At 31.1% G+C, this 72,089-nt stretch overlaps 1 pseudogene; it reads right to left on the bottom strand.

Moving 5' to 3' along the window:
• Positions 1 to 35,502: 35,502 nt before the first annotated feature.
• LOC139901796 (CENP-B homolog protein 2-like) lies at positions 35,503 to 46,908 on the bottom strand (annotated as a pseudogene).
• Positions 46,909 to 72,089: the final 25,181 nt, after the last annotated feature.

Here is a 72,089-nt window from a genome sequence, read left to right as displayed (position 1 = left end):
TGATTTCAGGAATGCCAAGGTATGCTAAATTCTTGAAAGATCTAATCACGAATAGAAAGAAAATGGAAGAACTCTCGGCTGTTACTATGAATGCTAATTGTTCAGCAGTGCTGTTGAATAAGATACCAGAAAAACTATCTGATCCAGGAAGTTTCACAATTCCATGTTTTCTGGGTAGTCTTAGTTCAATAGAAGCATTGGCAGACTTAGGTGCTAGTATAAATCTAATGCCGTATTCACTATACGCTAAACTAGACCTTGGAGAATTGAAACCAACCAGAATAAGCATACAACTAGCCGATAGATCAATAAAATATCCTAGAGGGATAATGGAGAACATGCTAGTTAAAGTTGGTACTTTAGTATTTCCAGTAGATTTTGTTGTTCTGGACATGGAAGAAGATTCTCAAGTTCCTCTCATATTAGGAAGACCATTCTTAAACACGGCTAAAGCAATGATAGACGTGTTCGGTAAGAAACTGACCCTAAGTATAGAGGATGAGAGTGTTACCTTTTCAGTTGATAGAGCAATGCAACAACCACAATCTGCAGATGATACATGTTATTATATTCAAACTATAGATGCACATGCAGAATTATTAGAAGAATTTCCAGAATTACAAGGAACAGGAGAATGTTCTTTAGGAGAAGGTAATGAACCAATTGATGAAGCTGAAATGTTAGCTACACTTATAGCTAATGGATATGAACCAACAACAGAAGAAATTCAAATGCTAAAAGAAGAAGACAGATATCGATATAAATCATCGATAGAAGAACCTCCGAAATTAGAGTTAAAGCCACTTCCAAACCATTTGGAATACGCTTATTTACATGGTGAATCTGAATTACCTGTAATAATATCGTCTTCTCTTACTGAAAATGAGAAATCACAACTCATTTCTGTATTGAAAGCTCATAAACCAGCCATTGCATGGAAGATTCATGATATTAAAGGAATAAGTCCTTCGTATTGCACACATAAAATCCTTATGGAAGAAGGTCATAAAACGTATGTGCAACGCCAACGAAGACTAAATCCTAATATGCAAGATGTAGTTAAAAAGGAAATTATTAAACTGCTAGATGCAGGTTTGATATATCCAATTTCTGATAGTCCATGGGTAAGCCCAGTTCAATGCGTACCTAAGAAGGGTGGCATGACTGTTATCACAAATGAGAAAAATGAGCTTATTCCTACTAGGACTGTAACAGGATGGCGTGTATGTATTGATTATAGAAAATTAAATGACGCCACCAGAAAAGATCACTTTCCCTTACCTTTCATAGATCAAATGTTGGAAAGATTAGCCGGAAATAGTTACTATTGTTTTCTAGATGGATTTTCCGGATATTTTCAAATTCCAATAGCACCCGAGGATCAAGAGAAAACCACATTCACGTGCCCTTATGGTACTTTTGCTTACAAACGCATGCCATTTGGACTTTGTAACGCCCCTGCAACCTTTCAAAGGTGTATGATGGCGATTTTTCATGACATGATAGAAGAATGCATGGAAGTATTCATGGATGACTTTTCAGTCTTCGGTGATACATTTAAATCATGTCTAGTTAATCTGGAACGAATGCTAATTAGATGCGAAAAATCAAATCTAGTACTTAATTGGGAGAAATGCCATTTCATGGTTAAAGAAGGCATCGTTCTTGGACATAAAATTTCAAAAGAAGGAATTGAAGTGGATAGAGCTAAAGTAGATGTAATTGCTAAACTTCCACATCCCACCAATGTTAGAGGAGTTAGGAGTTTTCTAGGGCATGCCGGTTTTTACCGACGTTTCATAAAAGATTTTTCTAAAATTGCCACTCCTATGAATAAACTCCTAGAAAAGGATGCACCATTCATCTTTACAGATGAGTGTATCAAATCTTTTAATATTCTTAAAGAGAAACTCACTAATGCACCGATCATGATAACACCAAATTGGAATCTACCATTTGAACTAATGTGCGATGCAAGTGATTTTGCAATGGGAGCCGTTTTAGGACAAAGGATTGAAAAACGATTTCAACCTATATATTATGCTAGTAAGACGTTACAAGGAGCACAAACGAACTATACAACTACTGAAAAAGAACTCCTTGCTATTGTCTTTGCTTTTGACAAATTTCGATCATATCTCGTTCTAGCAAAAACGGTGGTCTATACCGACCATTCTGCTCTTAGATACCTATTTTCAAAACAAGATGCTAAACCAAGATTAATCCGTTGGATCTTACTCTTACAAGAGTTTGATATTGAAATCCGAGATAAAAAAGGAGCAGAAAATCTCGCCGCTGATCATCTTTCTCGTCTTGAAAATCCCGAATTAGAAGTTCTGAATGAATCAGCCATACAAGACAACTTTCCTGATGAATATCTATTGAAGATAGATTATAAAGAAATCCCATGGTTTGCAGACTATGCAAACTACTTAGTTTGTGGATTCCTTGAAAAAGGATTATCGTACCAAAGACGAAAGAAATTCTTCAGTGAAATAAAACACTATTTCTGGGAAGATCCACATCTGTTTAAAAGTTGTCCCGATGGAATAATACGCCGATGTGTATTTGGAGATGAAGCTAGTAAAATTTTAAACCATTGTCACACAGGACCAACAGGAGGGCATTATGGGCCTCAACTAACAGCAAGAAAAGTTTATGAAGCTGGATTCTATTGGCCTACAATTTACAAAGACGCACACCTTCTTTGCAAATCCTGTGATGCATGTCAAAGGGCCGGAAGAATAAGTCAACGCGATGAAATGCCACAAAATGTCATCCAAGTATGTGAAGTATTTGACATTTGGGGTATTGACTTTATGGGTCCATTTCCAAAATCTCATAATAATCTATATATACTCGTAGCCATTGATTATGTATCTAAATGGGCGGAAGCACAAGCTCTCCCAACTAACGATGCACGAGTTGTAGTCAACTTTTTAAAACGTCTTTTTGCAAGGTTTGGAACACCGAAAGCTTTAATAAGTGATCGGGGTACTCATTTCTGTAATAATCAACTTGAGAAAGTTCTTAAAAGATATGGAGTAACTCATAAAATCTCCACCGCATATCATCCACAAACAAGTGGACAAGTTGAAAATACAAACCGAGCTTTAAAACGTATTCTAGAGAAAACCGTAGGATCAAATCCAAAGGAATGGTCAATTAAATTGGAGGATGCACTCTGGGCTTTTAGAACAGCCTACAAAACTCCAATTGGAACCACACCTTTTAGACTTGTGTATGGAAAAGCATGTCATCTTCCAGTAGAAATTGAACACAAAGCATTTTGGGCTTTGAAGACATGTAATCTTGATTTACATGAAGCCGGACGTCTACGATTAAGTCAACTAAACGAATTAGAAGAATTAAGACATGAAGCATACGAAAATTCGTTAATCTATAAAGAAAGAACGAAGAAATGGCATGATAAAAGAATCAGAAGTTCAAAAGAATTTAAAGAAGGAGACAGAGTTCTTCTTTTCAATTCACGATTCAAGCTATTTCCTGGAAAATTGAAATCAAGATGGTCTGGACCATTCATAGTCAAAAGAGTTTTCCCATACGGAACGATAGAATTGATAAATTCAAATGGGATTGAATTTAAAGTTAATGGTCACAGAGTTAAACATTACATACAGGGTCCGATGGAAGTCGACAACGAAGTTAATCACAATTTCGACACCACAGCTAACTAAGTGTGGGGAGAATCAAGTCTTTAAAGGATAATATGTATTTCTGTTAGAGTTAGATTGTCTGTTTTCGTGTAGTTCTCGAAAATGGAACACGTATGGTCTTTCCCTAGCAGACCCTAAAGAACTAGTCTTCTCCCCCCATTCTGAATTTTTATTTTTTTTTAGGTTTTTACGAAATGAAGACTGCCTGTGAACTAAACCATGGTCTAATGCTACACGCTTTGATCACTAAACGAAATAATGACATACTCCCGAGTGAAATAGTATCAGTAATCAGAGAAAGAATGGACGGAGTTAGAAAAGGATCCAGATGCGAAGATAATAAGTTACAATTTGGTAAAGGAAAATCAAAATCCGCAGCGAAAAGAAGAGCACGACACCTAGAACGATGTCACAAATGCGGAAAATGGTCACATGGAGGTAAATGTTCAAATAATCAAACCTATTCAAATACCGAATTTGTTACTTTATGCAGAGACGGACCGTTCATATGTTTAGAAGAAAAGACAATGAATGCTCGAGGTTACGCCTATGCAGCCATGGAAGACCAATTAAACCGACTATCTTATGAATATAATAGATCATATAACTAAGAAATCTATTTCACAGGTATGTCTGTACAGTTTTTATTTTTATTTTTATTTTTAACCTTTTGATAATAAACGCTAATTTGTTCGCTAAAAAGTATTAAATTGGTATTAAATAAAATTAGGTTTGGCGACCGAAATTATTGATATCCTTCAAAAATTTATTACATCACTGCGAAATTTAACGTTTATTCTTAAGGTATAAATATCTTTAATCAATCAACCCAAAATATTTCAAAAATTCGTCATGAGTTAAATTAGGTCTTGGAACCGAAATTACTTTACCGAAAAGAGGGGCGCATATTTTTGATAATATTTGATTGATTAAAGTGGGATAAAAAGACAAAAAGATTTTTAATTTTATTTTTACCATATTTTTAAAAATTAATATTTAAATCTTAAATTAATATTGTAAACTTTGTAAAAACAATATATTTAAATTATAAATATTTGAAAAATTAATATAAGTTTGATATGAATTTATAATATGAATTTTTAAATTAAGTTTGGTGTGAATTTTTAATTTTTAAAATATGAATTTTTAATTTTATGCATTTTAAATTTTAAGTTTGGTGTGATTATTTTTTATTAATTTTGAATTTTATATTTAAGTTGTGTGAATTTAAAAACAAAAATTTACTTTATCTCATTAAGTTAAAAATATGATTTTTAAAATTCGTCGTAAGTTGAAGACTAGGTCTTTGAACCGAAATTGCTTTACCCGAGGGAGGGACGAGAACTTTTATTATCATTATTTTTAATCTTATTGATTTAAAGTATGCCAAAAACATTAAAAAAACCCAAAAATCTTAGCTTTTAAAACAATCGCTACAAAAAGACAAATTTTAAAATTTTGTCGAGGGACGGACTAGGACATCGATCCGAAACGACCTCGTCCTAAATAACAAGGGAAACAAAATTTTAAAATTAATTTCTTAATTGTTTTATAAGTTAAAGATTATTAAAAAAAAAAAAAAAAAAAAAAAAAAAAAAAAAAAAAAAAAAAATAACTCCGCGACTAGCGGAGTTTTGAGTGAAAACCTCCGCTACTCGCGGAGGGACAAAATTACAGAAAAAAAAAATATAACCAGCTGCACGATCTGTACACACAACACACACAAACATACTGCATAAACACTCGAAAAAACCCGAAAAAAAACCCACAAAAATCATCCCAAAAACTCAATTTTTCACCGTTAATCTTCAAATTTTTCACTACAATCATGTTGAGAAGGATGATATCTAGGAACTACTCAAGAAAACAGGTACAATTACACCCCAAATCACCTTTAAATCCGAATTTTAGTGTGTTCTTGAGCATATTTTCATAATTTGAATTTTGTTAATTTTTAGTGTAATTAGTGTTAAATTGTTAGTATATTATGCATGTATAACCTAGATTGATGCTTGTTAACATGATTTGAAGCCAAAAACTTCAAAATCTTTAGAATCTAGGGTTTGTGTTCTTGAGCAATTTGGGGCTTTTTGATATAAACAGGTTATGGCCGATTTTTGTCATGAATTGTTGCTAAAATGAGTAGTGTAACATGTCTAGGTAGTTAAATGATCCAAACTTTGAGCCTAAACATGATTTTGAGAATTAAAGTGGACTTTTTCAAGTCCAAAATTCATGAACTTGATTTTTGAAAGATAATGCCATTTGAGACTTGTTTATTTTCTAGTAATGATTATTTTGACATGTTATTTGAGTTGAATGCTTATGAACTTGGCGAAAATTTTCGTATATGCTTATTTGAAAAAGTGTAGATTTGATAAAAATGTGAAAATAAGCTTAAGTTTGATATAAATTGATAATGTCATTATAATTATTTTGATTGATGATTTTGCTGACACTAATGCATATTTGGATGCACAAAATTTGTGTTTGATGTGTTTTGCAGACTGAAAGGGGTGAATCTTCATCCCAAGCCCGTCATGCTCCTGCTGAGAACTTGGAACAACAGGAGGTAGATAACTACTACAAGCAGGATGTACCTCATCCAGTCATGACCTTTTCAGATATGCACTTGGAACAGTTGCACCCGAACCTGCGATTTGACAGACTTTGGATAGATTATCCAAAATATCAACGGGGTTTGCATACTCTTCATTCCAAGGTTGTTGAGGTACCAAGGGTCATAGAATGGGGACCCTTGGAAGCTGTAGAATTGGCCGGGCCAATTAGGGAATTACTGGTACAGAGGTATGGTAATTCTTCTTTTAATGACTGGATATGTTTATTCACCATACGCAGACCTGTATATAAAGTATGGTGTGAAGAGTTGTTATGTAGTATAGAGTTGAATGATCGGGTAACCAGTTTAACCGATCGTTCTTTTATTAGATTTTTGTTAGGCGGTTCGATGCGCCACATGTCTTTACTGGACATGGCTCAGGCTTTACGTATATATACGCCTGAGGAATTAGCGTCTGCCGATTGTAGAGGATTGATACTAAACGGTAGGAAAATAGATGAAAATTTTGATACACACGGTGTGTGGAGTCAAATGACAAGCCACCACCGTTTTAAAGGGGGAAACTACTCTTATTTGGATATAGATAAAGCCGAATTAAGAGTAATACATAGGTTTTTAGCTAACTCGATTACACAAAGGGGTAAAAACAAAGAAAAGGTAAATGAACAAGATTTGTTTTACCATATGTGTATTCGAGACCCACACAGCGCTGTAAGTATACCATATTGTGTGGGTTATTATTTATCAGCTATGGTTCGAGGGATGCGTCCACATAGCATAATAGGAGGTGGTATTTTTATTACTTTGATTGGTGAATATCTCGGTGTGGATATAAGTCGGGGGGGATTATTAGTAGAAGAGCCGGAACCCCGCGACACTATAGGTTTAAATGTATACCATGGTGCGAAAGTGTTGAAGCGGCGAAATAACGCCGCAGTACGATACAATGGTAGACATCCACAGGTAGAGAGAAACCAGGAACAAGGTAATGTAGGAGGGGGGCAAGAAATTCATAGGTTTATAGCTTCTCAGGAATACGAAAATGCTAGACAGAGAGCATTTGAAGATTGGCAAGTTCATCAGAACCAGATCATAGCGCATTGCCAACATATAGGTAGAAACTATATTCCTACACCGAAACCCGTCTTCCCTCCTTGGTCGATAGAGATGCAGCCACCATATCCTACGTATGACCCTGCCGAGGCATTCTATAGCACTTATGGTTATGCGTGGAACCCCTATTGGTACCAATATCATCCTTAGTATATTTTTTTTTTTTTTTTTATTATTTTGTAATATGTAATTATTGATATGTTTAATACTTTTGTTAATATTGTAATCATTTTTATAATTATCTAACTTTTATTCTTAGATTTTAATAATTTTTGAATGTGGGGTAATAAACCAAACTTCAAAAATATGTATATATGTTTGCAGTTTATCTTATGTACACAACAGGGTAAAACAACGCATTTTCAAAGACTGGCATTAAGTTCAGCAAAAGCAACTAATTTTGACGACAAGATGCAAAATACATGTGAAATAACAACAAGACGGAATGAACAAATGACGTGCACCATTTATCATTCAGCAAACAAACGCCAATATATTTGGAAACTTTGGTAAAAATTTAATCATTTTCACACAAATCACCCTCAATAATTTAAATTGTTACTGATTTCTTGCAAATGAGGGCATTGCAAGATCTTAAGTGTGGGAAGGGATTAAATTCTTTCGGATTTTAAAATTTTTATATTAAACACTTGGTTACCATTAAAAATACTAGTAAAGCAGTAGTTGTATTAGAATCTAGTGCTCTCTGATAAAAAGAACAGCCCTAGTCTTATATACTGACTACCCAATTCTAGTAAAATTTTTCGAAATTTTCAATTAAATGAATTAAAATCATGTTTATACATATTTATGAACGATAAAACTAGGTTTTAAACACCGAAATTATTGTTACCTCGGAAAGGACATAAATTGAGAAACAAACTAAAATGTTAAAATTCATTTAAAATGGAATAGAGGACGATAAAAAGAAAAATAAAAAGCCAAGTGTGGGAAAATTTACCAAGTTATTTTAAACATATGTCACATATATTTGTAACAAATAACTGAAAATACTTTTGCTTTGAACTAAACTAAACTGTTTTACCCGATGAAAGAAAAGAAGAGATGGATCTACACGATGAATCAATTCCATCACTAAAAGGAAGTAAAGTCTTCCGAAAAAGACACGCGCTTCTTGATTTAGGTCATGAAGTTGTCGTCCAGACCAGCTGTAGGTTGACGAAAAATCTAGAAAAGTCATCACTGAAATCAGCAGGAAATCCACGGACCTCAGCATTAAACAGGGTCGCCAAGTGGTCAGATTTATCCTAACCATGAGAAGGATTTATCTCGTACAATGGGGAGGCACCGTGCAAATTAGCTGGATAAGACTAATGAATCAGATCCCCAGAAAGGATAATCTCCTTAAAGATTAAAAATCAGCTTTTAAGACTGATATTACTCAATCCTAGAGATTGACCTTAAAGATTGAGAATTCAAACTCATGGAATTCAATGATATCTAAACTCGAGCTTGAACGAGAAAATATTTTGATCAAAATTATAAACCGATTTGTTTTCTGAAAACCCATTTTCAATGCGTTCATTACCATTGAACGTAAAATCCTAGGAATTCACCTAGAATTCATTAGGTCACCTGAACTAAATCGGGTGTCAACCGTAAGAACGGTGGTTGCATAGCATGGTCAAAGACAGGACCTTGTGCCAGATCGACAAATTATAAGGGTGAGCTTTACTATTGCTCCTACCAAGGATAGTAATTGCGTCCGACACGTTATAGACCATAATCAAAAGCATGTCACGGGACATTGCCTTAAACAGTTGCTTGTTCAACGCTTTCCTTTACAACCGGACGGTAGTTTGCCGAAAGGTAATATACGGGACAAGTAAACTGGACGTGTTGCTTTCCAAATACAAGGTTAGCAAGTGGGTGACACAAAACCGCAAGTTTTGAGCTAAAATTTTCAAATCTGAAACCCACCAAACCCACAAAAATATTTTGCAAACACCGGTAAAGGGTTATTCCGGAAAACTTATCTAGGGAAAAACTAGATTTAATTTTCAAAAGATCAAATGTTTTCATAAAGATCCAATTTCCTTAATGGATCTAAATTTTTATAGTCATGTGGGACTGTAAACCATATCGTTACTACCATTGTTTATACCGCCGTATAGAAATCACTGATGTACAAAGTGTGAAGAATAAAGAAGTGATTCTAGTATTTCAAGACAATATTGCTTGAGGACAAGCAACGCTCAAGTGTGGGAATATTTGATAATGCTAAAAACGAACATATATTTCATAGCATTATTCCTCAAGAAAGACAAGCTTTTAGTTGCAATTGTTCTATTTACAAGTGATATTCGTTTAAATAATAAAAGGTGAAGACAAAAGGCAGATTCGACAAATTGAAGACAAAAAGGTCCAAAGAGCTAAAAAGTACAAGATACAATCAAAAAGGTTCAAAATATTGATGAGGAACGTCTCAAAATGACAAGAGTACAAGTTACAAGACGCAAAGTACACGATATAAAATAATACGCAAGGACGTCCGAAAATCCGGAACCGGGACCTGAGCCAAGAAGAAACGCCCGACGCAACGGACCAAAAATATCTAGTCTACTATGCACAAGAATATAATATAATATATATATAATTATATATAATTATATATTATATATATTATTATTATTATATTACGTCGGCAAGAAGAAAACAAAAGTAGTTGGCTGAATCCAGGGTGGCCATGCGACTCGCATGGCCAGAAGCACAAAACCATGCGAGTCGCATGGTTTGAGATTGCTGGTCAGGTCCTATAAATAGCCAGTTTTCTGACGAGTTTTATATCCTTTTTCTCTTCCTCTTCATAAGTAATATATATTTATATTTATAATTTATATTTTAATTTTAATTATAATTCTAATAATAAGGGTATGTTAGCGAATGTTGTAAGGGTGTAAGTCGAAATTCTGTCCGTGTAACGCTACGCTATTTTTAATCATTGTAAGTTATGTTCAACCTTTTTATATTAATGTCTCGTAGCTAAGTTATTATTATGCTTATTTAAAACGAAGTAATCATGATGTTGGACTAATTACTAAAATTGGGTAATTGGGCTTTGTACCATAATTGGGGTTTGGACAAAAGAACGACACTTGTGGAAACTAGGCTATGGGCTATAAATGGGCTTTATATTTGTTTAACTAAATGAAAGTTTGTTAATGTTAATATAAAGATTTACAATTGGGCGTCCCTATAAATTACCATATACACTCGATCGGACACGATGGGCGGGGTATTTATATGTACGAATAATCGTTCATTTAACCGGACACGGGAATGGATTAATAGCCACTAGAATAATTAAAACAGGGGTGAAATTACATTCAAGGGTAATTGGTGTAATTGTTAACAAAGTAGTAAAACCTTGGTTTACACGCAGTCGATAACCTGGTGTATTCATTAAACAAAGTATTAAAACCTTGTTACAATTCGAATCCCCAATTAGTTGGAATATTTATCTTCGGGTATAATAATAATTTGACAAGGACACTTGCAATTTATATTTATGACTGATGGACTGTTATGGACAAAAACCAGACGGACATATTGAATAATCCAGGACAAAGGACAATTAACCCAAGGGCATAAAACTAAAATCAACACGTCAAACATCATGATTACGGAAGTTTAAATAAGCATAATTCTTTTATATCATATTTTATTTCCTTTATTGTATATTTAATTGCACTTCTAATTATCGCACTTTTATTTATTGTTATTTCATTTTATCGCACTTTTAATTATCGTACTTTTAATTATCGCAATTTAATTTTATCGCACTTTTATTATTCGCAATTTCATTATCGTTATTTACTTTACGCTTTAATTTTAGTCTTGTATTTATATTTTACATTAGGTTTTAACTGCGACTAAAGTTTTAAAATCGACAAACCGGTCATTAAACGGTAAAAACCCCCCTTTATAATAATAATATTACTTATATATATATTTGTATTTTTATAAAAGTAAACTAATATAGCGTTGAGCTTTGCTTAAAGATTTCCCTGTGGAACGAACCGGACTTACTAAAAACTACACTACTGTACGATTAGGTACACTGCCTATAAGTGTTGTAGCAAGGTTTAAGTATATCCATTCTATAAATAAATAAATATCTTGTGTAAAATTGTATCGTATTTAATAGTGTTTTCCTTGTAAAATATAAACTATTTTATATACACCTCGTTCGACATCAAAAACATTTTTGTGTAATTGACTCCCGGGGACAGCAGCCTGTCCAGGCTATTTTGCGCGCCGCGCAGAAAGGTGGCGCGCCGCGCCATGTGCTCTACCAGCAAATGTTTTTTTGTGTGATATTTTTACACGGGTTTGGTCGAGGTTTGGTTTGGGTTGTTACATGATTCTTGACATTTTCCTGGCTATCGTATCTGCCATTCTTCTTTTACTTCTTCCACCGGAGGAATCTATTTACTTCTACTATTACCTTGGGGTTATAGTATTTTTAATTCTCCCGTGTCATTACGTTGCAATACGTATTGATATACACGGTTTGTAATTTATGTGTTGTTGTCAGGCTTTATATTTTCCTTTATATATAGGAGCTCCATGCTTTTGTTTTTCCTTCCCGACTTCAAGTCAAGCGAATAATAGCCTAGAATTCATAGGTATGGAGTTTCGAATGATCATAATATACAAAGCAGAAAGAAAAGGTAATAGCATGATTTGATTTGTCAAAATACCAGAATATCCGGAAAAGACCGAACCATCAAGAAAAATATTTTCTTGATATGTTTAGAGGTTAAATAGAATGAAAGAGTTATGTAACATGGTTCATGATGAGGGTATGATCTGTGAACCTTTATCACGTTCCATTAGAAATTCAGCATGACTTACTGTAATATAACCACGTTGGCCCAACGTCATTATATTATACTAACTCATGTTTCAATTCCCAACACTTCTCCAGAAATCATTCATAATTTAAACTCAAATTTTACAGAAGGATAGAAACTAAAACAGTTTCTTTTATGATGTAACATAGATAGCACGAGAAATGGATAATTTCGGACAAAAATATTTATGAAGATATCTTCAGAAATATCGAAGATATTTATAATGAAAGATACTATGATATCTTGAAATTTCCAAGAATGAAGAAAATTTTTCCATAAGGATTTAAGATAAGTAAGGAGCAAGGTATTTGCTAAGCATTTCAACATATACTAAATCATCTGGATTCTTTGAATACAGGTTTAGTCCTTGTGATTTGTCCACAGCCTCCTTCATAGTTTGCTCAATCCGTTTTTCAGTTCCAAATCTAAGCTTTTTCAACACACCATTCTTTATTATCAAGCTTTAGGCCATTAAGACCATCTATAGCTTTTGCTGTTTCATCAGCATTCACACCTTTAATATATCTGAATCATTGGTTAGCAATCTGAGGTGTTTTCAAGAATTTAGAAGAGTTTGAACGCAGATGGTAATCGTCAATATACATATGATGTTCTAGAATTTTGAACGACATGAATATTTTTCTGGGTTTTATGAATAGAGGTGATGTTCTAGCACAGTTTTGAAGTCAAAGTATAGTTTAGAAAGAAGTAGGAATCTAAGAGTGATGTCCTCTGTTAAATCTTGACTTGGATTCTGATTTGTCAAACTCATAATATGTAATCGAATTTGAATGAGAATGATTGTTCTGATTTCTATGAACAAATATATATCGTTGTGAAACTAGTGAGTATGGTTAACAATTGTTGAATTAAAATTGAAGATTGTACAGTGTGGCATATTGGTTGTGAACTTATATATTTCTTGGGTATTACCTACCCGTTAAAAATTTCACAAGTAATATTTTGTAGAAGAGAATGTTTATTACAGTCTTTATGAAAATGTATATTTTCTGCAGATGTAATATATATTTAATGAGTTAATATACTATTAAACTCATTTGATTTTAGCTAGAATTAGAAATGAATAATCCCTAAAACTTTAGAGATTACATAATCGCCGCAGAATATTTCTCCAATGAAGTTATGAATCAATACCTCATCGGTTATTGTTGTTGGTATTCTTTGGTATCTATGGTGTTGATGTGGAACGATATGCAGAACGAAGATGACGGATGTAGGACGTAGATTATGCTCGTGGTATGGATTGTGATGTTGAGGTGTATGATACGAATGTTGTTGTTGGTGGTGGTAATGGTACTGTTGGTGGTGATGTTGCTGATACTGGTGGTGCTGTCGGTGTTGGTGATGATGCTGGTGCTCGTAAGTTTTACACCATATTCTCCAAAGCCACTACTCAAGTGCGAAGCTCGTTGACTTCTTCCATTATTCCGGGATGATTGGCGATTCGAACGAGTGGATGTATAAGATCTAGAATTCTAGATATTATATAATCGTGGCAGGATATCCTGGAAATGATGGTGAAAATGGTGTTCCGGATTGGTTCGCCGGTAAGTGCTTCAGGTTCTTCGCCAATAGGACAATTTGATGGGTGGAAGAGATCACCTTCTTCTTGTATCCATTGATTAAGTCGACTACGAACCCACCCCCAATTCATCCAGAAAAGATGATGACTAATTGGTTGGTTCATTCCGGTTACGCTGTCATTGGAGCTCGAGGAGTTTGAGGAATCAAGTGAGAAATCCATATTATATGATCGAATAAAGGGTTTTCATTATGAGATGAGTGTTGAATACTGAATGATATATCAGTCTCCTCGAATACGTATATATATCAAAAAGATTCCGTAATTTATGGAGGAAATTTAGGAAAAGTGTTAGATAAAGTCTATTGGGATAGATATGATAAGATATGATTTATCTATACTCCATTTATGCAATAATTGCAGTATGACGTGTCGAGATAAAAAAAAATATAAGTATGTAATCAGATAAACTTTCGATTAAAGACTTTCAATTCGTAATGGCCAATTCAGGTCTAGGGGCTCGAGCTATAGGATCCTTTAAATCGGTAATCCAAACCCTTCCATTCTAGAGTTACGTAGACGCCACCCGTCAAGAAAGTTCAATGATCAAAAATAACGAGAAAACAAAAATTTTAAAAGTAATGAATATGAATAGTGATGACAGTATAATGTATTTGAGTTAGCGAGAATCTTTATGAATCAATAATGGCATCTTCCTGTTCGCAAACCAATGCACAAAGGTATAGGTGCATAATATAACTGGAGGTTATATACGTATAAGTATGAATAATAACAAATATAGGAGTTTCAAAAATCATGGATAATATTTCATGTAACACATACGTAATACATAAAATTATGATAGATGACATAGGAATGTCGAGAATTTCAATAATCATGAGTGACAGCCCTCAGTTTAACCAACCGAGGTGGTTTTATAAAGATAATGCGCGTGAGTTATTGAATATTGTGAATCACAATGGGATTTCCTCCCGGAGTGACAGAATAAAAGATATGCATATATATGATGCAAGTAATAATGTTCTAAAGCTATAGGTCAGGCTGTAGACTAGACTTTAATGCACCCCATTAATCTGGGTTATCCACATTAAAACTGCCTAATTTCCTACAACCACCGCTCTGATACCAACTGTGACGCCCCGCCAAAATCGACATTGATGCGGTACATCAACATCTGGTCCCATTGCGAGGTATTGACATCTAGATGATGCACAGTGAAGATTTTGAATGCAGAGTCTTTCAAATTATCCATAAATGACTCGTTGTAATGTTGCTTTCAATTAGCAAATGCACAGCGGAAGCAATTTGTAATACCTGAGAATAAACATGCTAAAAGTGTCAACCAAAAGGTTGATGAGTTCATAGGTTTGTCATAAATAATGTTTTCAGTAATAGATCACAAGATTTAATAAAAGACGATATATCATGTATATCAAAAGTATGCCATGAGCGTATAATATCAAAACTAAATGATTTTACCCCGAGACAATACATATGTAATTGTCGAGATCATTATTATACCACCAATTGACCTGAGGTCAACAGTGCGGGATGTTACACCCAATAGCACTATTTATAATAATTCCATTTGCCACTTTTTCATCTAGCAATTAATGATATTACAACGCAGGGTTTTGTATGTTTCAAATGAACACAATAAAAATACTTATGTTGGTCGCATATAAAGTTTGTACTTGTGTCTATCAGTTATAAAAATAGCGCATGTATTCTCAGCCCAAAAATATATAAAAAAGGAGCTATGAAAACTCACGATACGATATTTCGTAGTAAATATGTGTATGATGGCACTGAACAAGTGCGGAGTTGACCTCGGATTCACGAACCTATATCATTCATATTCATATATATATTAAAACATATAATCTTAATTGATTAAATTCATATATTATATCTTAAATTATTTTTTATATATATTTAATTTGTATATATATTTAAATTGATTAATATTTCTGTAGTTATATATATATATATATATATATATATATATATATATATATATATATATATATATATATATATATATATATGTTTGATTGGTATTATATTAAAAATACCTAATTTGTTATATATGAATATTTATATAAAAATTATTAATATGATTAATACATACTTATATGTAGTATTACTTATAAGTATAGTTTTATATCCATAATATCTATTTGGTAAAATAATATTAATAATAGTAATAAAAATTGTTTTTTGTTTATAATGATAATATTAATAATAAAAATACTGATAATAATGATAATTATAACAATAATAATAGTAATATTAATAATAATAATAATACTAGTAGTAAAAATGATAATAATATTAACAATAATACAGTTTTAATAATAATAAAATGTTATATGTTAATAATAATAATAATAATAATAATAATAATAATACTAAATGATAATACTTAGTAATAATAATACTAACAATAATACTAATACTTAATAATAATAATAATAATAATAATAATAATAATAATAATAATAATAATAATAATAATAATAATAATAATAATAATAATAAATGGGAACTACCTTATAAGCCTTTTTTAAAAAAAAAATGCCCCGAGCCAGGCTCGAACCCGTGACCTATCGTTAACCTGCTAACAACCAATACCACTTGTCTGTCTGCTGTTTTTCTGATTAAAACCCATACTCAATTTTATTTAACCCGTATTATGTATGTTTCCCATTTCATCTTCTTCGCAAAACGTAATCGACCCAAAATATATTCATTAATCAAAACACGAATACAGAACGGTTTTTGGGATATTTAAACAAAAAAATTGATTCGTGGTGATTGGAATTAACAGGAAAAAAAAATCAGTAGCAGCAGTAGCTGTAAGCTTCGGAAAAAAATTATGAAGTCAAACATCAATATCGATTGTAAAGCTGTTTTAGAGAAAGATCATAACATGAATTTTTTTTCAAATCACCCTTATAAACTTCCTAAATCATCAATTGAACTTGAAACATCAAAACAACTTCGAATTTTACAATGAACACTCGGTTTGACTTTTTGAAAAATTAACTTTGACTCGAAAATTAAAGTTCGATATAATGAATTGGTATGTGAGATTTTACAGAAAGATTGACTAACTGAATCCTAACCTAACTACATTAATGGATTTTGAAAAGCAATACAAAATTGAGCTTTTGCAATTCGAGTTCAAGAACAGAGCAGAACGTATTTTCTTTTTATATTTTCTGTTTTAAATTCTGAATTGCAGTAGTGGATATATATAATGTGCAAGTGAATGATTGATCAACTAACAATAATTTGTTTTGTATCATAATAGAAGTCGACAGGAACAATATCATAACCAGTAAAGAGAAAAAATATTCAGGAGATAAATAAAAAAAATAAAGCTGGATCGTGATTAAATAATAAAAGGTCACGATTAAATTAAAAATCCAAAATCAATATTGACCTAATTTAGGTATGTCTGATTCTTTTTATTTTTATTTTTATAAATATATTAATAAATATAATACTAATAATAATAATTATTATATTAATAATAATAATAATAATAATAATACTTTTAATATTATTAATAATGAGAATAATATGATAATTAATAATAATATTAATAATATTAATAATAATAATAATAATAATAATAATAATAATAATAATAATAATAATAATAATAATAATAACAATAATAATAATAATAATAATAATAAGTATAACAAAAATAATAATAATATTAGTAATGATCATACTAATAATAATAATAATAATAATAATAATAATAATAATAATAATAATAATAATAATAATAATAATAATAATAATATAAATTATGTTAATGATATTAATAATCATATTAATCATAATAATAAATGATAAATGATAATAATAATAATTTTTATAATAATAATATTAATAATAATGACAATACTGATAATGATAATTGCAAATAATAATAATTAATGATAATATTGTTAATTATTATATTAATTAACAATAATAATATTAATATAATAAATTAATACTAATGCATTATTATTTATGAATAATTGTTCGTGAATCGTCGGAATTAGTCGGTTAAATGAAAATTATGAACACAGTTAAAAAATTTTGAGATTCAGTTTAACTGACTTTAATTATCGTGTCAGAATCACATAAGGATTAAGTTGAAATTTAGTCGGAAATTTTCGGGTTGTCATTGTATCCCCCTTTTAATGGAAATTTCGTCCCGAAATTTAGTTGTTGCCATCAGTCGGCATTGTTTGTAAACAGGTGAGGATATTTTTATTTTATTTGGTCTTCACGTTCCCAAGTATGCTCGGGGCCTTGCGTGAATTCCAACGGATAGAGTATTGTTTTGTTTCAAGCGTTTAAATCATACGAACCATAAATTCTATAGGTTCTTCTATGAAGTGCATCTTATTATTAATGCGGAGGTTATCTAAAGGATTAACAAGAGTGTCATTTGACTAGGTTATCCTCAAAAGGGATGATGGTGCTATACAAGCATTTTAGTAAACTGAACACGTAAAATGTGTTATGAATAGTATTGAGCTCATTTAAAACCTTGAGCGTTTTATTCCACAACACTAGAGTAGACAAATAGAGAGGAGTTCGCGAAAATCACAGTCATGAAATTTGATAGAGATCATTATTGTTGACAATAATAATATTTTAATGATGAATATGAGTTGAAAAATAGAGTTTTATCACCTTTGAATAATATGGATAAAACGATTTGATTATAGAAATAGTATAAACGAAGCTATCGTAAAAGGTTAAAATGAGGAAATAACTGCTCGCCTTAACTTTTGTCATGGTTATAGTTGATTTCCGGAATTCAAGGGATTTAAAGAAAATCTTCATAATCTGTATAAGATTTGATTCTCCGGTAATTAAGGAAATTAGGATTTTCTTTAATTAAATGCGATCATCTGCCTCGATTGTTATGTCGGATATTTCGCTATAAATTAACATCTTCCGTTTCATTATTTTTACCACTCATATAATCTTCTTCCTTATTTCATACATCCCAATAGATTGTAAAAATGCTAAATCCAGTCCTGATTCTTGACATTTTCCTGGCTATCGTATCTGTCATTCTTCTTTTTCTTCTTCCACCGGAGGAATCTATTTACTTCTAATATTACCTTGGGGTTATAGTGTTTTTAATTCTCCCATGTCTTTACATTGCAATACGTATTGATATACACGGTTTGTAATTTATGTGTTGTTGTCAGGCTTTATATTTTCCTTTATATTTAGGAGCTCCATGCTTTTGTTTTTCCTTGCCGACTTCAAGTCAAGCGAATAATGGTCCAGAATTCGTAGGTATGGAGTTTCGAATGATCATAATATACAAAGTAGAAAGGAAAGGTAATAGCATGATTTGATTTATCAAATTACCAGAATATCCGAAAAAGACCGAATCATCAAGAAATATATTTTCTTGATATGTTTAAAGGTTAAATAGAATGAAAGAGTTATGTAACATGGTTCATGATGAGGGTATGATCTGTGAATCTTTATCACGTTCCATTAGAAACTCAGCATGACTTACTGTAATATAACCACGTTGGCCCGACGTAATTATATTATACTAACTCATGCTTCAATTCCCAACACTTCTCCAGAAATTATTCATAATTTAAACTCAAATTTTACAGAAGGATAGAAACTAAAACAGTTTATTTTATGATGTAACATAGATAGCACGAGAAAATGGATAATTTCAGACAAAAATATTTATGAAGATATCTTCAGAAATATCGAAGATATTTATAATGAAATATACGATGATATCTTAAAATTTCCAAGAATGAAGAAAATTCTTCCGTAAGGATTTAAGATAAGTAAGGAGCAAGGTATTTGCTAAGGATTTCAACAGATACTGAATCATCTGGATTCTTTGAATACAGGTTTAGTCCTTGTGATTTGTCCACAGCCCCCTTCATAGTTTGCTCAATCCGTTTTCCAGTTCCAAATCTGAGCTTTTTCAACACAACATTCTTTATTATCAAGTTTTTGGCCATTAAGACCATCTATAGCTTTTGCTGCTTCATCAGCATTCACACCTTTAACATATCTGAATCATTGGTTAGCAATCCGAGATGTTTTCAAGAATTTATAAGAGTTTAAACGCAGATGGTAATCGTCAATATACATATGATGTTCTATAATTTTGAACGACAGGAATATTTTTCTGGGTTTTATGAATAGAGGTGATGTTCTAGCACAGTTTTGAAGTCAAAGTATAGTTTAGAAAGATGTAGGAATCTAAGAGTGATGTCCTCTGTTAAATCTTGACTTGGATTCTGATTTGTCAAACTCATAATATGTAATCGAATTTGAATGAGAATGATTGTTCTGATTTTTATGAACGAATATATATCGTTGTGAAAGTAGTGAGTATGGTTAACAATTGTTGAATTAAAATGGAAGATTGTATAGTGTAGCATATTAATTGTGAACTTATATATTTCTCGGGTATTACCTACCCGTTAAAACTTTCATAAGTAATATTTTGTACAAGAGAATGTTTATTACAGTCTTTATGAAAATGTATATATTCTGCAGATGTAATATAGATTTAATGAGTTAATATACTATTAAACTCATTTGATTTTAGCTGGAATTAGAAATGAATAATCCCTAAAACTTTAGAGATTACACAATCGCCTCAGAATATTTCTCCAATGAAGTTATGAATCAATACTTCATCGGTTATTGTTGTTGGTATTCTTTGGTATCTATGGTGTTGATGTGGAACGATATGCAGAACGAAGATGACGGATGTAGGACAAAGATTATGCTTGTGGTATGGATTGTGATGTTGAGGTGTGTGATACGAATATTGTTGTTGGTGGTGGTAATGGTACTGTTGGTGGTGATGTTGCTCTTACTGGTGGTGCTGTCGGTGTTGGTGATGATGCTGGTGCTCGTAAGTTTTGCACCATATTCTCCAAAGTCACTAGTCGAGCGCGAATCTCGTTGACTTCTTCCATTATTCCGGGATGATTGGCGGTTCGGACGAGTGGATGAATAAGATCTAGAATTCTAGATATTATATAATCGTGGTGGGATATCCTGGAAATGAGGGTGAAAATGGTGTTCCGGATTGGTTCACCGGTAAGTGCTTCAGGTTCTTCGCCAATAGGACAATTTGGTGGGTGGAAGGGATCACCTTCTTCTTGTCTCCATTGATTAAGTCAACTACGAACCCACCCCCAATTCATCCAGAAAAGATGATGACTAATTGGTTGGTTCATTCCGGTTATGCTGTCATTGGAGCTCGAGGAGTTCAAGGAATCAAGTGAGAAATCCATATTATATGATCGAATAAAGGGTTTTTGTTATGAGATGAGTGTTGAATACTGAATGATATATCCATCTCCTTGAATACGTATATATAGCAAAAAGATTCCGTAATTTACGGGGGAAATTTAGGAAAAGTATTAGACAAAGTCTATTGGGATAGATATGATAAGATATAATTTGTCTATACTCCATTTATGCAATAATTGCAGTATGACGTGTTGAGATAAAAAAAATGATAAGTATGTAATCAGATAAACTTTCAATTAAAGACTTTCAATTCGTAATGGCCTATTCAGGTCTAGGGGCTTGAGCTATAGGATCGTTTAAATCGGTAATCCAAACCCTTCCATTCTAGAGTTTCGTAGACACCACCCGTCAAGAAAGTTCAATGATCAAAAATAACGAGAAAACGAAAATTTTAAAAGTAATGAATATGAATAGTGATGACATTATAATGATATTACAAAGCAGGGTTTTGTATGTTTCAAATGAACACAATAAAAATACTCATGTTGGTCGCATATAAAGTTTGTACTTGTGTCTATCAGTTATAAAAATAGAGCATGTATTTTCAACCCAAAAGTATATAAAAAGGGAGCTATGAAAACTCACGATACGATATTTCGTAGTAAATATGTGTATGATGGCACTGAACAAGTGCGGAGTTGACCTCGAATTCACGAACCTATATCATTCATATATATATATATATATATATATATATATATATATATATATATATATATATATATATATATATATATATATATATATATATATATATATATATATATATTAATACATATAATCGTAATTGATTAAATTCATATATTATATCTTAAATTATTTTTTATATATATTTAATTTGTATATATATTTAAATTGATTAATATTTCTGTAGTTATATATATATATATATATATATATATATATATATATATATATATATATATATATATATATATATATATATATATATATATATATATATATATATATGTTTGAGTGGTATTATATTAAAAATACCTAATTTGTTATATATGAATATTTATATAAAAGTTATTAATATGATTAATACATACTTATATGTAGTATTACTTATAAGTATAGTTTTATATCCATAATATCTATTTGGTAAAATAATATTAATAATAGTAATAAAAATTGTATTTGATTATAATGATAATATTAATAATAAAAATACTGATAATAATAATAATAATAGTAATATTAATAATAATAATAATAATACTAGTAGTAAAAATGATAATAATAATAATAATAATAATACAGTTTTAATAATAATAAAATGTTATATGTTAATAATAATAATACTAAAAGATGATACTTAGTAATAATAATACTAACAATAATACTAATACTTAATAATAATAATAATAATAATAATAATAATAATAATAATAATAATAATAATAATAATAATAATAATAATAATAATAATAATAATAATAAATGGGAACTACCTTATAAGCCTTTTTTTTAAAAAAAAATGCCCCAAGCCAGGCTCGAACCCGTGGCCTCTCGTTAACCCGCTAACAACCAATACCACTCGTTTGTCTGCTATTTTTCTGATTAAAACCCATACTCAATTTTATTTAACCCGTATTATGTATGTTTCCCATTTCATCTTCTTCACAAAACGTAATCGACCCAAAATCCATTCAATAATCAAAACACGAATACAAAACGATTTTTGGGATATTTAAACAAACAAAATCGATTCGTGGTGATTGGAATTAACAGAAATAAAAAAAATCAGTAGCAGCAGTAGCTGTAAGCTTCGAAAAAAAATATGAAGTCAAACATCAATATCGATTGTAAAGCTGTTTTAGAGAAAGATCATAACATGAATTGTTTTTCAAATCACCCTTATAAACTTCCTAAATCATCAATTGAACTTGAAACATCGAAACAACTTCAAATTTTACGATGAACACTCGGTTTAACTTTTTGAAAAATTAACGTTGACTCGAAAATTAAAGCTCGATATAATGAATTGGAATGTGAGATTTTACAGAAAGATTGACTAACTGAATCCTAACCTAACTGCATTAATGGATTTTGAAAAACAATACAAAATCGAGCTTTTGCAATTCGAGTTCAAGAACAGAGCAGAACGTATTTTCTTTTTATATTTTCTATTTTAAATTCTGAATTGCAGTAGTGGATATATATATAATGTGTAAGTGAATGATTGATCAATTAACAATAATTTGTTTTGTATCATAATTGAAGTCGACAGGAACAAGATCATAACCAGTAGAGATAAAAAATATTCAGGAGATAAATAAAAAAAATAAAGCTGGATCGTGATTAAATAAAAAAAGATCACGATTAAATTAAAAATTCAAAAGCAGTATTGACCTAATTTAGGTATGACTGATTCTTTTTATTTTTATTTTTATAAATATATTAATAAATATAATACTAATAATAATAATTATATTAATAATAATAATAATACTTTAAATATTATTAATAATGAGAATAATATGATAATTAATAATAATATTAATAATAAGTATAATAAGTATAACAATAACAATAATAATAATATTAGTAACAATAATACTAATAATAATAATAATAATATAAATTATGTTAATGATATTAATAATCATATTAATCATAATAATAAATGATAATAATAATAATAATAATAATTTTGATAATAATAATATTAATAATAATGACAATACTGATAATGATAATTGCAAATAATAATAATTAATGATAATATTTTTAATTATTATATTAATAATAATAATAATAATATGATAAATTAATACTAATACATTATTATTTATGAATAATTGTTCATGAATCGTCGGAAGTAGTCTAGTTAAATGAAAATTATGAACACAGTTCAAAATTTTTGAGATTCAGTTTAACTGACTTTAATTATCGTGTCAGAATCACATAAGGATTAAGTTTAAATTTAGTCGGAAATTTCCGGGTTGTCATATCTAACATCATTTTCTACCATCTTTTCCATCACAAAAGCCTGAGATAACGTCGGCGCGGACCTCATAAACGTCCTGTATTCTGGCAAGATCATATTCATAAAATGTTGGATTCTTGATTGTTCATCAGGCACCCATTTTTGCACAAACCTTAACTTGTCCATGTATTTCTCAATCACCTCAGGTACCATCCGCATCTCCTAAAACTCCATCTTGATTTTGTTCATGTCAAATACATTTCAATACTTCTCACATACCTTTCCGTAAAACTGCTCCCAAGTGATCATTCGAACTTGTTCTGGAGGAACACTTGCTATTATCGAATCCCACCACACCATAGCCCTGTCTTTCAATAACCTACTAGCATAAGTCACATTCAGTTCTGGTTCACACTGACAGGCCTCAAATGCCTTCTCAACCCCCCGTAACCAATTGAGAGTCACGACTGGGTCTGAACTTCTCGAGAACAGAGATGGTCAACAATCTCTGAATTGCTTAAAGGTGCATCTTTTTGGTGGCTGGTATTGTTGTTGGAATTGCTATTGTTGAAATGATTGTTGATATATGGGTGGCTGTACTTGGTTCATCATCATGGGATTTTGATAGTGGTAGTAATTATGTGGTGGCATGACATGCTGAGGAAATTGGTTCTGTAAAGGGTATTGGTACTAGTTCTGGTGTATTTGCGGTACGGTGTGTGATTGAGAAGTGGCAAAACCCGTTGGTGTATCCTCATTACCCAAATTTCTAGCTAACTCAAGCTCAGTAATCTTTTCCTAAGCTTCCTTAAACTTGCCTTCAAGCTCATGCACATAATCAGTCTCGTAAATCCCCGCCTCATCCTCCGCATCTGGAGCACTGAACGTTCCTGGGTGGATCGGGTTCGTAGCATTCACATCTCTATTATCTACCATCTGTACTACAAAACACTCGCATAAAACTTAGTGGATAACTGTTAGTTTACTAAAAACTAACATGCACAAACATCCTACATTCACTTAGCCCCCCATCCCACTGACATGTTTGACTTAACTCATGGTTTAGGAACAAATACGCGCACGTACTTGCTGCTAAACCATGTTCTGATACCAAGTTGTAACACCCTAATTTTTTTATATTACAGCGGAAGTACATTTAATTACTAAAATAATCCTGGTTAACGTTTATAAACCATAGATAACAAATCAACTTAGTTAACATTATTACAATATTCCAAAATGATGGTGTTACTTAAAAACATTACAAAATCAGAAAACCTCAGAGATCAGCCAATAGTCAAACATGTCTTCATCTCGTCCGTAGCACCCTTCCTACATCAGTACCTAAACCTGCAATGGGTGGAAATGTGGGGGGAATTAGCACAACTGCTAAGTGAATGGATACTATCTAACAGACCAAGCATAAGCAACCGAACATGCAAGGGTCACCTATATGCTAACGTTTTGAACTAGCATACAACAATAACTGACAATATTAGGATCGGCGGCTCGTACGAGCACACGACTTAGCTGATCAGGCTACAGTCTACCGATAGTCCGCTTTACTGATTCCACTGCATAATCATCCAGACACAACACATGCGTCCTTCTATGCTATACTGAACAATCAGTAACATCATGACCGACCAGGCTACCGCGATCGACCTCACGCTAACCCTACCTTGCCGCCTCGGTTGGTGACCAACTAACAGTGCTCACATAAGATCACAGATAATCAGTCATGCAATCGTCCTAACTAGCTTGGCAATATCTAACTACACATGGTATTCATACAGGACATAAACATAATAATAAAGAGTCTGAACAAGTAGCGTGTCAGCTACTTAATATTCTATCCGGAGATAGACCCACTCACCTAATACCAGCAACTAGCTCAGATAATCTATCACTGAGCGGCTTCCTTATCCTTATCACCTGAACATAAGGCAAATCAAGTTAGTTTCTGTACGTTAGCATAAAAACAGCACAGTACAGTAAATCAGTAACAAAAGTGTCACTAAAAGTCCAACTAACACTTATGCATTTTCAAAATTTACATCCTGATCATCATAAGTCACGCGGACAGCGTAACGACTAATAAACAGCTAAATTACACAACAATGCATCACTGATCTACATTCGTATGGTTGCACATGCATCCGTACGATTGCAAGTCCATCCGTACGGTTGCATCGTGCAGCCGTACGGTTGCACACCCACTGCCCGGTTACACCAACACCACTGCATCTGTACAGTTGCACATGCACCCGTACGGTTGCACAATGTACCCGTGCGGTTACAAGCTGCAACCGTACGGTTGTGTTCTTCGTGCAGTAGCAGAAGAAATGATGGGTTTTTGAACCAAAATCACCCAAATCTTGATTTCCACATATTTTGACACTAAAATCCGTTCAGGAAACATTTATAACACATAAAGAGACTTAAACCCCAACAGATTATGCCAAACAACATCAAAATCACATGATTTGACAAAAAAAACCCAATTTGAACCAAAACCTAATTAAAAGCACAAAATTCACTGATTGGAACACGAAATCAATTGAAGTTTACCTTGATTCAAACACTGAAATCACTAATAACAGATTATACACAAAGATTCAATACAAAAATGAGATTTAAGAGATTAGGGTTCTTGAATTGGTTTAAGTGTGTGTGTTGAACATGAAGAATATGGAAGAAACATCACAAATGAGCAGGTCTCAAGCTTATATTAGTGTTAAAACACAATACCCCATCACACACGGGTATTTACCAGTTATCTAATAACTTTCGTACTTAATTTGACTGCCCTAACAGAGTCCAAACTAAATAAGCGAACCTGTTCTGTGACCCTTGTCACAAACTGATCTTAACCAAATGATAAAATAATATAAACTATTCAACTAAAATAAAAATATAATTAACCACACAATTATGCCTAAGGGCAAAATAGTTATCTTACATCTAAGCCATGTCTAAGGATGTTACATTATTGTCCTTCCACCAATAAACGTGATTAAAACTTTTTATAAAGTCGACAATTATAAGGTAATTAATTATCTCTGTTTATACATTGGTCAATGTATGAACCCGTCAGAAATACTATAAAGTACTTGGGGAATTACCATAGGACCAGATCAAGACATTGGTCAAGAGTATAAGACTCGATGAAATACCGTTGCAACAGTAGAATACAGTGTTGATGTATTATAGGACTACTTGAGCATGGTCAATGTTAGAAGTTATGGAACCACTATAAGGGTAGTATATGGTGGATAACTAAGGGATTTATTGGGTAGATCAAAGTAAGGGTTGGTTTAAATCATCAGTGGGAATTTAACGCACTACAAGACAAACTAAGCTTATAAATCTTTAAGGATGACTGAGAACTATCAAAGGTTCTAATTTGTTAACAAACCCTTAGATTTTACCAAACCATTAACAGAAACAAATTCGAAACACAATCATAACCACTCACTTGGGTGATACACTAAGGTGTTAAGAAATGTTGGATATTATATATATGTATATATATATATACATACATATATATATATATATATATATATATATATATATATATATATATATATATATACATATATATATATATGTATATATACATATATATAGCTATGTTACTTTATTCTTGCGCGCAAGGTATGCATTGCATCCAAGATGGGCCACTTATATCCTTAAACCAGATAAAGCGTTGGGAGTTGAGCATAGTCCATCCTATCCGAATCATGATAGCCTAGTTCCTCGTGACATGTTAATTGAGAAATCAATTAGTAGGGAATCTAGTGTTTACACCAAGGTATATCTATCCAATGAGTGTCTCGCAATCATCTCGACACTATGTTATCTTAAATCATGATGAATCACGTCTTCTGAAGCGACCCGTCTTAATCCATAAGGACGAATACAATAATATATGATTACATCGCGAGGTATTTGACCTCTATATGATACATTTTACAAACATTGCATTCGTTTTTAAAAGACAAACTTTCATTACATCGAAAGTTGACGGCATGCATATCATTTCATAATATATCCAACTATAATTGACTTAATAATAATCTTGATGAACTCAACGACTCGAATGCAACGTCTTTTGAAATATGTCATGAATGACTCCAAGTAATATCTTTAAAATGAGCAAACGCACAGCGGAAGATTTCTTTAATACCTGAGAATAAACATGCTTTCAAGTGTCAACCAAAAGGTTGGTGAGTTCATTAGTTTATCGTAATCAATCATATTCCATAATTTTAATAGACCACAAGATTTTCATTTCCATTTCTCATAAATATACATCTCATATCAGGCATTTCGCAAACTGCATAGAGATAAAAATCATTCATTTGGTGAACACCTGTTAACTGACATTAACAAATGCATATAAAATATCCTCAAAACAGAATCCTCTCGTCTGTATAATAATAAATCGAAGTATTAAAGCATCCGTACCTCGGATGGGGTTTGTTAGGCCCATAGATCTATCTTTAGGATTCGCGTCAATTAGGGGTATTGTTCCCTAATTCTTAGATTACCAAGCTAAATGGGTGATATTCGATTTCGATAATCCAACCATAGAATATAGTTTTGAGTACTTGTGTCTATTTCGTCAAACATTTATAAAAATAGTGCATGTATTCTCAGTCCCAAAAATATATATTGCAAAAGCATTTAAAAAGGGAGCAAATGAAACTCACAGTACGATATTTTGTAGTAAAAATATTCATACGACGATACTGAACAATGCAGGGTTAGCTAGGAACAGTTAGCTAGGATTTTGTTACCGTGGTTTCTTAATAAAATTTCTCATAGTTAATTTGTTTGTTTCTAACATATTTTATTTTTTGTCTAATGTTTTCTTCATTATGCCACTTGTTGGATTCTGGTAAGTCAAAATCCAAATATGAAATTGAATGAAAATGGTTATTCTGTGGTGAACGAATTCGTATATCTGTGGATGTAAGTAGGATAGTAAATGACTCTTGAATCAGATTCGAAGAATGTACAGTGTAACTTATTAATGTGAAATCTAAATATTCCTCGGGTATTACCTACCCGTTAAAATATTTTCACCATTAACAGTTTGTACAAAAGAATTTTAATTACAATCTTTATGAAAACATATATACATATATATTTTCTTCAGATGTAATCATGAATTTAATGAGTTAATATGATATTAATCTCATTTGATTTATTGTTAGAACAGAATATATAATCTCTAAAACATTAGAGATTACATAATCGCCATGTCGAACGAAGATAAATGATGTAGAACGTCATGTAGGACGAAGATAATCGATGTAGGACATCACGTAGTATGATGATTATGCTGAAGGTACAGACTGTGAGTTTGAGGCATATAGTGTTGAGGCTTGTGCTGCGGATGTTATTGTTGGTGGTACTGGTGTTGCCGGTGCTGTTGCTAAAGCTGGTAGGTTTTGCACCACGTTTTCCAAATTGATTACTCGAGCGCGAAGCTCGTTGACTTCTTCCATTATTTCGGGATGATTGTCGGTCGGAATGAGCGGATGAATAAGGTTTAGAATCTGAGTTATGATATAGTCGTGGCGAGATACACTGGAAATGAGAGAAAAAATGGTATTACGAACAGGTTCGCCGGTAAGTGCTTCAGGTTCATTGCCAAGAGGACAATATGGTGGATGAAAGGGATCACCTTCTTCTTGTCTTCAATAATTAAGTAGGCTACGAACTCATCCCCAATTCATCCAGAATTGAAGATGGCTGATTGGTCGATCCATTCGGGTTACACTGCTTTCGGAGCTCGAGTGGATATTCATATCGGAATAGTTGTCGGAATAGCTGTCTGAGTAGCTATCGGAATCTGAGAGACTCGAACTGGTTGAGGGATCCATATCGTACGATCAGGGAATTGATTATCGATATGAGAAAGATTATAAGACTTTGATTGGTATTCTAAAATACATAATTTTCATATATATATATATATATATATATATATATATATATATATATATATATATATATATATATATATATATATATATATATATATATATATATATATATATATATATATATATAATACCTAAATCCCATAAGTTACGGAGGAATCTTCGAAAGCGGTTAGGCAAAGTTTACAGTAACAGATATGCTAAGATATGAATTTGTCTACACACTATCGATGCACTAAATGAAGTAATATGTGTCTAGACTAAGAATGATAAGTAGGTATTTTTTGACACAAAATGATAAGCAAAACTTTTGACATGCAGACACGGTCGAAGTCCAGACTCACTAATGCATCTAAACAACTGTCAGTTAGACACACTAATGCAAGACCTGGTTCGCTAAGACCACCGCTCTGATACCACATGAAGTGACCCGTCCTAATCCATAAGGACGAATACAATAACATATGATTACATCGCGAGGTATTAGATCTCTATATGATACATTTTACAAACATTGCATTCGTTTTTAAAAGACTAACTTTCATTACATCGAAAGTTGACGGCATGCATACCATTTCATAATATATCCAACTATAATTGATTTAATAATAATCAAGATGAACTCAACGACTCGAATGCAACGTCTTTTGAAATATGTCATGAATGACTCCAAGTAATATCTTTAAAATGAGCAAATTCACAGCGGAAGATTTTTTTAATACCTGAGAATAAACATGCTTTCAAGTGTCAACCAAAAGGTTGGTGAGTTCATTAGTTTATCGTAATCAATCATATTCCATAATTTTAATAGACCACGAAATTTTCATTTCCATTTCTCATAAATATACATCTCATATCAGGCATTTCGCAAACTGCATAGAGATAAAAATCATTCATATGGTGAACACCGGGTAACCGACATTAACAAGATGCATATAGAATATCCCCAAAACAGAATCCTCTCATCTGTATAATAATAAGTCGAAGTACTAAAGCATCCGTACCTCGAATGGGGTTTATTAGGCCCATAGATCTATCTTTAGGATTCGCGTCAATTAGGGGTACTGTTCCCTAATTCTTAGGTTACCAAGCTAAAGGGGTGATATTCGATTTCAATAATCCAACCATAGAATGTAGTTTTGAGTACTTGTGTCTATTTCGTCAAACATTTATAAAAACAGCGCATGTATTCTCAGTCCCAAAAATATATATTTCAAAAGTATTTAAAAAGGGAGCAAATGAAACTCACAGTACGATATTTTGTAGTAAAAATATTCATATGACGATACTGAACAATGCAGGGTTGGCCTTGGATTCACGAACCTATATCATTCGTATATATATATTAAAACATATAATCGTAACTGAACAAATTTATTTATTATATCTTTAATTGTATATTATATTGGTGTATATATTTAAAATGGTTAATATCTATATATTTAGTTATATTAATATATCTATATATATATATATATATATATATATATATATATATATATATATATATATATATATATATATATATATATATATATATATATATATGGTTAGTATTATATAAAAGAAATATTCATTAGTTTGTTATGTATAAGTATTTATATAAATAATGTTAATATGTTTGATATATAGGTATATAAACTATTAATATAATTATAATATATGTATTAAGTATATTTTAGGTACAAAATATTTATCTGTAACAAAAATGATAGTTTTGACAATAATGATTTACTAACAATAATAACTTTCTTGATATCGAAAATACTAATAATAATAACAATATTGTTAAAATCGATACTTATGTTAATAATAATAATAGTAATACTAATAATTACAAAAAATGATATTGATATTAATATTAGTGAAAATAATAATAACTTGTATTATTTTTATAATAACAATAATAATAATCCTAGTCATAATCATAATCATAATAATAATAGTAGTACTAAAATGATAAATTAATAATGATAATAACATTAATAATACTTAGAGTAATAATAATGATAATTGTTATAACACTTATTATGATACTAATAATAATTATTATAAAACTTATAATAACAATAATAATAACAACAACAATAATAATATTCATGGTAATAATAGCAACAACAACAACAACAACAACAACAACAACAACAACAACAACAACAATAATAATAATAATAATAATAATAATAATAATAATAATAATAATAATAATAATAATAATAATAATAATTATTATTATTATAATAAAAGAAAATGAGACTACCTTAGAAGAAGCTTTTTAAAAAAAATAATAATGTCGTAAACCAGACTCGAACCCCCGACCTCACGAATACCCGCTAACACCTTGAACCATTGGGCTGTGGCCCGTTTTTCTGTTTTAAAACCCTCACCATTATTTATAACCCGTACTTATTCAGTTTCATCTTTTTTTTTTCTCAATCCAGTCGACCCAATCAGAATTCAAGAATCATAACAGCAATTCAAATAAACGCGTTTTGGATTTTTAAACGAAACAAAACAATTCGGAATCATTGATTTTAAATCATCAAACATAACAATAACAAAAAATAAAAAAACTAAAACAGTGGAGTGGCTCGTTCATAACTCAAACATGGATTCAACAATTAAGGCCGTTTTAGACTTCGATCTCAACATGAAATAGATTATAAATCATTCATAGAAAGTTTCTGGATCACTAATTTTAACAGAAACGTCAAAACAAAAGCGAATTTTGTGATGAACACGGAGTTTGACTATTTTAGATAAACACTTTGACTCCAAAAGTAATAATCAAAACAATAAATTGAGATTTGAAATTTTACATAGAGTCTCGTTATAAGATTCATAACCATTCTGCATTATATAAAGGATATAAATAATGGGAATTGATTGATATAGCTGGTGTGGGTGTCGACATCTTATTCTCAAAACAAAAAACGAGTACAGAAGAAAAAAATAAAAAAAAGATCTTGATTGGTAACTGAATTTGGACATAACTGTTTTTGATTTCGAACCTTATTATAGAATTAGAGACAAGAAAATCAATTTAGCTATAGAGGGAAACGATTTGAAACAGAATACACTATTTTCTGTATTTATAAATTTATTTAACCGTTTTTATATATATATTTATCTGTATACGTATTTGTATATATATATATAACTTTATTTCGTATATGTATATGTATATATGTATTTAGATATATATATATATATATATATATATATATATATATATATATATATATATATATATATATATATATATATATATATTTGTATAGTTGTGTATCATCTATATCTGTTTCTGTATTTTAAGTAAATATTGATTATACACATTAATATTTAATATTGATTTTTATAATAATAATGGAACTAATAATAATAAATAAATTAATAATAATGATAATAATATCATTAATTCTAATAAATATATTAATAATAATAATAAATAATAATGATTCTAATAATCATAAAAAGAGAATTTTAATAAGTTTAATGATAATAATCATAATAAAAATGATAATAATAATTTTATTATTAACACTCTCATAATAATATTAATATTATTAATGATAATAATAGCATTATTAATAACAGTAATATAACAACTTATACATATCAAATTATATATATATGTATATATATGTATATATATGTATGTATATATATATACATATATATATATATATATATATATATATATATATATATATATATTATATTAGAAATAATAATATTACAAATATTAAGATTATTATTAACAGTAATAATAATGAAAGTAATAATAATAATATTAGTATAACCGTTATATTCAAATCTGTAATTAAATTTACTACAATACAATTTTACTAATTATATCACATTTACTAACTATATTGTATTGAATCTTTAATATCTATTAACATATATATATATATATATATATATATATATATATATATATATATATATATATATATATATATATATATATATATATATATTATTATTTATGTATAGAATTCATATATATATTTGCATATTTATTTACACACAATAGTTCGTGAATCGTCAGGAATAATCAAAGGTCAAATAATTTCATGAAACAGTTCAAAAATTTTTGAGACACAACATTACAGACTTTGCTAATCGTGTCGAAATCATATAAAGATTAAGTTTAAATTTGGTCAAAAATTTTCGGGTCGTCACATCTTCTCTGTCCTTAGCTGTTGCATGCTAGCTTGCTAACTTATTTTAATTATATTGCTTCAATATTTTAATTACAATTATATAACCTATTCAACCCACATTGCCTTTACATAATTTGATATTTCGGATAAAGTGGTGTCTAAAATAAATCGGTTAGACTTGGTTGTTGGATTCTCCGAACAGTCACCAATTTATTGGGACCAAAAGGATCCTGCCTCTCCACAAATGGTGTACCTGGCCACTAGTCTTGGATACTAAATTGTGTATAAACCCAATTTTAATTACTAAATTATCTGAATAAGCTCCGTTTTAAATTTGACCGCTTAAGGAACGACCTTAGGTCATATTTTCCCTTGCTAACTCATACGAAGGAATAATAGATTTAGGCCCAGAAAAATATAAATTTAAAACTCTGTTGATAAGTTCGTACCGGCACCTTGCGACTTAACGATACCGCATAAATAAACTGTCCGTTTCGAGCATATCACGCATACATTACACAATTAATCACATATGGGTCCTTATTACGTTCCCGACATAAACCACTCCCAAAACATCCAAATTGCACCCCAAGTGCTAACTTGGGTCATTGCTACGTCCCCGGTGGGAACAAGTCCCCTAAACATCCAAATTGCACCCTCGATGCTAACTTGGGTCCTTGCTAAGTTCACGCCGTGAAGCAAGTCCCCTAGACAACCCCGATGTCATATGCATTGGCGTCCCCAATGCCAAACCACCATCTAGCATGTCCTGACGCTAAGAAACTCTTGTACATCACCGATGTACTTTGAGCATCATTCACATTCCAACATACATCACAATTTGCATATTGATATAAAATTTATCAAGCAATATACACACATTGTACTCACCTCAATCTACGTAAACAACATCAATAAAGTACAATCCAAGCAAAACACAACACTTCCCAATCAGTTTTGAGCATGCATCAATCAACAAGCCAAGTTTCCAAGCAGGGAGTTACCCGTTACATAACACAAATACAACACGTACACTATCACATTTCGATAATCAACATACATTGTCTATCAAGACCATCCCACTACAGTAGAAACTCGATAAATTAATACTCGATTATTTAATAAACTCTTTAAGATAATATTTTTTGCCTGTTCCGACTCGGGGATAGGGTGCTAAATTAATAATACGCTAAAATTATAAGATAATACAATTTTGATAATTTATTTAGACCCCATATAAAATATAAATTAATAATTCCTTATACAGTATATAGCATATTACATGAATGATTTATGAAGTTTTCTTGAAAAATGACTCAATTATCTTTTGTTTTTTGTTGAAATCAATTTCCCCTTGAATCTCGTCTCTAATTTTCCTTAGCATGGTAAGAACTTCTGGTGTTGTTTTCTCATAGCTCAACAAGAAATTATTCAATGTGATTGCCGCTTTAATAACTTTGTTTCGAGAAGGGGGCTCCATTGTAGAACTTTTATCATCTTCTTCATCGATATCATCTTTATTAATTCCAATAACGCTTTCAATAATTTCTTCATCAGTCAACAACTGTGTAACTACATTTTCTTCTGGGTGAGTCAGAACATCTTCGACATCCATTGTATTGCGATAACCCAACTCTTTGATCAAATTCTGGAGTTCTTGTGTGCTTTCACCACCTTCATCTGAGTTCTCAAAAGTCATGTTATCTGTTGATCGAAGTTTACAATGACGAAAGCAGTTTGCAATTGTATTTGCACGAACATCCATAGTCCATGCTGAAATTGCAAGATTCATTGCATCTAATACATTTATTTTTGCTGGATTTGGAACCCCTAATTCATAACCTTCCAAAAGGCTTTTATAAAATCGACGATGATAATGCATCTTAAAAGCTCGTATGATCCTCGCGTCACAAGGTTGAATTTTTGAAGTTGTGTTTGGTGGCAAAAAAAATAATTCAACATTTCGTAATCCTTCAATAATTTTTGGATGAGCAGGGCAATTATCCACAATCAAGAGAATTTTTCTTCCAACCATTTTTTATCACGTTGGCGAATATATTCTTCAAATAATACACCAGTCATCCAAGCTTGTTTGTTAGCACGGTACTCACAGTTCAGACTGTTCAAGTTTACATTCTTGAAGCACCTTGATTTAGCATATTTCCCAATAATCCATAAAGGAAGTTTTTCCGAACCGTCCTCATTACAGCAAATAGCAACAGTTAGTCTTTCCTTGTCTTGTTTTTTTCCTTCAAGCTGCATTGTTGCAAGGGAATGATCCGGTTGAAGTCTAAAAAACAAACCTGTTTAAGATCAAAACATGTAAATAATTACATCACTAAAGTACAAAATATAAAATAAATTAATAAAAAAACAAACATGTTTCATCCATATTAAGGATGTCTTTCATTTCAAACTTATCAACTTTGTCTCTTATGGATTTTAATTTGTCCTCCATGCCCTCCATTTCAACAGATCCACTTGAAAGGACCCGTTCATATACATTATAAACGATTCACAATAGTTGATTACATCGCGAGGTATTTGACCTCTATATGATACGTTTTACAAACATTGCATTCGTTTTTAAAAGACAAACTTTCTTTACATCAAAAATTGACGGCATGCATACCATTTCATATTACATCCAACTATAATTGACTTAATATTAATCTTGATGAACTCAACGACTCGAATGCAACGTCTTTCAAAGTATGCCATGAATGACTCCAAGTAATATCCTTAAAATGAGCTAATGCACAGCGGAAGATTTCTTAAATACCTGAGAATAAACATGCTTTAAAGTGTCAACCAAAAGGTTGGTGAGTTCATAGGTTTATCATAACAATCATTTCAATATATTAATAGACCACAAGATTTCCGTTTATAAATATATGTACTCTCGCAAGTGTATAAAAGTATTCTATAAGTTGTAGGCACCCGGTAACAAGCCTTAACGTTCATGTTTTACCCTCTGAAGTACACCAGATCAGGTGTGTTTAAAATAACCTCGAAGTACTAAAGCATCCCATAGTCAGGATGGGGTTTGTCAGGCCCAATAGATCTATCTTTAGGATTCGCGCCTACCGTACATAGACAAGTAGTTTAATGTTACCAAGCTAAGGGTATATTTCTGGTTTAAACCCACGTAGAATTAGTTTTAGTACTTGTGCCTATTTCGTAAAACATTTATAAAAACAGCGCATGTATTCTCAGTCCCAAAAATATATATAAAAGGGAGCAAATGAAACTCACCATACTGTATTTCGTAGTAAAAATACATAATACGTCATTTAACAAGTGCAAGGTTGGCCTCGGATTCACGAACCTATATTAATTATATATATTTATATGTTGGTCAATATTTGTCTAACAATTTTTGGTCAAGTCATAGTGTACCACAATCCTAATGCTCGAGACTAATCTACAAAAGTTAATATAAATTTCATTTGTCTTAAAATGATTTCCAAAAATTTTGTACATAATTAAATATAGTTAAATATCGTCATTTTATATTTTTAAATATTTACAAAATTTATTAGAGTAAATAATATTATAATTTATTTGTTAACACATAAAACTTTATATATATATATATTTACTAAATGATAATAAAAATGACATTTTTTATTATAACAATAATATTTTTATTTAAAATTATACTTTCAATAAATATATATTAATTTTAATGTTAATAATGATATTAAATTAATAGTTCAATCAAAATAATGATTTAATAATCTTTGATAAAAATATTATTTGTTTTAATTATTTTTTTTTTTATAATGATAATCATAATAATCATAATAATAATATTAATATTTTCATTAAAAATAATACTTTTATTAAAAATGATAATTTTTGTGTTAATGATAATAAAAATAATAAGTTGATAATTTTAACCATAATAATGATCAAAATGATAATTTAATAGTTTTTGATAAATAAAAAAAAATATTAATTATTTTTAAATAATAATAATCATAACAAATATAATAATATTTTGATAATAATTATAATAATAGTAATGATAATAATAATCAAATAATTTTAATGATGATTTTAATGACGTCGTAATAAAAATATTCATTTTTAATAATTAACACAAAAATTCAATTGATTATAACTTCAAATCCGTCCGATGAATCCATTCGAAATCTAAATGAAAAGTTTATAGTTTTTTGCCACCTTTCCAAAAACATATATATCATATACCTTATCTTAACCGCAGAGGTAACTAATTCAGATTCTATCCTAAGATATATTTTGTGAAAAATAAATATAATAGCATGCATAATCCTAATTTCTCGAGCACTAGTCAGGGACACACTAAAAGTAAATAAAAGTCAAGTTTTGAGTGCTCACGTATCAATATTGAGATTCAATATTGCAGGATAGTATTTAGACGCAACGGAGATGATAAACATTAGTTTGACTCACGAGCAAAACCCCCAATCATTACCCATAACCTCCATAGCTATAACCCATAATCTCCTTAATTTTGTTTCACTCATGACACCAATTTTGGAACACTTGGGCAGAACCCCGTCATAGAATTTTAATACTAATGGTACTCCTAATCTCAAGATTAATAATAATATTAATCTTAATATAGATAATAATAATAATAATAATAATTTTAATAATTATAATAATAATAATATATGAATATATAAGAAAGAGATTGAGAGACAGAAGATGAAATGAAATGAATTCGAGATATGTGTTTATGTCGTGTGATATATATATACGTATATATTTAATATAATAATATAAATATAATATAATAATTAAAATAAAGTAATAATATAATAATATAATAATATAAAATTTTAAAACGTGTAAAATAAATAATATATAATAATTCAATTTTAAATCTTACGAATCTTTAGAATTTAAAAAGTTATATTTCTCAAATACTTTAGGGGTATATTATGTAACTTATAATTAATAATTTCTATCATGTCACTTTCATGTGAATAGTAAATTAATTAATTTCATTTCATTTACTATTCATATGAATAGTAAATGAATTAATTTCGATTCAACTATTTAAGCTACACGTTGTTGTACGTTGTGCTTTAAAAATTGTACATTTTTAATTTAACTTTGTTTCTTAAAAAAAAATTACAAAAATTATATCATAAAAAAAATAAAAATAAAACGACTTAATATATAAAATTTTAATTTGAAATAGCATCGTTTAATAGTAAATTTTTATCATTTCATATATAAATCATGACGGGTTCGAGTTTTAAATTATAGGTTGTTCGTGAATCGTAGGGTAAAGTCCAATGGTTAGTTGATTACATAAAGATTTCAAAACTTTCGAGACTCAACATTACAGATTTTACTTATCTTGTCGGAAACATATAGAGATTAAGGTTTAAATTTGATCGGAAATTTCCGGGTCATTACAGTACCTACCCGTTAAAGAAATTTCGTCCCCGAAATTTGATAGAGGTTGTCATAGATAACAATAGGGGTGTTTTCATGACGAATATGAGGTAATAATTGAGTTTTATCATCATTGAGTAATGTAGATAAAACGATTCGATCATGTGAAGCGCACGAGTGAAACTTTCTCAAAAGAGTGAAATGAGTAAATATGGAATTGTTTTAACTGATGACGTGGTTATGATTGTTTTCCGGAATTTAAGGAATTTAAAGAAAACCTTACGTAATAAGATTTGGTTCTTCGGTGATCAGGATCTTCTTTGATTTTAATGTGGCAAGTCTGTTTCGATTTCTTTGTCGGATATTTCACTATAAATTCACCTTCTTCCCTTTCTTACTTCCCACATCTTCTATCATTTCTCCCTCAATTTATACCTTAGAGTATTCCTTAAAATGCTCCATCCCATTCTGATTCTTGATATACTCTTAATTTTCACATCTGTCATTCTTCTTTTTCATTTACCACCAGAAGAATCTATTTACTTCTACTATACTCTTGTGTTTATAGTGTTTCTAGTTCTCCCGTGTCTCTATATTGCTATCTGCATTGATGTACACGGTTTGTAATTTCTGGATGGTTGTTGGGTTTTATATCTTCCCTTATATTTCGATGTCCCTGCTTCTGTCTTCTATAATCATTATCATCCACAGTTAATGTTCTCTCCTAATTGCTGCGATTTTTACTACAATTTTTATTTCGGAGCTTCATTCTTTTTCTTTTCCTCCTCTTTAACTAAGCATCTTTTGTAATGGTCCGGAATTCGTAGATATGAGTTTTGAAATGAACATAGCTAATGCTCTTAGAAAGAAATGGTAATGGCACGATTTTGATTTGTCAAATTACCGGAATTTCCAGAAAGATAGAACTATCAAGATGGTATGTTCTTGATATGTTTGGAGATTGGGTAGAATGTAAGAGCCGTGTAACATGGCACATGATGATGGTACTGGGAATCATCACATTCCATTAGAAACTCAACATGACTTACTGTAATATAATGAAGTTGATCAAGTTTCATTATATTATACTAATTCGTGCATTAGTTCCCAACACTACTTCAAAACATTCATATTTTAAACTTGAAGGTTTCAGAATTTAGAAGCTAACACAGTTGTAACGCAGATATTATGGAGAGATTCATGAACTCAGATAAGAATAGTTGTGAAAATATCCTCAGAGACATTGAGGATATTTATAATGAAAGGCACGATGATATCTTAGATTTTCTATCGTCGATGGATAACAAGGAAGATTTGTCTGTGAAGGTTTAGAATAAGGGGTAGGGTTCATACTAACGGTTTCAGCAGGCACTGAATCGTTTGGATCCTTTGAAGTCAGGTTTAGTTTTCACGATTTGTCCACAGCCTCCTTTATACTTCGCTCGATCCGTTTTCCAGTTCCAAACATTCTCTTTTTCTGAGCTTTACCAACCTACTGTACTTTATCGTCAACCTTTGACTTGTTAAAGTCGTTTATGGTTTTTGCTGCTTCATCAGCATTCCAAGAACTACTTCGCAGTTCAGGGTGTTTTTCAAAAACTTCACATTCGGAGTATGAAATTCTTAGGGATAGACATTATAGGTATGATGGAAGAAGTTCCGTGAGATTTTCAGAATACTGATTGCGGGTTTCGCCAAAGAGGCGACGAGCTGCTGGTACATCTGCTAAAGGTTCTACGGTAACGACGACGAAAAGACAACGTATATATATCGAGGTTATAATAAGAGTAGTCCTACTGAGAATTCGAAGTGGAGCTGTGACAAAATTGGCTACTTTGAAAGGAATTGTAAGGTTATTTTTGCTAATGAATGATAAGGAATTCAACGCGGATACGATTTAACTATAACTTCGGTTTCGAAAGTTTTTCAGGTGCATAACTGTATGCATAAATCTTTCTTTCGTATATGATGTGCGGCTGGTTCAACTTCTCGATCGAAGTGTTTTCAAGAATCATGAAAAGATTTGAATGCGAATTGTAATCGTCAAGATACGAATGAGGTTTAAGATAAAATCAAGTGGCAAGCTTGAAGAATTGTTCAATTTCATATGTTATAATCAACATTTTAATTCATTTTAATTGTCCAAAGTTAGCAGTCCAATAGTCCGATTGTCCAATGGTCCAATAATTTCATATATAAATTAAATATATAATATTCGAATTAATTAATACGTATCGTTACCCGTGTACCGGTCTCAGTGTCGATCACAACTCAAAGTATATATATTTTGGAATCAACTCTGACCCTGTATAGCCAACTCCCACCTTCACATATAGAGTGTCTATGGTTGTTCCGAAATATATATATAGATGGGTCAATATGATAAGTCGAAACCTTGTATACGTGTCCCGTTATTTAAAGTGCGTAAAATAAATAAATATATCATGACCCATTATACAACGTGTTGTCTCAGAATTAATCCGACGTATTGTTGTACATGTGTCCCGACAGTATGTAAAGTGCAGAAATTAAATAACAATAAATAAAATTGCGAGAATGTAAATTGCGATAAATTAAATGTTAGCCGGGAACAGTTAGCTAGGAACAGTTAGCGTGGATTCCTATCAATATTTCAATTAGTTAATTCGTCTGTTTCTAACAAATTTTATTTTGTCCAATGTTTTCTTCTTTATGCCACTTGTTGGATTCTGATAGGTCAAAATCCGAATATGAAATTTGAATGGAAATGGTTATTCTGGGGTGTGCGGATACGAATATCGGTGGTTGTAAGTAGAATAATAGTTGACCGTTGAATCAGATTCGAAGAATGTACAGTGTAACTTATTAATGTGAAATCTAAATATTCCTCGGGTACTACCTACCCGTTAAAATATTTTTCACCATTAACAGTTTGTACAAAAAAACTTTTAATTACATTCTTTATGAAAATATACTTGCATATATATTTTCGTCGGATGTAATCATTTTAATGAGTCAATAGGATATTAAACTCATTTGATTTATCGTTAATACTAGATTACATAATCTCTAAAACTTTAGAAATTACATAATCGCCATGTTGAAGATAAATGAGGTAGAACGATATGTAAAGCGAAGATAATCGATGTAGAACGATATGTAGCACAAAGATCATGCTCGAAGTACAGATGGTAATATTGAGGCGTGTGATGTTGATATCCGAGGTACAAATTGTGATGTTGAGGGTTACGGCGCGGTTATGGTTTAGGGATGATAAGGGTACTGTCGACGTCGATGATGGTGGTACTGATTATGCTGCTGGTGCTGCTGCTGTAACCTTCGCACCAGGTTATCCAAAGTCGCCACACTAGCGCGTAGTTCGTTAACTTCTTCTAGTACTACGGGATGATTGACGGTTGAAGCGAGTGGATGAATAAGATTCGAAATATGGGACCGTGACGAGCTATTTTAGAAATAAGAGAGAAAATGGTGTTTCAAACAGGTTCGACGGTAAGTACTTCAGATTCATTACTAAGAAGGCAATTTAGCGGATGAAAAAGGATCTTCGATGTGAAATGATTTTCGAATATAGGATGATATTCTAACTTCATAGAATATCAAAAGATTCCGTAGGCTACGGAGAAATTTACGACATGTGTCAGGCGATTCTACAGTAACAAATACGCTAAGATATGAATTTTGTCTATACACTATCGATGCAGTAAATGCAGTAAGACGTGTCTAGACTTATAAACGATAAGCAGGCAATTTCCTAAGGATGATAAGCAGGTGATTTCCGACTAGAAATGATAAGCAAAACTTTTGACATGCAGACACGGTCAAAGTCCAGACCCACTAATGCATCTAAACAACTAACAGTTAGACACAATAATGCAAGACCTGGTTCGCTAAGACCAACGCTCTGATACCAACTGAAAGGACCCGTTCATATACATTATAAATGATTCACAATAGTTGATTACATCGCGAGGTATTTGACCTCTATATGATACGTTTTACAAACATTGCATTCGTTTTTAAAAGACAAACTTTCTTTACATCAAAAATTGACGGCATGCATACCATTTCATATTACATCCAACTATAATTGACTTAATATTAATCTTGATGAACTCAACAACTCGAATGCAACGTCTTTCAAAGTATGCCATGAATGACTCCAAGTAATATCCTTAAAATGAGCTAATGCACAGCGGAAGATTTCTTTAATACCTGAGAATAAACATGCTTTAAAGTGTCAACCAAAAGGTTGGTGAGTTCATAGGTTTATCATAACAATCATTTCAATATATTAATAGACCACAAGATTTCCGTTTATAAATATATGTACACTCGCAAGTGTATAAAAGTATTCTATAAGTTGTAGGCACCCGGTAACAAGCCTTAACGTTCATGTTTTACCCTCTGAAGTACACCAGATCAGGTGTGTTTAAAATAACCTCGAAGTACTAAAGCATCTCATAGTCAGGATGGGGTTTGTCAGGCCCAATAGATCTATCTTTAGGATTCGCGCCTACTGTACATAGACAAGTAGTTTAATGTTACCAAGCTAAGGGTATATTTCTGGTTTAAACCCACGTAGAATTAGTTTTAGTACTTGTGCCTATTTCGTAAAACATTTATAAAAACAGCGCATGTATTCTCAGTCCCAAAAATATATATAAAAGGGAGCAAATGAAACTCACCATACTGTATTTCGTAGTAAAAATACATAATACGTCATTTAACAAGTGCAAGGTTGGCCTCGGATTCACGAACCTATATTAATTATATATATTTATATGTTGGTCAATATTTGTCTAACAATTTTTGGTCAAGTCATAGTGTACCACAATCCTAATGCTCGAGACTAATCTACAAAAGTTAATATAAATTTCATTTGTCTTAAAATGATTTCCAAAAATTTTGTACATAATTAAATATAGTTAAATATCGTCATTTTATATTTTTAAATATTTACAAAATTTATTAGAGTAAATAATATTATAATTTATTTGTTAACACATAAAACTTTATATATATATATTTACTAAATGATAATAAAAATGACATTTTTTATTATAACAATAATATTTTTATTTAAAATTATACTTTCAATAAATATATATTAATTTTAATGTTAATAATGATATTAAATTAATAGTTCAATCAAAATAATGATTTAATAATCTTTGATAAAAATATTATTTGTTTTAATTAATTTTTTTTTTATAATGATAATCATAATAATCATAATATTAATATTAATATTTTCATTAAAAATAATACTTTTATTAAAAATGATAATTTTTGTGTTAATGATAATAAAAATAATAAGTTGATAATTTTAACCATAATAATGATCAAAATGATAATTTAATAGTTTTTGATAAATAAAAAAAAATATTAATTATTTTTAAATAATAATAATCATAACAAATATAATAATATTTTGATAATAATTATAATAATAGTAATGATAATAATAATCAAATAATTTTAATGATGATTTTAATGACGTCGTAATAAAAATATTCATTTTTAATAATTAACACAAAAATTCAATTGATTATAACTTCAAATCCGTCCGTTGAATCCATTCGAAATCTAAATGAAAAGTTTATAGTTTTTCGCCACCTTTCCAAAAACATATATATCATATACCTTATCTTAACCGCAGAGGTAACTAATTCAGATTCTATCCTAAGATATATTTTGTGAAAAATAAATATAATAGCATGCATAATCCTAATTTCTCGAGCACTAGTCAGGGACACACTAAAAGTAAATAAAAGTCAAGTTTTGAGTGCTCACGTATCAATATTGAGATTCAATATTGCAGGATAGTATTTAGACGCAACGGAGATGATAAACATTAGTTTGACTCACGAGCAAAACCCCCAATCATTACCCATAACCTCCATAGCTATAACCCATAATCTCCTTAATTTTGTTCCACTCATGACACCAATTTTGGAACACTTGGGCAGAACCCCGTCATAGAATTTTAATACTAATGGTACTCCTAATCTCAAGATTAATAATAATATTAATCTTAATATAGATAATAATAATAATAATAATTTTAATAATTATAATAATAATAATATATGAATATATAAGAAAGAGATTGAGAGACAGAAGATGAAATGAAATGAATTCGAGATATGTGTTTATGTCGTGTGATATATATATACGTATATATTTAATATAATAATATAAATATAATATAATAATTAAAATAAAGTAATAATATAATAATATAATAATATAAAATTTTAAAACGTGTAAAATAAATAATATATAATAATTCAATTTTAAATCTTACGAATCTTTAGAATTTAAAAAGTTGTATTTCTCAAATACTTTAGGGGTATATTATATAACTTATAATTAATAATTTCTATCATGTCACTTTCATGTGAATAGTAAATTAATTAATTTCATTTCATTTACTATTCATATGAATAGTAAATGAATTAATTTCGATTCAACTATTTAAGCTACACGTTGTTGTACGTTGTGCTTTAAAAATTGTACATTTTTAATTTAACTTTGTTTCTTAAAAAAAAATTACAAAAATTATATCATAAAAAAAAATAAAAATAAAACGACTTAATATATAAAATTTTAATTTGAAATAGCATCGTTTAATAGTAAATTTTTATCATTTCATATATAAATCATGACGGGTTCGAGTTTTAAATTATAGGTTGTTCGTGAATCGTAGGGTAAAGTCCAATGGTTAGTTGATTACATAAAGATTTCAAAACTTTCGAGACTCAACATTACAGATTTTGCTTATCTTGTCGGAAACATATAGAGATTAAGGTTTAAATTTGATCGGAAATTTCCGGGTCATTACACCACTCTCTCCAAAACGCCGAAAATTCTTAATTCCATATCTTGCTTTGAACTTTCCAAGCCAACCAATAGAAAAAGTAAAGTCTAGAGTATCGACTGGATACATATCTTTCATGAACTTTTTTGCCTTCTCGATGATTAGTTCACCTGTCATATTCACATGTTCTTGATATTGAAGAATCCATTCATAGAGAGATTTTTCTAGGTCAGGAAATTTTGCCTGTTTGTGTTGCTTAACATCGCCTTTTTCGGGAGCAAGTGAGAGATACTCCAAAGACCGCTTAACTGTATTCGATATTGTCGCTTGACTCACCTGCAAACCATAGTTACTATGAACCCATTCTTGCAATTGCTTTTGAGTGAGACTTGGATTATCCTTGTTGTTCTTGCATAATGCTCTTCGAATCTCGTCTGTCATTGTTGTTTTTTTCACACCTTTAATATGGGAAGCCATGTTGTGTGTATGATTTGTTTGTGTTAACCTATTTTGATCTTGTATTTATATAGAAAATATTTTTAATGTTCATAAAGTGATGCATTGAACACAAGAAGCATAATAAGGTGGAAGATTGAAGGTTTCTTTCAAATTGGGTCGTTCATTTGATATATATGCATTGTATACAATAATTAAGTGGAAGGTTGAAAAGTGTTTGTAAACTAAGTATTCTACTATAAATTAATAAAATATTAATTAATATTTAAATTAATAATTATTAATTTATCGATTAATTAATAACTCTTTTAATTAATAAATTTTGGTGATCTTAGGTGTATTATTTTATAGAGTTTCTACTGTATATGGAATATTCCCTTAACTTACATTATCGACTTGGATATCACAAGAATGACACTCATGTCACCCAGACCATTTCATTAACCCCATTTCATTTGTTATCAATTACAACATTCTTTCTAAGTCTAGATTAAACACTTTTACACGTGTTTCTACTCTTATTAACACATCTTCAAAATCAACAAGTCTATCATACGAGTTTTACTAGACTCTTAACTCATAATTTTACTAATCTAGCTAACAATCAATTTTACAGTACTAACTTATAATTATTCTCTAGACCTCCTTACACACATTTTAACAAGTTTATTAAATTTTAAGGTTTGTTAATCAATTATAAGATCACAACCCCTTTAAACTTATACACAACTTAAATCATCTTTTAATCCACTTTACTCGTCAAATTTAACCAACCAAAGCAAAACCCTACAAATGGGGTTGCATGCCTATCTTCTTGACAATATAAACCCACAATCACAATAAAAGGGGTTTACAAACATTAATAACACTAAATTCCTTCATAATTCTAGAATCAAAACATTAAATTTCAGATTAGGGTTCACCTTTAACACCAATACCGAGCTTAGCAAGCAAGAGTAGCAAGTATGCACCAAAAATGGGTCAAGATTACCCATTATTATTTCAATTTCTTTATTTTCTCGCACTAGAATCTCTACTTTAAGAGAGTTTCAACAACTTTGAAGGCTGCCCAAATGAGCCTTCAATCCATTTTTGGGGCTAAAAACTCGTTTATAACATTATTACACTTTCCGTCGCTCTTCATTCAAAAAGTGTCAAACTCTACCTGAGACTCAGATGCGACGCATCTGGTAAAAAAATTTTCAGGATGTTGCATTAGAGGTCTGGCCAAGAACTATTTTATAGACACATTTAGAGAACATTATGTCAAGTATAACAAATTAATATTTGTTTATGTGATGACCATTTACAGAGGCGGAACCTTCTTATGGCCTAGGAGGGCTATGGCCATCCTAAAATATTGGGCTAGTAGTGGATTTTATGAGCTAGAAAGATTTATACAATGTTGGGCCCTCCTAAACTTAACAGATCTAGTTTCTTTATTTTTAAAAATCAACCTCACTTAACATTCCTAAAGTACCTCTACCTCTACCTACGGGCTATACGTCTTCTCCGATTCTAAAAACTTACATTTCATCTTAGTCCTATTCAATTATGGCATTTAATCAGGTATTTATATTATTCCCTCCATCCCAAATCTATTGTCCCCAGACCAAAAACACGTAGTTTTAGAAAATTTCACTAACTTCATTCTCCACTAATAATATATCTTCTCTCTCCAGAATAAACTGTTTTGATTGGTTGAAAAAGAATCTAGACAATTAATTTGGGACATCCCAAAATAGAATAATGGACAATAGATTTGGGACGGAGGGAGTACTATTTTTTGTATGCAATGTTAACGCATTTAATCATCCTCTCACTTATATTACTATTTTTGGTCCTAGTGTAATTTTTATACTTTTTTATGGGCAATTTTTTTTTTTTTTTTTTGCGGGCTTCCTTTAATTGTTATCACTAAGTCTTTTATTTCATTGGCCCTCCTAATAGAAATTCTCACATTCCGCCACTGACCATTTACATAGTAAAAAACATATATAATTTATTAAAAAATAGCGAGATGACTAAATGAAGAGGCTCGTTTTATAATTTTATTATTAAGTTAAATTGAAATGGAACCTAACTTTATTGTTTCTTTTGTCAAGAAGACATAATTTATTAATAGTTTAACACCCACAACATGAATAAGTATTTCAACCAGGGATTCGATTTCACACGGACCACTGAACCATCGTTGTTAAAGTTTTGATCTGACGTGGTTTGAGCATTCAAATCTGCAACAGCAAACCACCACTGCTCGCATTTGGAGAATTGTCCGCTCTTTCTAATAGAAAAAGAGGGGCGAAGCACCCGTTTGAAGTCGCGAATTTCTATGCTACACTAAGAAAAAAATAGGTTTCGGTTACGAAGTCACTTAGTCGAACTATTAAGAAAGGAAGGCTAAGGGTACGAAGTAAGGTCAACTGGTTAATGAAAGCTCAGGTTATGAACAAGTGTAGCCGATTTTGACTTGAAACACCCTTGATTGTGACCCAGACCTCCTTCAACTGCGATAACTTGTGGCATTTTTGAAAGTGTAGTCCTGATTTGTTATCTTTATACTTGATGGCGCCGGAGTTATTGATATTACTCAACTCGCACATGTATATTATCACTATATCGGGTCTATTTTGTATTAGTTTCGCGCTTATTTGGAGGTTTAATGATGATATGATGGAAGATTGCGCCTTTTGTGTCGAGGTGATTGTTTGGAGTTATTTTGGGATTTATACGATTTTCGGAGCCTAAAAGTTAGATACGTTGGTCCCGCTTCGAGTCGGGCATTAAAATAAAAGTTCAAGTCAATTTATAGCCAAAAATGAGTTTTAAAAGGTCCAAGTTCGCGAGTTTTAGTTCCATTTCGCGAGTGCATAGTCGAACATATATTCTAATCGTGTAACAATAAAAATCGAACGCGAATGTTGAGATTGGAGTTGTTCGTGATTGCGACTCCCAGACACATTCAATCTCGTGATCGCGAGATGTACCTAGACAGAAAATTTTAGTTAAAACCTAATTTTTTGTTCTAGAAGGGGGGTATCATTTGTGTAGCCATTTTTGGGGTTTGAAAGGACGAAAAAAGGTTACTTTTGGAGAATTCCAAGATCACCTAAAGCATCTAATCATTTCATTAATAAGCTTTGATCTCTCTATCATTCAAGAACACGATTACTAATAGGTGATTACTAATAGGTTGATCTCTTTATCACTTATAATGATTTCATCTGTTAATTTTGGTTTGAATGTAACTTAGATCATAGTTGTAGGCTAAACTTATTAGGTTCATCTAGATTAAATATTGTGTTTGATGTATTTTTGAAGATTTATTATTATATGTTTGATGATTATTAGCTTCATTTAATTCTTGTTGATGTTTATTGATTGTAGTGATTGATAATTATGATTGTTCAATAGAATGAGAATTCATTGAAGTCTATTATAATTGTTCATAAAGATTAAAGTTTTTGATTGATTGATTGTCGTGGTTGTCCAATTTAGTGACGTTTACTGGAGTTCGTCACATCTAACTAATTGATTAAACCTTTTTAAACACTTGCGTTGACTGGAGACAATATTGAATTGCTTAAATTGATTAGTTAATACAGGGATTGATTGTGTACAACGAGAGTTGGTGCAGTTGTTGATTACAATGAACACTGGATCATAGTTCAAGTCTAATAGTCAGTCAGTTTGATTAACCACAGTCTAAAGGTCTACAGTGGCACGGAACCTTTCATTTGTGTAATCTGGAGTGTTGTGTTTACTTGGGGGAATTTCTGGTGAACCGGTCAGTTAAATTGTAAATGTGTGATAGTTGATCAGGGCTTAATCCTAAACATCCAACACTGGTGAATAAAGTCTAGGTGAACATATATCTCATTAATCTAAATTTGTAACTATCATTAATACGTTTTTTTAACATAAAACAACAAAAACATTGTCATTCATTTTATTCTCTCTTTGATTCGACTAATCGTTGAAAAGCCAAAAACCTAATATTTGTTATCTGCTTTATTTCTTTTGTTTCCAGTTAATTATATCTTAGTTAATAATTTTGAATTGCGTTGACACTGTCCTTAGAATGAATTCGGAAATACTATTTTATACACTGATACACGATCGGGTACACTATCCGTATATGTGTTTAAATCTGATAACCGGTATTTTCATATATAAATTGTAGACGTGATTTTACACAAGGAGTAGAATATTCTTTTCAAAGTTAAATAAGTAGAACGTCAGGATAATGAAGTTCCACCACTCCACACCAAAGATAATGTTGAAGTTCCGCCGACGTTGCCAGCTTGTTTGACAGGATGTTGAACTTCCTTTTTCTACCGTATTATCTTTAGTAATTATTTTTTCTTATTGATTGATACAATGAATATATGTGGAGGCATTTTAACTTTTGAATAGTGACATCCACTCTTTTATTTTTCACCTTCAATATTATTGAAGAAATACTCAATTAAACATTGAATTATGGTCACTACCACTAATACTCTTAATAATCTATAAAGTTATCTTTTACATCTGTAATGAGAATTTCAAGTAGAATTATATCGGAAACTTTGATAAATGTTTTTTTCGTTTCATATTTTTGCAGTTAACAATTAATTTTAAAGAGATATTTGGAGTGAAGATCCCAAAGAGATGGAATATATTGAAGGAAGCAAAGATGTGGCCAACTTGAAGCAAGAGGTACAACAGTTAAATTCCCTAGAAAGAAAGAAGCATCTGATCATCAGACCATTTGTAACGGTAGGGGGCGTGAGTTGAGGGCGTGAGTTACTTTTTGATGACTAGGACGTGTGGGTGGTTTGAGTGAAGTAGTGGTGATGTGGGATTGTGGTGTGGATTAGTGGTGTGGATTAGTGGAATGGTGATATGACATTTTATATTTAAATTTAAAATAAAGTTAAAGTGGTTAATTAAATTTAAAATAATCTTACAAAACAATTTAATGATGAATTATTATCCATGTTTTACGTCCTATTTTAGAATTGATGTCATGTATAGTATTAGTTAATAGCAACATAATTTGAATTTGGAGGTTAAAAGTGTAGTTCTTAAAAACTAAAGAGGTTGTGCTGAAAAAAAATAAAAACAAAAAGTAGATCTGACCTTATCTCTTCTTCATTTTCTTTCTTCCTGTTAATTTTCTCCATCATTTTCAAATCTCCATTAATAACGAATCTGAGCTATCATTTTCCTCTAATACAAATGAAGAATACTACTTCCATATATCTATATCTTCTTTCTCCACGTGGCCCAACCAGAATCACCCACACCCGTGAGCTTCCCCGTCGCCAGCCCACGGTTCAGCCTCACGCCCCTGGTCCCGCCCCTCACCCACGCACTGTTACGGCTCCGACGATGGCGTGGCCGGTTGCCACGTATGCCCCCACGGCGTGAGCAACCCGCCGTTACAATCGGCGTCAGATCTCACCACACACTTTCTTTTCTTTAACTTTTTGACTCTCACATCTCTCAACTCATCTTGTTTTTTTGTCCCTCCCCAACATTCCTTGTCCCACCATCTTCTTACATTTTTACCTATTGTTTCGAATAATTTTTGTTTTAATGAAACAGTAATCAATAATGACATTTAACGCGTTTTAAAATTGGGTTTTGAATATATTTTAAAGGTGGGTGGGTATTGGGCTTCTCGAGTAATTGGGCCCATCTCACGCTGTATGTATTCTGGTTGTATACATATTCCTACTTTTCAAAAAAAAAAAAAATGTTTTAATTTTAAACCCATGTAATAAATGGGGATTTTCTTAACCAACATATTTAAGTGGTTAGATTTAGTAGTTAAAAGTGAAAATTAGCGGCTCAACAAGTTTTTAGGTCAAATTGATATGGTAGTACTTTTTATATGTTCACGAGGTTTTTTTATTTTTTATTTTTTTTGAAAGGCATGTTCACTAAATTTTTAGCTCGTGCGATGCATAAGCGTTGAAAAATTACTTATTACTCGTAATTAGCTTAAAACTAAGCAATGTTGTTAAATTTAAAGGGTTTAAGTATAATGCAATGAATCTGTAAAATAATAAATATATCAAAGCAAATAAGTCGTCATGATTAATACAAGTAGCTAAACATGAAAACTATAAATGTTGCAAGACTCATTTGTAGATAACGTTTGGAATGACGTTTTTTATGTGAATGTCTTGTCAAAGATTAGTGGATGACACATAAAATAATGTTTTTTTTTTCGAACGGCGACACATAAAATAATGTAGATGACGTTTGTAGCATTTTTTTTTTATATTAACTTATATTTCGTTATTCTTGTAAATGACTTTTTTTCGAACCTTCTAGCTTTTTAGTTAAGCTCGACAATTCTTTGAAATGTGAAATATAATCTATACATTTATCTATTGTTAATTTGATACAGTCTATATCTTTTATGGATAAAATATTATTAATTTGATATTTCGTTTTTCTTGTAAATGATTTTTTTTTTTTTTTTGAATCTTCTAGCTTTTTAGTTAAGGTCAACCAATCTTTGAAATGTGAAATATAATATATACATCTATCTATCTATACATAATATATAAAACAAATATTAACATTATATGCGGTAGGATAGTGACTCGAGTATTACAAATTTCAAACCTAAACTATAGCTCGTGACTTCGTAAGATACTACGTGATTTTAATATTAACTTTACATTATATATTTGTAAGATACCTTTTTTTTAAAGAAAATAAACATATAATTATGTTACATTAATTAAAGTTATACCACATATTGTAACTAATATATGTATGTAAATGACTTCATAACACTCATGATATTTGTCTTATGATAACTAATTTACTACCAATCGTATTATAGCTTATATTAAAATATATTGGTATAATAAATTAAAATTATACACTTAACTAATAAATATTTATGCGATATAGTTATATTTGACACTATACATATTATGTATGTACTTGTCATTAATTTATAAAGTTTATTTACAGTTATAGATCAAATGCATATTATATCTTACTTAATAATACGGAGTAATAATAATAGTAGTAGTAGTAGTAATAATAATAATAATAGTAATAGTAATAATAATAATAATAATAATAATAATAATAATAATAATAATAATAATAATTTATAAAGTTTATTTACAGTTATAGATCAAATGCATATTATATCGTACTTAATAATAATAATAATAATAATAATAATAATAATAATAATAATAATCTCTCTTAGTAATAAGAAAGTGTTAATTGATTGATAACTTCACTTCAAATCACATCTGACTATCCTTAAATCTAATCCCTCATCACCTCCCATCTCCACAATCACGTGATACACGAGTTAAAATTTTGCGGAAGTATATTAATTAAGTACGTAGCCATGGAAAGAGCATGATTCCAAAATTTTGCAGGAACATGAGAGTGGGAGAGTAAGGTTCGAATAATATTGTTAATGGCACGGATTTTACGTTCTGCTTTCCCATTTTGAGATGAAGTGTAGGGACACGAGAAACGGAAAGTCATACAGTTTTGTGCGCAAAAATTATGGAATAAATTATTGTTGTACTCCGTACCATTATCACATTGAAAAGTTTTGATGGACTTTTGAAATTGTGTACGTATGTATGTATGAAAGGAGGTGAAAATAGAGTAAACTTGGTTTTTATGTCCAAGTGGAATAGTCCACAAATAACTACTAAAATTATCGAGTAGTAAAAAGTAGAATTTATTGTAGTGACCCGAAATTTTCCATGTTTATATATATTAAATGAGATTGATATTTACATGATTAAATATTTCCAACATGATAAGCAATCAAACTTGTTAAGACTTGATTATTTGAAATGAGTTTCATATAGACAATTGACCACCCAAGTGGACCGGCGATTCACGAACGTTAAAAACTTGTAAAAACTACATGATGTTATATAAATGGATATATATATATATATATATGGTTAACATGAGATTATGATAAGTAAGTATCTCCATAAATATGTTAACAATGATTTATATACAAACAAATGAGATTATTGATTTAAGAAACTCGAAAATGATATATATATAACGATTATCGTTATAACAACGTCTTACTAAATATATATGTATCATATTAAGATATTGTTACACTATATTTAACATGATAAAATGATAATTAAGTAAATCATTAAGTGTGTTAACAATGAACTACATATGTAAAAACAAGACTACTAACTTAAGGATTTCGAAATGAGACATATATGTAACGATTATCGCTGTAATAGTATTTTAACATATATATATATATATATATATATATATATATATATATATATATATATATACATATGATGTTAAGATATATTTATACACCATGTTATTATGATAACATAAAAATTTAACATCTTATTTAAGTATTATAACAATGGATTAATTATATTTAACAAGATCGTTAACTTAAAGGTTTCAAAACAACACTTACATGTAATGACTAACGGTGACTTAACGACTCAGTTAAAATGTATATACATGTAGTGTATTAATATGTATTAGTACACTTTTGAAAGACTTCAAGACACATATCAAAGTACTTCTACTTAGCAAAAATGCTCACAATTACATTCTCATTCATTTTCATCAACAATTCTACTCGTATGTACCCGTATTCGTACTCGTACAATACACAGCTTCTAGATGTATTTACTATTGGTATATACACCTTTAATCATTCATTCTTAGCAGCCATGTTAGAGTCAAAAATATGTGGAACCATTATTTAACAACTTGTATGACTAATGAGCTAAAAACAAACTTAAGGATCTTTTTTTTTTCTTTATAACAAGTAATCCCGTTTTTATGATTTCACCCCATTTTTCATTCCATTTTCTCATACTTACACTCCAAATTCTCTCTCAAAATACTCCTAACATCATACTTGATCATCTCCAAGCATTTTCACCATCTTTTAGCTTCAATTACAAGCTTTAATCATCATAAAAACAACCATTCAAGAACAGTTCAAGAAATCTTTCAAACTTGCTAGCTTACTTCCAATCTTGCAAATCCATTTCAAGTGATCATTCAATATCAAGAAATCTTTCTTATTTACAGTAAGATATCTTTCTAATTCAAGGTAATACTCATACTCAAACTTTGATTCAATTTCTATAACTATAACAATCTTATTTCGAGTGGAAATCTTACTTGAACTTATTTTCGTGTCATGATTCTACTTCAAGAACTTTCAAGCCATCCAAGGATCCTTTGAAGCTAGATCTATTTTTCTCTTTTCCAGTAGGTTTATCCACAAAACTCGAGGTAGTAATGATGTTCATAACATCATTCGATTCATACATATAAAGCTATCTTATTCGAAGATTTAAACTTGTAATCACTAGAACATAGTTTAGTTAATTCTAAACTTGTTCACAAATAAAGTTAATCCTTCTAACTTGACTTTTAAAATTAATTAAACACATGTTCTATATCTATATGATATGTTAACTTAATGATTTAAAATCTGGAAACACGAAAAACACCGTAAAATCGGACATACGCCGTCGTAGTAACACCACGGGCTGTTTTGGGTTAGTTAATTAAAAATTATGATAAACTTTGATTTAAAAGTTATTATTCTGGGAAAATGATTTTTCTTATGAACATGAAACTATATCCAAAAATCATGGTTAAACTCAAAGTGGAAGTATGTTTTTCAAAATGGTCATCAAGACGTCGTTCTTTCGACTGAAATGACTACCTCTTATAATATTGACTTGTAACCTGTATTTCCAACTATAAACTTATACTTTTTCTACTTAGATTCATAAACTTAAGTTCAATATGAAGCCATAGCAACTTGAATCACTCAAAACGAATTTAAAACGAAGAAGTTATGGGTAAAACAAAATTGGAAAATTTTACTTGTTGTAGCTACGAAAATTTTATAACAAATCCATATTAATCATATCCTAGCTAACTTATATTATATTATACATGTATTATGTAATATTGGGATACCATAGACACGTATACAATGTTTTGACATATCATATCGACCCATGTATATATATTATTTGGAACAACCATAGACACTCTATATGCTGTTGTGACAATCACTCCAAATCCATATGGACGAACACGTCATTCATCGATTTCATTGCGAGGTATTTGACCTCTATATGATATGTTTTGTAAACATTGCATTCTTTTGAAAAGGCACACCATAAATGAATATTTAAATCAAAGGTTTTCGACATCTGATGATTTCTACATATAGACAATCACCGTAAATAATAGTTTACAATAGTACTTCCGTTGACAATGCAGTCAAAATAAGATACGTGGTGATAATTTGGTGAATGCAACGTTTCCTTGAAAAATATGCCATGTAAGACTCCATGCACATAGCTTGTCTAACATATAAGCAAGCAGCGGAAGACTTCTAGGAAACCTGAGAATAAACATGCTAACAAGTGTCAACACAAAGGTTGGTGAGTTCATAGTTTTAATGTATCGTATAATCTGTATATAAAGGTGGATCACAAGATTTCAGTTGTTTCATCCGAAACGTTTATCAAAATATTCTACAAAATTGAGCACCCTGGTAACTAAACTTAACGTATATGTAATTTGTACCCTTTGTATAATCATCTTAATAATACACGCAAACCAACGTGTACGCTTATCAAATAGCATACGTCCGTTAAAAGGCTAGCGCTCTAGCTCGGACGGGGATATCAAGCCCTATGGATCCATATACTACTACTCGCGCCCACCAGTTCTTATAACTGGCAGTTACTAGTTACCAAAGCTAAGAGATTTTCGGTTCAAACTCAGTGTAGAATTTAGTATGTACTTGTATCCATTGCGTTTAAAATAAAGTGCATATATTCTCAGCCCAAAAATATATTGCAAAAGCAATTAAAAAGGGATCAATGAAACTCACCTTAGCAGCACATAAAGTTGTTCATCGTAATGTGACCGAAACTCGGTATATCAAATAATCGTAGATCTCAACCTAGAGAACATATGTTGGTCAATAAATGTCTATCAAGCTAGGTCAGGTCATAGTGTATCACAATCCTAATGCTCGAAATTGACATACAAAAGTTATCCAAAGTTGTTTCAAAAAGTCAATTTTGACAATAGTTCAACAAACGAGACGTACCTTATATAAGGATTCATTTACTCGGTTGGTAATATTCAAAAATTCATTTTATCAATCTCGTAAACAAGTTATTTAAGTATTAATTGCAGATTCAAAAAGCAATTCCAATTAATGTCAATTATAATTCAGTTGACCATATCTTTTGATTCGTTCCTCGAAACTATTCGATATCTAAATGAAAAGTTATTGATTTTTCGCCAGCTTTTCGAAAACATGTATATCATATACCTTTTACCCGTAATATATGTATTTAATTCGTGATTTATTATAAACTGTTTAACGACGAAATTTAGCATACAAGCATGTATAAATATATACACTCGAGCACTAGTATGTATACACTATTAATTTATAAAATATAAAATATAAATGCTTACGTATTAATATTGAGATTCAATATTGTAGAAAAGTACGTAGACATAACGGAGATGATAAACACTAAGTTTGATTCACAAATATACCCCCGAACATTACCCATAACCTCCTCGGCAATAACCCATAATTTCCTTAGCTCTATCCCGCTTGAAAACCATTTTGAAAATAACCCACTCATGACCTCGTCGTAGTATTTTATGTATAATACATAATTAATAATACTAATAATAATAAGATTAATAATAATATTAATCTTAATAATATAAATAATAATAATAATAATAATAATAATAATAATAATAATAATAATAATAATAATAATAATAATAATAATAATAATAATAATAAAATAAGTTAAATAAATATTACGGAGTAATAATACTAGAGAAAGAGAGATAGATTAAGTTTGAGCCAAAAATCGCGCAATTTAAAGAACCTTTTCTGAAAAAGTACCCCATGCGATCGCATGGGATTTGTGCTTCAAGGCCATGCGATCGCATGGCCCTCTGATCCAGCTCACAAACTTTTAACTTTTTGTTTGCCGACATAATTTTATATAATATATATAATATATTTAATTTATATAATTAATTATATATTATATTAAATTCACATGCATAGTTGACTTGTAATTTTTGTTCCGATAAGTCGTACGTCATCACTCGACTTATGTTCCGGTTCCGGTTTTTCAAATGTCCTTTCGTACGCTGAGAAAACTTGTATTTTACATTTCGTGTCACGTACCTTTGTCAAAATATAGCCTTAAATTATCCCTAAACTATACCACTCAAAGTATATCTGAAACTTTCGAGTATTTTGATCATTTACTTCTATAAATCATCATCTCGCTATTTGTTAATATATATATATATATATATATATATATATATATATATATATATATAATAACAATTCATTTTTATGACCAAGTTAATATTATATTTTATCGTATTGTTAAATATATATTATTAATATTAATAAACACGTTTTAAAATACATATCGCAAGTTATTCATATATCTAATTCCAACAGTTGATATTTCTTATTATTGTATGTATCCAAATTACATTATTTAAACAAACACTTTACCATTTATTCCGAATACCGTTAAGAATTAATGATTTCCCAAATCAACGTGGACCTTACAACAGAGACCAATAATAATATCATAATCTTTAAGGGACTTAATAATTATCTTTTAATTCAATCGTTTGGCATAATCTTTTAACTCTGTATCTAAATATATCAATCGGATAATCAAACCAATAAGTTTAATGCACAGTATCATATACTCAACACTTTGTTACGTTTTCAAGTTATGGTATATATATGTATCTGTTTACCTATAATTGTTCGCGAATCGTTGTGAACAATCGAAAGGTAATTGAATAGTTCAAAAATTTTGAGATTCAACTTTACAGACTTTGCTTATCGTGTCGAAAATGTTAAAGATTAAGTTTAAATTTGGTCAGAAATTTCCGGGTCATCACAGTACCTACCCGTTAAAGAAATTTCGTCTCGAAATTTGAGTGAGGTCGTCTTGGCTGACAATAAAAATGTTTTCATGACGAATATGAGTTGGTAAATAGAATTTTATCACCATTGAATAATACGGATAAAACAATCCGATTACTCGAAGCGTATGAGAGAAGTTATCATAATAGAGTGAAATGGAGGATAGAGATTCGTCTTATCTCTTGATGTAGTAACGATTGATTTCCGGAATTTAAGGAATAGAAAATCTTCATAATTTAAATAAGATTTGATTCTTCGGAATTTAAGGAAATTAGGATTTCCTTTGATTAAATGCGTAATCTGCCTCGATTGCTATGTCTGATATTTTGCTATAAATTAACCTCTTCCGTTTCATTTATTTTCACCACTCCTATAATCTTCTTTCTTATTTTATACTTACAAAAGATTTGTGAAAATGCTTCATCCAGTTCTGATTCTTGATATTTTCTTGGCTATCATATCATTCATTCTTCTTTTTCATCTGCCACCAAAGGAGGTTATTTTCTTCTACTATTACCTTGGGGTTATATTGTTTTTCATTCTCCCGTGTCTTTATATTGCTATACGCATTGATATACACGGTTTGTAATTTCGGGGTTGTTTTCGGGCTTTATATTTTCCATTATATTTCGGAGTTTCATGCTTTCGTTTTCTCTTCCCGACTTTAAGTCAAGCGAATAATAGTCCAAAATTCGTAGGTATGGATTTTGAAATGAACATAGTTAATGTTCTAAGAAAGAAACAGTAATGGCACAATCTGACTTGTCAAATTACCAGAATATCCGAAAAAGACCGAATCATCAAGAAAAATATTTTCTTGATATGTTTAGAGGTTAAATAGAATGAAAGAGTTATGTAACATGGTTCATGATGAGGGTATGATCAGTGAACCTTTATCATGTTTCATTAGAAACTCAGCATGACTTACTGTAATATAATCACGTTGATCAAGTGTCATTATATTATACTAATTCATGCTTCAGTTCCCAACATTACTTCAAAACATTCATTTTTCGAATTTTTCAGATTTTAGAAACTAAAATAGTTTCTTTTATGATGTAACAAAGATAGCGTGAAGAGATAAATGATTTCAGATAAGAATAGTTATGAAAATATCTTCAGAAATATGGAGGATATTTATAATGGAAGATACGATGATATCTTAGAATTTCTAATATCAGAGGATGATGCGGAAAATCTGTCTGTGAAGGTTTAGAATAAGAAGTAAGGTTCTTACTAATGGTTTCAGCAGACACTGAATCATTTGGATTCTTTGAAGGTAGATTTCGTCTTTGTGATTTGTCCACAGCCTCCTTCATGGTCTGCTCAATCCGTTTTTCAGTTTCAAACCTTCTCTTTTTCTCAGCTTTACCACCATACTATTCTTTATCATCAAACTTTTGACTGTTAAGGTTGTTTACAGTTTTTGCTGCTTCATCAACATTTTTCCAAAATTCGGAGAACTAGTTTCGTAGTTTGGGGTGTTTTTCGAAAACTTCACATTCGAAGTATGTAAGTCTAGAAGATAGATGTTATCTATATATAACTGTTGTCGTAGAAAATGCTGTGAGATTCAAAATACTGATTGCTAATTCTCGGTGATTGGTATGGCAATTATTGTTACAAGATGTGGATGAGTACATGATAGGGTTTCAATGAGTATAAGGATTTTTCGAAAGGTCAAGGATTAATAAAGTTGTTGGTAAATCTACTGCTAATGTGGTGGAACATGAAAGGTTTCCCAGTAACAAGAACGTATATGTCAAGGTTATAATAAGGCTTAATCTGAAAAGTTGAAGTTGACTGGTTGGAAGTGTGATAAAACTGAATACTTTGAAAAGGGATTGCAATATTATTTTCAGTAATAACAATGCTAAAGGATCTTTCACATTTTTAAAGTCAAAGTATAGCTTTGAAAGATGTAGAGATCTAAGAATGATATCACTTGTTAAATCTTGACTTGGATTCTGATTCGCCAATATCAGAATATGTAATTGAATTTGTATGGAAACGATTGTATATCGATGTGAGCATAGTTAATAATTTTTTTTGAATCAAAGTTGAAGAATGTACAGTATAACATATTAATTGTGAACTTATATATTTTCCTGGATTTACCTACCTATTAAAGATTTCACAAGTAATATTTTATACAAAAGAATTTTCATTACAGTCTTTATGAAAATATATGTATGTATATTTCTTCAGATGTAATACGGATTTAATGAATTAATATCATATTAAGCTCATTTGATTTTCGGCTTGACTTAGAAATGATTAATCTCTAAAACATTAAAGATTACATAATCTTTGCAGAGTTTTTCACTAATGAAATTAACACTTCATTATTTATTCTTATTGATATTCCTCGGTGAAGGATGTTGGTACTCGTGGAATTTTTGTGAACCTTACAAGGCACAGATGATGTTTTCTGAAAAGTTTCGAGTATATCGAAATTGAAAATGTAAAATCAATTATGTAATTGATTAATACACTTGGTTTATTATGAAATGGAATTCATTGGGTTGAAACAGAGATTGTAGTTAACAATGGTTAAGTTGTTAAGGAAGGATGTACATCATTGCATATTAGTAATATGAACTAACCGAGTAGTACCTACCAGTTAAGATTCACATGTAATAGCTTAGTACGAAAAGATTTATTTTGATTTCAAAATTCATATATATTAAATATACATAAAATTTCTTCAGGGGAAATGAGTTAATACTTCATCAGTTATTGTTGCTGGTATTTCTTGGTAACTACGGTGCGTATGACGTTGATGCTCGTAGAACAGATTGTGAAGTTGAGATTTGCGATGCGGATGTTGTTGGTGGTGGTAATGGTACTGTTGGTGTTGTTGTCGGTGGTACTATTGATGCCGGTGATTTTGCTGGTGCTTGTAACCTTTGCACCATATCCTCCAAAGCCACTACCCGAGCGCGAAGCTCGTTGACTTCTTCTACTACACCGGGATGGTTGGCGATTCGGACGAGCGGATGAATAAGATCCAGAATTTGAGAGAGTATATGATCATGACGAGATATTCTAGAGATGAAAGAGAAAATGGTATTACGAACAGGTTCGCCGGTAAGTGCTTCAGGTTCTTCGCCAAGAGGGCAATGTGGTGGATGGAAGGGATCGCTTTCTTCTTGTCTCCAATAATTAAGTAGGCTACGAACCCATCCCCAATTCATCCAGAATAGGTAATGGCTGATTGGTTGATCCATTCCGGTTACACTTTCTTCAGAGTTCAGGTGAATATCCATATCGGAATAGCTGTCGGAATTTAAGGAATTTGAACTAGATACGGGATCCATCTTGTATAATTAGAGAGATGATTTTTGATATGAAATAGATAATAGAATTTAGTTTGGTATTCTTTAATACATAATTTACATATGTATATATAATACCAAATTCCATAAATCACGGAGAAATTTTTGGAAGATGTCAGGAAAAGTTTACAGTAACAGATACGCTAAGATATGAATTTTTGTATATACACTATTTATGCAATAAATGCAGGAAAATGTGTCTAGACTTAAGAATGATAAGCATGTAATTTCCGACAAGAAATGATAAGCAAAACTTTTAACATGCAGACACGGTCGAAGTCCAGACTTACTAATGCATCTTAACAACTATCAGTTTGATACATTCATGTAAGACCTGGTTCGCTAGGACCAACGCTCTGATACCAACTTTGACGATCGCTCCAAATCCATATGGACGAACACGTCATTCATCGATTTCATTGCGAGGTATTTGACCTCTATACGATACGTTTTGTAAACATTGCATTCTTTTGAAAAGGCACACCATAAATGAATATTTAAATCAAAGGTTTTCGACATCTGATGATTTCTACATATAGACAATCACCGTAAATAATAGTTTACAATAGTACTTCCGTTGACAATGCAGTCAAAATAAGATACATGGTGATAATTTGGTGAATGCAACGTTTCCTTGAAAAATATGCCATGTAAGACTCCATGCACATAGCTTGTCTAACATATAAGCAAGCAGCGGAAGACTTCTGGGAAACCTGAGAATAAACATGCTAACAAGTGTCAACACAAAGGTTGGTGAGTTCATAGTTTTAATGTATCGTATAATCTGTATATAAAGGTGGATCACAAGATTTCAGTTGTTTCATCCGAAACGTTTATCAAAATATTCTACAAAATTGAGCACCCTGGTAACTAAACTTAACGTATATATAATTTGTACCCTTTGTATAATCATCTTAATAATACACGCAAACCAACGTGTACGCTTATCAAATAGCATACGTCCGTTAAAAGGCTAGCGCTCTAGCTCAGACGGGGATATCAAGCCCTATGGATCCATATACTACTACTCGCGCCCATCAGTTCTTATAACTGGCAGTTACTAGTTACCAAAGCTAAGGGATTTTCGGTTCAAACTCAGTGTAGAATTTAGTATGTACTTGTATCCATTGCGTTTAAAATAAAGTGTATGTATTCTCAGCCCAAAAATATATTGCAAAAGCAATTAAAAAGGGATCAATGAAACTCACCTTAGCAGCACATAAAGTTGTTCATCGTAATGTGACCGAAACTCGGTATATCAAATAATCGTAGATCTCAACCTAGAGAACATATGTTGGTCAATAAATGTCTATCAAGCTAGGTCAGGTCATAGTGTATCACAATCCTAATGCTCGAAATTGACATACAAAAGTTATCCAAAGTTGTTTCAAAAAGTCAATTTTGACAATAGTTCAACAAACGAGACGTACCTTATATAAGGATTCATTTACTCGGTTGGTAATATTCAAAAATTCATTTTATCAATCTCGTAAACAAGTTATTTAAGTATTAATTGCAGATTCAAAAAGCAATTCCAATTAATGTCAATTATAATTCAGTTGACCATATCTTTTGATTCGTTCCTCGAAACTATTCGATATCTAAATGAAAAGTTATTGATTTTTCGCCAGCTTTTCGAAAACATGTATATCATATACCTTTTACCCGTAATATATGTATTTAATTCGTGATTTATTATAAACTGTTTAACGATGAAATTTAGCATACAAGCATGTATAAATATATACACTCGAGCACTAGTATGTATACACTATTAATTTATAAAATATAAAATATAAATGCTTACGTATTAATATTGAGATTCAATATTGTAGAAAAGTACATAGACATAACGGAGATGATAAACACTAAGTTTGATTCACAAATATACCCCCGAACATTACCCATAACCTCCTCGGCAATAACCCATAATTTTCTTAGCTCTATCCCGCTTGAAAACCATTTTGAAAATAACCCACTCATGACCTCGTCGTAGTATTTTATGTATAATACATAATTAATAATACTAATAATAATAAGATTAATAATAATATTAATCTTAATAATATAAATAATAATAATAATAATAATAATAATAATAATAATAATAATAATAAAATAAATTAAATAAATATTACGGAGTAATAATACTAGAGAAAGAGAGATAGATTCAGTTTGAGCCAAAAATCGCGCAATTTAAAGAACTTTTTCTGAAAAAGTACCCCATGCGATCGCATGGGATTTGTGCTTCAAGGCCATGCGATCGCATGGCCCTCTGATCCAGCTCACAAACTTTTAACTTTTTGTTTGCCGACATAATTTTATATAATATATATAATATATTTAATTTATATAATTAATTATATATTATATTAAATTCACATGCATAGTTGACTTGTAATTTTTGTTCCGATAAGTCGTACGTCATCACTCGACTTATGTTCCGGTTCCGGTTTTTCAAATGTCCTTTCGTACGCTGAGAAAACTTGTATTTTACATTTCGTGTCACGTACCTTTGTCAAAATATAGCCTTAAATTATCCCTAAACTATACCACTCAAAGTATATCTGAAACTTTCGAGTATTTTGATCATTTACTTCTATAAATCATCATCTCGCTATTTGTTAATATATATATATATATATATATATATATATATATAATAACAATTCATTTTTATGACCAAGTTAATATTATATTTTATCGTATTGTTAAATATATATTATCAATATTAATAAACACGTTTTAAAATACATATCGCAAGTTATTCATATATCTAATTCCAACAGTTGATATTTCTTATTATTGTATGTATCCAAATTACATTATTTAAACAAACACTTTACCATTTATTCCGAATACCGTTAAGAATTAATGATTTCCCAAATCAACGTGGACCTTACAACAGAGACCCGTAATAATATCATAATCTTTAAGGGACTTAATAATTATCTTTTAATTCAATCGTTTGGCATAATCTTTTAACTCTGTATCTAAATATATCAATCAGATAATCAAACCAATAAGTTTAATGCACAGTATCATATACTCAACACTTTGTTACGTTTTCAAGTTATGGTATATATATGTATCTGTTTACCTATAATTGTTCGCGAATCGTTGAGAACAATCGAAAGGTAATTGAATAGTTCAAAAATTTTGAGATTCAACTTTACAGACTTTGCTTATCGTGTCGGAAACGTTAAAGATTAAGTTTAAATTTGGTCAGAAATTTCCGGGTCATCACAGCTGTAATGCTTGAGTTAGCTATACAGGGTTGAGGTTGATTCTAAAAATATAAATACTTTGAGTTGTGATCTAGCCTGAGACGTATATACACTGGTTCGTGGATTGATTCAAAATAATATATATATTGATTTATTTCTGTACATCTAACTGTGGACAGCTTGTTGTAGGTTACTAACGAGGACAGCTGACTTAATAAACTTAAATCATTAAAATGTAATAAAAATGTTGTGAATATATTTCGATCATACTTTGATGTATATGTACATATTGTTATAGGTTCGTGAATCGACCAGTGGCCAAGTCTTATTTCCGTCAAAGTAAAAATCTGTGAAAGTGAGTTATAGTCCCACTTTTAAATTCTATTATTTTGGGATGAGAATACACGCAGTTTATAAATATTTTACAAAATAGACACAAGTAATCAAAACTACTTTCTATGTTGGATTGTCGAACCGAATATGCCCCTTTTTAGCTTGGTAGCCTAAGAATTAGGGTAATGGCCCCTAATTGACGCGAATCCTAAAGATAGATCTATTTGGCCCAACAAGCCTCATCCGAGTACGGATGCTTTAGTACTTCGAATTATCATATCCGATGAGAGTCCCGGAATGATGGAGATATTCTATATGCATCATGTTAAGGTCGGTTACCAGGTGTTCAACATATGAATGAATTTTTATCTCTATGCAGTTTGCAAAATGCCTGATATGAGATGTATATTTATGGAAAAAATGAAATCATGTGGTCTATTATTATGATTTGATAATATATAGGTTAAACCTATAACTCACCAACATTTTTGTTGACGTTTTAAGCATGTTTATTCTCAGGTGATTATTAAGAGCTTCCGCTGTTGGATATTAAATTAAAGACAAGATTTGGAGTCCATGATTGTATGATATTGTGTAAAAACTGCATTCAAGATCTTAGTTCGATGTAACATATTTTTATTGTAAACCATTATGTAATGGTCGTGTGTAAACGGTATATTTTAGATTATCATTTCTTGATAATCTACGTAATGCTTTTTAAACCTTTATCGATAAAAATAAAGGTTATGGTTATTTTAAAAATGAATGCAGTCTTTGAAAAACGTCTCATATAGAGGTCAAAACCTCGCGACTAAATCAATTAATATGGAACGTTTATAGTCAATATGAACGGGACATTTCAGTTGGTATCCGAGCGTTGGTCTTAGAGAACCAGAAATTTACATTAGTGTGTCTTATCGAGTATGTAGGATGCATTAGTGAGTCTGGACTTCGACCGTATATTTTCTTTAAAAACGATTGCTTAACACTTTTTGTTGAAAACTATATATATTTAACATGTAAATATTATGTGATATATTAATCTCTTAACGTGTTTGATAATGTGTGATAGATGTCTACCTCTAGTACAAATCCCATCGACTCACCTAATAATAATGAAGAGTCGAATATATTTTGGGAAGATTCACAAATTCCCGAAGAGGAACCGGAAGAAGAGGAACCGGAAGAGGAGGAACCGGAAGAAGAGGAACCGGAAGAAGAGGTTCCGGAGGGGGAAATTTTAGGAACCACTGAAAAACAGACAAATAAAAGAAAACCCTCAACTAATGGACCCAAATTAATAATGGTCAATGGTGTTTCCGCCGAGGAAGCAAAATATTGGAAAGATTACCAATTTTTCGATGAATCAGATCCCGATGAGGATTCCGATGATGTTATAGAAATTACCTCGACCCAGTTTGAAAAAGCAAAAGAAAATAATAAGGGAAATGGCATTAAAATAGAGAAACTTGATTCCAACCCCGATGAACTATATATGTATCGTCAACACCCGTATTTCTTAAGTTGTAACAATAACCCGGGAACCTCTAATCCACCAGGTTTTTCTAGACCATTTGTGAAAAGAACGGATCGTATTAGGGGAGCACCATATATCCCTAAAAAGTTAGCAAAACGAAACAAGTCCGAAGAGGAAGAAACAAGTGAGTCAAAATAAAGAGTTGTAATCATGAGGTGTAAAATATGTAATATAAGTGTGCTTGTACTATTATGTTGTATGTGAAAATTGCTTGTATTATTTGATAATTATCTTTTACAAATCTAACCCTTGTATTTTTACAGTATAAAAACAAAATGGATGTTAAGGATAGACAACCAACAATTTTAGAAGACCTACCTGGGGACATGATTGATGAAATCTTGTCTAAAGTCGGTCAGAATTCGTCGGCACAGTTATTTACGGCAATATTAGTTTGTAGAATATTTGATGAACGTTCCAGGCATGCCTTAGTTTATAAAAGGCTTTCATTTGAAAGATGGGGTATATCACATTGGGGAGACCGTAAGTTACGCCGTGTTTTCTTTAAAGCGTTAAATGCGGGGAACTCAAATGCAATTTTACGCTACGGGTTAAAAACCTATTTTTACTCAACATATCCCAACATAGGACTTCGAACTTTAGAAAGAGCTGCTAACATGCAACATAAAGAAGCATGTTATGCTTACGGGTTAGTGATGTTCGCTTCTCACCAAAGTGAGAAAAAGAACATCGGATTTCAACTTTTAAATAAAACCTTCCCACAAGTGACGGATTCAGTAGTTGGGGTGAGAAACAAGGTTTTTAGATTATTACGGGGCTGTTGGACATTACGAAACCCTCATCCCTTCGACGATGTTACAACATGCTGTCTTGTCAAAGGCCACAACAGTTATGTTCCACAAGACCACGGATGAGAAGTAGTCTTAGTAAAACCAGAATGCATGACTTGTTTTTGGATGTATGAATTACATGTCTTTATTGCCTTTGTTGAACGACTTGCGTATTAACTAGAATTGTCTTCGTAACTGCTTTGTATCAAAGTTTTTATGCGCTATATTTCATGCTATATGTAAAATAGCGGTATTGTAAGCTTGCAAAATATTGTATATAAGTTTGAATGTGAAATATTATTGTAATCAGTTTTTCATATAGAATTGTAGTAGTTGAATTGTATATTAGCTACTAAGTATGAACTTAATGGGTAGGTACTACCCGAATTAAAACTATAAAATGCTAATATAAATAAAAAGCTTTTATAAATAAGTTCATATTATGCTACGAAATACTATTGACTACTCTTAATATTCTATATGATTAACTTAATTCTTTTGGCTATTTTTGAAGGAAATGGCACCGACTACTCGTCAGAACTTGAACATGAGCGAGGAAGACTTCCGTGTTTTCCTTGCTGCGAATATAGCTGCGGTGTAAGCCGCAATGCAAAATAACAATAGTAACTCTGGTTCTAGCAGTGGAACAAATTCCACAAGAACTCGTGTAGGATGCTCCTACAAAGAATTCACTGCCTGCAAACCTTTGGAATTCGATGGAACTGAGGGTCCAATCGGATTGAAACGGTGGACCGAAAAGGTTGAATCGGTGTTTGCCATAAGTAAATGTACTGAAGAAGACAAAGTAAAGTACGCTACGCATATCTTCACAGGTACTGCGTTAACATGGTGGAATACCTACCTCGAGCAAGTGGGACAAGATGCTGCTTACGCATTACCATGGTCAGCATTCAAACACCTGATGACTGAGCAGTGTCATCCCAGAAATGAGGTCAATAAGCTCAAGGTAGAGCTTAGAGGATTACGAACGCAAGGTTTCGACATCACCACGTACGAACGACGATTCACAGAGTTGTACCTATTGTGTCCAAGAGCGTTCGAAGATGAAGAGGAGAAGATCGACGCATTTGTAAAAGGGTTACAAGATGATTCAAGAAGATGTGAGTTCACACGAGCCCGCCTCCATAAAAAAGGCAAGTCGAATGGCTCACAAACTCAAAAATTAGATTGAGGAAAGAATTAAGGAGCAGGCGGCCGAAGAGGCCAAAACGAAGCAAGTCAAGAGAAATTAGGAAGAACCCAGTGACAAGAGTCACAATTTCAACAATCAACACAACAACAGTAACTATCGCTTCAACAATCAACACCACAACCACAACCAAAATCGCACCATTTTTCGCAACAACAAACGCAACAAAAACCATTCCAACAACAACAACTACAACAATCATCCCAACAACATACCAACCGCAACAACAACAATCTCAACAACAAGCTCAATATCAACACTGGTATTCAAAATCAGAAAATTCCGTGTCTAAGGTGTGAAGGGTACCATCCAACTAGTTTTTATCCGGCAACATGTAACAAATGTAATAGAAAGGGTCATGATGCAACGAAGTGTGAAGTTTATGGACCATCGGGTAAAGGAACAAGTAATACCCACATTATTTGTTATGGATGCGGGAAGAAGGGCCACTACAAAACTGTGTGCCCAAACCAGGGAAATAATAATAGGAAAAGCCGTGGGAGAGTTTTTAACATTAATGCGGAAGAAGCGCAGGAAGACCCGGAGCTTATTACGGGTACGTTTCTTATCAATGAAAAACCTGCTTATGTTTTATTTGATTTGGGTGCGGATAGAAGCTATATGAGTAGAGATTTTTGTGCTAAATTAAGTGGTCCATTGATGCCTATGAATAATAAATTTTTACTCGAATTAGCAAACGGTAAATTAATTTCGGCAGATAAAATATGTCAGAATCGAGAAATTAAACTGGTTAGTGAAACGTTTAAGATTGATTTGATACCAGTAGAGTTAGGGAGTTTTGATGTAATAATTGGCATGGACTGGTTGAAAAAGGAGAAAGCAGAGATCGTATGTCACAAAAATGCAATTCGCATTGTACGGGAAGAAGGAAAACCCTTAATGGTATACGGAGAAAAGAGTAACGCGAAGTTAAATCTTATTAGTAATTTGAAGTCGAAAAACCTAATAAGAAAAGGTTGCTATGCTGTGCTAGCACATGTCGAGAAAGTACAAACCGAAGAAAAGAACATCAATGATGTTTCCGTTGCAAAAGAATTTTCCGATGTATTTTCGAAAGAATTACCGGGACTACCTCCACACTGATCTGTTGAATTTCAAATAGATCTTGTACCAGGAGCTGCACCAATAGCTCGTGCTCCATACAGACTCGCACCCAACGAAATGAAGGAACTCCAAAGTCAATTACAAGAACTTTTAGAGCATGGTTTCATTCGACCAAGCACATCACCGTGGGGAGCTCCTGTTTTGTTTGTCAAGAAGAAAGATGGTACATTCAGGTTGTGTATCGACTACTGAGAGTTGAACAAGCTTACCATCAAGAACCGTTACCCACTACTGAGAATCGACGACTTATTTGATCAACTACAAGGCTCGTCGATTTATTCGAAGATCGATTTACGTTCCGGGAATCATCAAATGCGGGGTTAAGGAGGATGATATTCCAAAGACTGCTTTCAGGACGCGTTACGGTCATTACGAGTTTATGGTTATGCCGTTTGGATTGACTAACGCTCCAGCTATGTCCATGGACCTCATGAACCGTGTGTGTGGGCCATATCTCGACAAGTTTGTCATTGTTTTTATCGATGACATACTTATTTACTCAAAGTATGAGCAAGAGCACGAAGAACATTTGAGAAAAGTGCTAGAGTTGTTGAGGAAAGAAAAACTGTACGCTAAGTTTTCAAAGTGTGCATTTTGGTTAGAAGAAGTTCAAT

Source organism: Rutidosis leptorrhynchoides, chromosome 3, assembly GCF_046630445.1.
Source record: "Rutidosis leptorrhynchoides isolate AG116_Rl617_1_P2 chromosome 3, CSIRO_AGI_Rlap_v1, whole genome shotgun sequence".
In the NCBI taxonomy this organism is placed as follows: Eukaryota; Viridiplantae; Streptophyta; class Magnoliopsida; order Asterales; family Asteraceae; genus Rutidosis; species Rutidosis leptorrhynchoides.
This window is presented reverse-complemented; position numbering and strand designations above follow the sequence as displayed.